The following is a 62,283-nucleotide window of genomic DNA, read 5'->3' on the forward strand; positions in this document are numbered from 1 at the left end:
GCTTTAGTTGCAACCATCACACCTCCCCCCCCCAAAAAAAAAGATGAAAAATGCCGTGAACTAAGGTTAAAAATTATGCGTTTTTTTTTTTTTTTTTTTTTTTTTTCCACAATGAATTTTATTCCCTTAAAAACATACAACACAGAAACATCAATTTTGTTACAGTTTTTAAGTTTATAGTTAGGAAGCACTTCTTAAAATAACATCACGAAAAATATCTACATACACAACACCATAATCTAATAAGATTACAGACATAATAGAACATAAAAAAATATACAAGTAAAGAAAAAGCAATATTATTCGACCTATAAAAAATGAGATGACGGTGGGAAATTCGAGGGTGAAAGAAACGTAGCACAAACAATTAGAATTTAATTTTTGCTTCAAATGTTGATAAACAATCTTAACAACTAGACTTTAATAAATACAGTATGTAATTTGCATAGTAAGCCACCATATTACATGGTACATGCACACGTTATTGAAAAATGGATTACTGCTACAAAAATACAGATAATAAATTACTGCAGCCATCATATAACATAGGAGATAATAGAATATACTGCAGAAATCATATAAACAAAGAAATTGCTTTTGTCTTAATCACTGAAGAGTTGAGGAAGATTAGTTTCAAGATTCCTTACAGTTCATAAGTTTAACACAGTAATAATAATAAAGCCACATAATACAATTGGCCATACCAAATGGGCTACATATAGACTACTGAAGGAAAGTGGAACTTACTCTGGAAGAAAGGCTACTACATTTATTATGCTAAAATTAATAAAATTAATAGAAATATGAATATTTCACATCATATAACATTTACTTTAAATATAATTAATAATATATAGAAACGTTATGACCTATGGTCAATGATTACAGCTGAAAAACTTTTAATATTTTTTGTGCTTAACATATAGAGTTCTACAGTACACACAAATCTTAATATGTTAAAAATACATTCATATGCAATTTTAATTTTGCATAGTAAAATGTTCACAAATCTATTTACTAAACCATCTAGATTTCACCGATGAGATAAAAGTAAAATCCTTGATGATGATGCTAAAATTCCTTGTTATAGGTACAGTAAAACAGAATTATACGTTACAGAAAATAAGGGTTTCTCACCATCAATAAGTAGTCTAAAACATTAATTATCTCAATTTTATACACATATATTAGTAGGAATTCTATTTCTAAGATGTAGAGAGAAAATTGCATAAAGTGAGTTGTATTATCACATAATATAGAACTTCATCACAATTTTTATATAACAAAGTTTGATTCTTACAGGTCAATGCATATTCTGAAATTAAGATCTTCATTAAGATAAATTAATAATTAAAGATGAAAAATATACTGAAAAACTATAAGATATTGCACGCAATCTTTATCATTTGAGCAATGAGTCAAATTTTATCACATCTGAAAATACCTTTTAAAACAGAAGGCTTTATTTTTTTTTTTTACCTAGTCTAACAAACTGCATTTCATCTTAATTTTCATTATGAATGATAACTAATTATAAATTATTCTACTACAGATTAATAGGCATTTATATTGTAAAATTTAAATTCCTTTACAAGAACTTTTAACAAATCATTTCAAGAAGAAAAAAAAAAAAAAGTAAATTAAATTTGACTGAAAGAAATCTTAGATTGGTGAAGATTTTGAAAATAATCTAAAAGGCAAAACTTTTTCTGCTGCTGAAAGATGAAGGCCTTGCCTTCAAAATTAATACAGTTTTATTCAAAATCTATGCAATCTATTTTGAATAAAACTCTGCTTATCTTCAAGGTAATCTGACACAAGTTTTTCTTTTTCAAGTGAAAAAAAATTTTTTTCCTGAAGAAAAATTTATGATCAGAGATTCGAAATCAACAGAGATCATTCAAAATCTTTGCCAATCTTCTTAGGTTGCCTATATATATATATATATATACATATATATATGTATATATATTGAGGGTCTAATTTTAATTTTTACATAGGCATATTTTTCTTCCAATCCTAAAATTATATAATAGCAGTAAAAAGACAGCATTTGAATGCACATAAAGAAAATTATTTTGGAGTATATTTCTTTAATTGAAACTAGATAACACACAAAAAAAATTTGAAATCTATATGTCTCAATAAATAAAGACTGACTCAAACTATTTATTCCAACCAGAAAAGTTCTGCAAAAACAATTAATTACAAATGGCTAAAAATAATTAACACATAGTGCAGATGTCAAAAATGCAATGCATTCACAAATATACCTTGCTGGTACTAAACAATTTACTAAAAAACATGTAAATTAAATATTTTAAATCAATACCAGTGATCAGTATTTTTGAGTAAATATTCCACAGACTTGGAATAAAAATTTTGGAATCACATTACACACTTTATAAATGCCATATTTCTCATGCAACAGTGATTTCTAATAATTTATAAATTGAAACTCATTTTGCAATAACAAAACTTTCAGCTTTAAGAAAATCTGAAATTATACTGTACAGCCTATATTCATAAACTTGTTTCAGAAACTATGAAAAACATATACACACATCTCAGATATGAAAAACAAATGAATCAAAACTTATGAAAATATTTACAAATTACATTTTCATGATTATCTGTTGAGCCAAATTGTCGACTTATATATTTTTATATAACACAGTTAGAATGGTAAAGCTGCCAAATGCTCGAAGTCTAATGAATTGATAATGCATCTTTGACTACAAATTATACAAACTATGATCATTTCAGCAGGGTGGGACATTTGAAACCTCAAATCTCATTCATGTAACTTAAGAATTATTCAAAAACTTGAATCTGCATTCTTTTTTCATTATTTAAAACCCTAAACTTAAAACCTGTTAACTTTTAACTCAGGAGGGATAAGGCTTTGGAAAGGTAAGTTTTAGACTTCCAACAGAAACTTTCATTTAAAAAAAAAAAAAAAAAAAAAAAAAAAAAAAAAACTGTGACTGCTGTAACTGCAGTTGACCTGAATTACCAATATCAAGTATCATGGCTGTTCTTATTGCCACACTAGTAATTTTCTGGACAGAACTTAAGTGTTTATCTCTGTTAAAAACTCTTGAAATAATTTCTCCCACTACTACCCTTTGATTTAAAAAGACTGTAATAAATTATAAAAAATATGAATTATCATTCAAATATATTTTATTATATTATAGAGGGAGAATGGATATTAAGATTCAAGAGCTTTAATTATTTCATTTTATATTAGATTTTATTTGTATTTCTTTAAAAAATATTATTTGAAATTTGAAAACTATTACTAAATTTGTTTTTCACTGAATACAGATTTCAAATTTTGTTTTAATTTAAAAAATTTTTTTTATAACTTTATATCTTTATATTAAGAATTTGAATAAGTTAGAACTTTTAGAATTCAAAATCAAGAGTTTAGGATTTGTTCGACTTCTATTTTTTACTGTATTTTATTAATAGCATTATTCATGTCAGAAACTTTTTAATCACATTTTGTACGCTACCTCTGTGATTAAAACTTGACTATACCTGTGATTAAAACTTGATAGCATTCTGCTTGTACTTGAAAGACTATGTTTGTGATTAAACTTGGTAGCATTCTGCTTTTATTTGAAAGACTATATCCTAAATCTTAAAGTACAGTAACAAAAGCCCGGTTTAAAATATTAGACCACTCTTTTAAAAATTATATATGCAAATATTGCAGGATTAAGATCTAAATTCAAACTGCTTGAATATTAAACACCAAAAAAAAATTATATCCTCTTTTCCAAGTACTGTCCTGAAAATAAGGAAAAAGCAATTAGAGTTTACCCCTCTTTTTTTACCCAGGTTAATTTATTGAAACAAAGCATGAGCGTTATCTGCTTTAGAAAAGGAATGTCTTTGTGGATAACTTTGTAAAGGAAACTGACTTACACATTACATATGGTGGAAAACTTCCATGCAACTAGCCCATTTGCCAGGATTTGAACTCTCTTCTGACCAAAAGTTAAAGATGAAAATATATACATAATCTTTGTCCAAGTGAAAATCCAATCTCAGAATCATCTATAATAAAAATCTTTAAATAATTCTGAAGTCCTTACGATGACTACCTTTTCAATTAAATAATACTAAATTACTATTGTCAATAAATCAATAATTAATTAATCGAGCATACAAAAATCACCAATTTCTCACTTTTTTGGATTTGGAAGAATGAAATCGCAGGCTGTACCCCATTTCCTAAGCTTTCCTCATGTGTAATGTAATACAGTAACAAATCTTCCATAAAGACAAGCCTATCAATGCAGACAACTCATATTCTATAGCATAACCAATTTCCTCCATTCAATTTGCACTCTATAGCATAAAAAGCAACACACCAGAAGGAGTTATCCGAATGAGATGAAATTGCATATGCCCATATTTTACGATAGAATATGCAAATGATTACATTTTGGCAGTTAAAAATTGACAGCTAAAGCTCCAGCGCATTACAATGGCACATCTGGATGGTGTATAAAACAGATGATAATCCAATTCTAAGAAGTAACTTCCATGTGAATGCAGTTTCATCAACCTAAATAGACTGTATTAATGCCTCGCAGATAGGTTTGGCGACATTACAAAGCTAATATCACCGTCTGAGAGGACATGTAACAGGACTAAAGGAGTAAGGGTGGTCTAATTGCAGGATCATTAGGCATTTGGACCAAAGCAATGTTACCATTTGACGATGTTGACAGGGATGGTTGAACCATGGCTGTATAAAGCATCAAGAAGGTAGCAGTTGACTGGAAGCGATGACAGACGGTGAGAACAGAGTGATAATCTGATCAGCCCTTGCAACCCCTGATGTGTCCTTATCAATGATCTGATGTGTTACTGAGACACCAGTGACTGCAATGATCATTGACACATGAATCAGTAAATGGAAGCTGAAATCAAAGAGGCCACTGAGTTGACTGCCCCTCGCAATTGCACACCACCTTGCAAGTTTGCAATGGTGCCAGGTGCATTCAATCTAATACCTCAGAACTGTTTCCAGAGACGAGTTCCATTTCAGAATGAGCCCTGGTGACCATCAAAGTTGTGTATGGAAACATCTAAGACAGCGATGGGATACTCATCTGACTGTCACCTGCCACAGAGCCCAAAAGCTACAAGTTATAGTATTAGGTGCCATTTCATTTAATAGCTGGACCTCTTTGGTTCTCATCAGTCACACCATAACAGCAGGGTCATCTGTGGAAGAGATGCTGTGCCCTGTAGTGTTGCCCTTCCTTTCACAAACCCTGGGCTTACCTTTCAAGAAGATAATGTTGAGTTGCACACAGCTCAATTTTCTACTGCTTGTCTTGCACTTCTCCACACTTTTGTATCTAGCATGATTGCCAGATCTCTCTCCAGCAGTGCACATTTGGGTTCTGATGAGCAGCTACCTTCGACCATTTTCTTGATTTTGCAGATCTAACTCACCAATCAGAACATGTATGGCAAGCAAACTTGCAGGAGGACATCTGCCAAATAACAATCTGAGAATGCACAGCCAAATAATAATCTGCATCAAGTTCAGAGGTGGACCAATGCATTACTGATTTTTTTTTGGGGGGGGCGGCTCTTGCAGCTACATTTCCTGAATAAAACATTCAATTCCTATTATCTTGTCAGCATTCTGTTTTCAATATATGTACATCAAATCTATTGATTTCCGTCCCATTCGCATAAATCCTTTTAGGTGTGTTGCATTTTATGTTCTAGGGCAGCATGGTCCAACCCGCTGCCCTCTTATTCATTTTGTTGGCACTTGCCCATCTTACTGGAAAAAAAATGTTAGTCAAACATTTAGAAAAACAAAAGACCCTTTTTACTGCTTTAAATAATAATAAACAGAACGAATTGTAAAGTAATTATAAAGTACAGATATAGTGACATCAGCCAACTCCTTATCTTAGCCAAAACAATAAATGAAGAATTTGAAATCCACGAAGAACTGTTGGAATTAAAATCATTAGAAACTAGTACCAAAGCATATATTCAATGCACTGGATAATGCAATTTCTATATATGGAGGTTTCAGGAAGTGATCTGGCATTGCAACAGATGAACTAAAGCAATGGTTGGTCATAGAACTGGTTTAGTAGGAATGTGTAAAGAAAAAGAAATAGATTGTTTGTTTTTCCACTGCATTATCCACCAGGAGGCTCTCTGTGGAAAAATTATAAGGCTCAGTGAGAAATGAAAACTGTTGTAAATATTGTAAATTTAATAAAGTGGAGGAAAAGCCCAGAGACAGAGCATTTATTGCATTTGTAGACAATTTGGATGCTGAGTATAGTGACAATTTCATTGTACTAAGTGCTGGAAATTGCCTTCAACAGGTTTTTGGGTTAAGGAATGGAATTCTTGCTTTCCTCAAAAAAGAAAACATTGGGCCCGAATATCAAGAAAAATTGGAAGAAATTCAGTTTTTAAATAATCTTGTTTTTCTGACAGATTTAACATCCTGTCTAAATGCTTTAAATTTGAAACTACAAGGCAAAAAACAAAATATATCCCAGCTTTAAGGACATATTGAAGACTTTTTCTGCAAAAAACATGATGTAATGCAAATTGCTCTGAAGGAAAAATAATACAGAAGACTTCCCATTTTGACAGCAGCTGAAAGAAAATGACACAAATTTTAGTATGATACATGAAATAATTACCGATATTAAGAAAGAGTTCCAGGATTTTGACTCCCTAAAAACAAAACTTTCATTGTTAAACAACCCCATGGACACTGAAGTGAGGGAGGTACCTTGCGACCTTCAAATGGAAATTTGTGATCTTCAGGCAGATCTATTTTACAAGACTAAAAACTGTGATGTTACTGAACATTTCTAGAAAGTGATTTCTAAAGAACGTTTTCCCAAACTGCATAAATTCTCTTTGCAAATGTTATCGCTGTTTGGCAGTACATATGCTTTTTCTGCTTTCAAACAAATTAAATCAAAAACAAGAAATCTCATTGAAAGTGCTTTACTGGAATCGACCTGAGATTTTGCCTTACTAAAATTACAGTGGACATTGATAAACATGTATCAAAAAAGTAGTGCCAAACATCACATTGATTTCTAGACTGTAAAATAAAGTGATATATTAAATTAGTGATTTATATGTAATTCATTTTTTTCTTTAATGTCTCTGGCCCTCACTCTCCTCTATGAACATTTGATTGGCCCTCAGGTAACTAAAGGTTGGACCACACTGTGATAGGGTATTTAATTACATTTAATAACATTTATATTACACAGAAAAATAGATAACTTACACAACTAGTCTCCCACAGATGCTTAATAATGACTCAAAAACTCCACATAATGTCCTTAAAAAGAATTACTGTCAAGATTTCCTTAGAGTACTTTGACAGTTTGGAAAATAATGTGCTTTAAATTCACCTAAGTATTGCACTGCATGCAGTTTCAAATTTTAAATTATAATCTTTCATTACTATGAAACAATCATGATTTTCTTGTTAATAAAAAAAATCAGCAATTCCAACCTAATAATGAGATTATAGTTTTTGCACCCTTAAGCATATGAAAGCAATACTTCTTTTTATTTGTATCTAATTTTATTAAAAATTATGTTAATCTAATTAATTTTACTCAATCCATTTAGTAATCAATAAACATAATTATGCATGAAAAATTGAATTCTTTGAAATTTATTTATTTAGTTTGAATTAGGATATTTCAGTGTTAGCCAAAAAGGGGTAAGGGAAACCTGATTTCAGTTAATACTGTTAAGGCCATAACAAGTTATGCATTAAATCACAAAAGGACATTTTAAACTCATCTGCATGCCATCTAATTGCATAACAAAGCTTCAGATGAAACTTAAAATATTTAAAAGACATTTGAATAATAATAAAAAAAAATAATCAGAATTCCAAATTTAATGCAACATTATTAAAAAAAAAGTAGCTTTACCTTATTTACACAGGTAACAAAAACTGATTATGAAAAAAGGAGTACACCACTTTGAAGCACTATACATCTTCTAATTTATAACCGGCTTCTGATATTTAAATAACTTTAAAATTAATGCAGGTCGTAAGAAATTAAAATGTAAAATACTACTAAAATTTTGACTAAATATCCACATAACACACACTGAATAAATTTTAATACACTGAAACTTGAAAATATTAAGCATAAAATCACAACAAAGCATCACAATCAATAAAGAAGCTCATTTTTTTTTATACTACTCACAATAGTATTTAAAATAATCAGAACCCTGATGAAACCATTTATCCACATTATCTTAAATCAAGAATGACATACTTGAAAAAAAAAAAAAAAAAAAAAAAGCTATAAGATTAAAATATTTCCATGATAATTTGCTTTCAATTTAGAGTGCAGCAAAATGTATTGAAATATACCGGAATTTTAATTTCCTGATTCTTCACCAGAAATGCATCAGCTGCAGGTATATAGTCTATAAATAAATATATAATAATTTCATCTTTTAGGAAAATTTAGTTAAACAAATGATGTATATGTAAGGAATTAAATAACAGTAACATAAAAAACTTTTTCTCATACAATCTTTTAAATAATACTAAAAGCAGTTACTTAATATTCATTAAATCTATACATTTCACCGAGACAAAGTAAAATCTTTCAAAACTCCAAATGTTACACACTTCTAACAAAAAGGGGGGGATAAAAATTTTAAATCAAACTATGGAAAAGAATGCATGATACACAAAGAAAAAATACAATTATGTTGATGAGAGGCAAAAAATAAAAAAATGTGGAGGGAAAATTCATCAATGGAACGCATATTTATCTTAGCAAGAAGGGGAAGGAAAAAATACTACTTTTTCAACTACAAAACATGGAATAAAATTAAAAAATAAAGTAGAAATAGTGAAATGGCAAAATAAAGTAGAAATAGTGAAATGGCAAAATAAAGACAATAAAACGTAAGGAACTAATAATGAAATCACATTAAATGGAAGCATTTGTACTTTCTGCAGAACCATTGGCACTCGCAATGACAGCACTGTGATCCATTTCATCTTTTAGATAACTCAGTTCTACATCAGTCAAATTCTGTCCATGAGCACTACCTGCATGAGCTAAGAACAGATCTTTCAAAAAACTGAGCTCTTTAGTTAAAATTTTTATTTTGGCTTCCAACATTTCATTTTCTTCTCGCAGTTGATTCACACGCTCTACAGTTTGTTGAGTTTTCAACTTTGTTTTGGAGCGAGATTTTTTTACAGCTAAATTGTTTCTTTCCCTGCGTTTTCTGTACTCTTCACTCTCTTTATCTAGTGATCCCATCCTTTTGGACTTGCTGCTTTTCCTAAAGGAATCAGATGAGCAGTCAGATGACAAATCATCTACCTCTCTTTTTATGGAGTTACGTGGAGCCATTCTTTATATAAACATCCAAATAAAATTCTAATTTCTTTCTGCAAAAAAAAAAAAAAAAAAAAAAAAAGTTAATTGTTCAATTGCATAACATGCTTTTAGAAGTTAACAGTTTTTCATATAAGTAAATTAATTCCATCATTTAAAATGTTACAACTAGGGACTAAACCAGTCAGACATCGAACTTTGTCTAACTTCCTTTAGGATCTTAAAATTATTACCATCAAATTCTATGCAAAACCATGTTGAAACTAATTAATAATACTTTTAAGCAAGATCGGATGCATTAGAAGTCACTAAATGTTAGTAAATAGCAGTAAATTGGTTACATGGTTGATCTTCCTGTCACAAAACCTCATAAGCAATAGAAATAAATAAAAAAGAAGAGCTGTTTCAAAGAAAAAAAAAGGGTAGAAAGAAAGGATTTAGACTAATAAATGAAGGATTTAGACTAATAAATGAAGGATTTAGACTAATAAATGAAGGATTTAGACTAATAAATGAAGGATTTAGACTAATAAATGAAGGATTTAGACTAATAAATGAAGGATTTAGACTAATAAATGAAGGATTTAGACTAATAAATGAAGGATTTAGACTAATAAATGAAGGATTTAGACTAATAAATGAAGGATTTAGACTAATAAATGAAGGATTTAGACTAATAAATGAAGGATTTAGACTAATAAATGAAGGATTTAGACTAATAAATGAAGGCAGAGGAGAAACACACTAAAGTAAACCATAAAATTAAGCAAAGCAACAACCTTGTTTTTGGTGTATATTTAGTCAAGACTGTATTGATTTCAAGGGCAGAAGGTTCAGGTCCCTCCTCATTAGGAGCAAAGAAATCTGCAACAAAGTGAAAACTTTGATTGTATTTATAACCAAAAGGGGGAGAAACGAACTAGAAGATTGCACCATTTGTTGGCAGAAATAGAAACAACAGCAGGTTAGCAAGTAATAGTAAAGTATGAATAGTTAAATCCTTTTTTCCCCTTCTCCAATTTTTGTTATTGTTCCTGCCTCTTGCTCGCTTTACTCCTTTTGGGTATAAATACAATTGAGGCTTTTACTTCTTTACAGATTTCTCTGCTCCTGATAAAGAGGGATCTCTATCTGTTTGACCTTGAAATCAATATAGTCTTGACTAAATATACACCAAAGATAAAGTGGTATCCTTCTGTTATAAGGGCTGGATTCAGAAGAGTATGTATATATGCACATGTGTTTATGAATGTATGTGTATATATATATATATATATATATGTTGCATGTACACATACAGATATGTATGTACATACACAAATATGTGCATACATGAACATATATACCCATATATACATGCAGATATAACATACATTTCTGGACCTGGTCCTGATAACAGAACAATACCCATTACATGGTTGCTTTGCTAATTTTATGTAATAATTATATATTGTGTGTCATGAAAAAAATTATTAATTTTAATCATACAATGGATTTTAACACAGTAAAACACATTTAAAGATTTTGAATTATTACAAATAATATGTATGAATAGTCTTCCTTTTTATTTAAAATTTTTATATTTTAATATTTTAGACACTAGACACTGTTTAAGTTGAAACTTATAGGTAATTCAGTTACAGCACGTTGAGTGTATAATCTGTATCTTTATGTGCTATTAATATAATGAAGTTCAAGATTTATAGAATTTCAGTAGCCATTAATTGAAAATTATTCTTGGACCTTTCAAAGAAATATCTCAAAAAATAAAAACATCAAAATCGGTATTTTCAAAAAGTCAGTAAACTGATAATAGCATGAAATTGAGCCTCAAAATCAATCACATTAGTAAAATATATGAAGCTAATTATTTGGTATAGGTATCGTAAAAGATATATTGAAAGGAAACAAACTATAAATACAAAATATAAAAGATATATTGAAGCATTTATCAGCAGCAACTATGGCAACCAAAAAATAAAGAGTATTTCTAGAACATCACCTTTAAAAAAAAAAAAAAAAAAAACTATATACAGAATACCTAAATTAGCTACCAGGGCACCCACTCACTTTAAAAAAACTTGCATAGCAACATAAATAAAGGCAGGAAAAACCTAGTTTTCATTATACACTATAGCAACACAAATAAGATAAAACTTAACATGCATAAATATCTTTCATTTAATTGTAACCAGAATTTCCACCCCAGTCCTCCCCACACATGTCATAATTTTGAAGCACAGTCGCAATGGCTAAGTTGTAGGGTGAGAGGGAGAAGTTGATATCAAATTAAGTCCAGCTAATTATCATCTTTATTTCCCAATTTCCAGGCACACTAGAATAATTCCTCATAAACAACACACTCTTTAATCATACAATTATGATAATTACTTATACACATTGGTTTTTTAGAAATTAAGATGCATGCATTCTAGAGAAGTGAAGTGGGAAGATATTAGCAAGGTAAGAAGCTAGCAGAATAGTGACGCAGAATTAAGATGTAGTTAGGTCACCAGAGGTATTTATAACAAAGTAGGTGCAATTCTACAAACAAGCTATATTTATTTAATATTAGTTTTAGTTGCCCTTTTCAAGCAGCATTAGGTAATGCAGGAAAATCTAGAATTTGAGAGAACAGATGAATTTAGGGGGAGATCACCAAATCTAGAATGTTAGTTTCGAGATCGCCAATTATTTTTTTATAGCAGCTAACATTTAGATTCATATAATTTTCGTAAAAATAAAGTGTGGAAAATAATGATAAACAGTCAACAGTATCTTCAGCCTTTTTATGTGAATAAATTTCGTAAAAGTAACATGCAAAAAGTACCATACCTTATTTCACCAAAATTATACATATATTTTTGGAAACGTGCTGCCTGGGATATATAGCATTGTCCTAATATAGGTATTTTGATACAAAAGTGGACTTTTTTTTAAATGACATGGCAATTTGTTTTCCATACTTTATTTCTACGACTCAAATTATGTCAAACTGCCAAATTTTGTAAAAACTGCACAAGTAGTTTTTAAAATATTAGGTCTCAAAATTTTGGCTCCTCAATGTTAATTGAATTTGCTATATATTTATTAATATATCCTTTTTTATTGAACTTACTTGATTCTTCCCTTCATATTTCGAAATTTAGGTTCATTCCAAATAAAATTCACCAATTTTTTACAATTTATTTTAAAAATTTGCATTTTCAAATAATTTTTATACATTTTTCAAACACAATTTTGAATTATAACCTAAATTAATATAATAAATTTTTGCCATCACCTTAAAGTGTATTTCTAAGCACACCTGTAAAAAATTTGAGTTTTTTTTAAATTCAAAATTTCCTAAGATATACATGAATTTAAATTTTGGTGTGTTTTGAAATTTGGCATATTTATTATAAGCGATAATAACGAAAATGTGGTGTATGCACTTTGTTAAAATTATTTGAAAATATTAATGATGAATATTTTTCCCGCTCGTGCACAAAGAAAAAAAGGTTGCTATAAATTAAGAAGTTCACCAAGTGAATTATTCTTGGCGATTAGTAAAAAAAATTCACCAAGATAAATGTTTAAATTTCTCCATAAATTTCTCACCAAAAATTACAAAATTTAATATCTAGGCATGATTTGAGTTGCGGAATCGAAATATGGAAAAAAAATGGGTATGTTATTTCAGAAAAAATCCAATTTTGTGTCAAAATACTTATGTTAGAACAATGCTGTATATAAATCTAATATATATCCTAAGTCACACTTTCGAGACATGAAAAATGCAATTTGAATTTCGTCAATTAGCCCAGTAGAATGGGAGATATAGAACAGTTCCCCCCTTTTTTGGTGCAGGATACATATTATCAAATAGAGATTTTAGAAAAATGTTTCTAGGGTTAATACTAATTGAAGAATATACATCATCACATTTGGAACAACACATAATAGCATTCACTTTAGCAAAATTAGGTGTACACATTAAACTTTGTAGAGGGCAAACAAATGACCAAGCAGCAAACCAGAAAACCAGGAGAATACGCATAAGTTATTCTTTAAATTTAATGGGTAGTTGTGGTGCAGAAAGTTGTAGTGCTGCCGCTTAATATTTTATGTTTGTGCAAAAGTTATTTTCTTTCTTTCTCTGCTTACTCTCATTGCTAACAAATTTGAGCAAAAAGCTGAAGAATTATGAAAATAATTTAATGGTAAAAAATTAGATGGTCAACAGAAGCAGATGTTGTACTAGCATAATTTTTTATGAATATAATGAAGGATCTAAATCACTTTCAATGGATGAAAATTATTTTAAATTACTTTAATATTATTTGCGAAAATATAATAGTAAAATTTGCTCACAGAATGAAGTACGGTACAAAGTCCAAAATCCGGACGTCCATTATCCGGTATGATCTAAAATGAGAGGTTAGCGTTAGCTGAAAAGGAAAATCTTTTGCGTGAAAAACAAGCAGCCGAAAAACGTTTGCATGAAGAAAAGCTGCTGAAGATCAACAAACTGAGAAGAAGCATCTGTTCGAGTTGGAAAAATTAAAACTTCAGCTAGAGTTGCAGAAAATTTCTCAACTGCTGACTGTTTCAGACAGGTTTTTTTTTTTTTTTTTTTTTTTTTTTGCAACATAATAAAAGCCCAGATACAACTTGGAGAAATTTCTACTTTGAAATAAGATCATACTTTGAAAGATGGATAACAGAACTTAACATTAATTATTTTGAACAGCTTAAAAAACTAATTATTAGCAATCAAATTAAGAATAAAACATCTTCCGATCTGAGAGATTCGTTAAGATCTAAGTAGGATTAAAGAAAGCTTCAGGCCATCTAACAAACCAAATTTTAGAAGTAGGTTCCAGACATCAGATAGAAAATCAAAGTCCACTGCGATAGCTAGAGAAGCTAGACACTAGGAAACAACAGGAAATATAGTTTCCAAGAACACGAACGCTTCACTAGAGAAAAATACTATCCGATGTTATGGGTGTGGAATTCCTGGATACATACAATCTAAATGTCCTACCTGCTCAAGACCTAAAAGAGAAGCAAAAGCGTCTTTAAATAGTGTCAATTTGTTTAAGTTTGAATCACCTACAGCTCCATCCAGTTTAGGCGGGGCCAAAATTTAGAACTTAGGAAGGCACTTTGTAGCAGAATTTAGAGACTCCACCAGGCGGTATCTAGTTTCGGCCCTAGATAAAGCCTTAAGTATATGTGGGAGTTTATTTATTCAGGACTCAGATTAGTTTTAAGCATGTGCAATAAATAAACGTAGGTATAGTAAATAACGAATACAATTCAGGTTTAATTCAGTACGCAATAAGAGCAAGACAAAATTTAGCAGAACAACTTGGCTTTCGGCGTCAATCTTGCGATACACAGACAATAATGTATAATGGACGCTATTAAGTTAGACTAAAATTATCTTAACTCATTCTAAGGCATTTCAGTTAAGTAGCAGACTGTGCTGCTCCTTAATCTTCTAATTGAATCCAGCTTATTATTTTTTGGAGATTGTTGTTATTACAGCAATTTTATAAAAATTAAGCTTGAACTTTGGATTGCATCAAAAAGAGTTTCCAGTTCTGCAGCTACCAAAGGATCTACAAAGCGAAATTATGTTTTGATGTCCCTTAAACAAAAAGTGGAATTGCTGCAAAAAATGGATAAAGGCATGTAAATCTGTCTCAAAATTATGCGAGGAGTATGGCATTGGAAAGTCAACTGAAAAAGGAACTTTTTGATTTTTTTATGGAAGCAACTTAAAGAACTTACATTGAAAGAAATGTTTAATAAAGCAAACAAATAAATATTAAGCTTTTTTTTTTTTTTTTTTTTTTTTTTTTTGAAAATTTTGATACCCTTTAGAATATAATTGTTCTTTATTTCATAAATTACAATTTCATATTTTTAATTGTATAATTTCTGTATGGCATCTTACCAGATTTAAATTGATGATCTATTATCCTGAAAAATCCCAAATCCGGTGTCGCTGAAGTTCCTATGAGTACGGATTTCGGACTTTGCACTGTATATAAATATAACATAGAAAATTTTAAAATATTCTTCAATTTAAATTTGTTGAATTCAGAGAAAAAATGTGCATAGAAAAGTTAAAATTAACTCAAGCTATAAAAATTTTATTCCTAAAAATCATATAGATATTTATACATTTTGATGATGTAATGGAATATTTGTTATTTAAAAAGAAAATTAAGACAAATTTATTTCTGTCGCACAAATTTAACATGCTACCAGAGAAATGTATCAACTCTTTTAAACGTAGAAATTATTTAGAATATTTTTTATTATTCCAGTTAACAGTGACTCTGTCTTAATAAGGGTAAAAAAGCGATTTAACAAATGTGATATCAGATGAAAGATTAAACTGTATGGTTCAGTTAAATATGGGTGCATTTATACTTCTGAACTAACTGACGAATTTGTTAGGAAAAAATTCAGATAAAAAATTATTAAACCTTCAATGGAATAATCTAGTTTAATAATCAACATGTAAGGTATTTTATGTTAAATAATTAGTTATAATTCTGCTCTTAACTATAATTTCTCCTTTCCATATTCTCTACAAGAATGCAAATTAGCTTTGAAGGTATTTAAGCTAAGGGTTTTGCATCTTCAAAGAGAGAGCTCCTGGTAATAGTATATCACTGTTAGTATATTTTCCCCAGCTCTGCTTAAAATTAATATTTAAGACTTTAGCATTCTTGCTAGTCAATGCTTTAAGCTGCATGCCAGTAAAATATTTTAAGACAGTTTATTCTACTGAATGAGTAATCTCAGACTACCTCATCAATCAACACTTGAATTTAATTGCCTGTTTTGCAGTTCTGTCTTATAGCACGAGTTATTCTGTCTTATAGCAATATTCTAAATTGAACCTTTATGTTCAATTTAGAATAAAAGGTTATTTTAAACCTTCTCCAGCATTTGGTGACTATAATTGTGAGTATAGGGTTCGTAATAGATTGAATGCACAAATCAAATAATAGGTTAATAAAATTTATTTTAATCAAAAAAAAAAAAAAAAAAACATCAGAACACTTGAATTTTCCTCAGAGTTCGTGTTCAAGTGTTCACAATATCATGCAGTATAATCAGTAATTATACTTCAAACTACTAAAAACATTAAAAATATAATATAATGCAATGCATATCTAAAGAGAAAGCTAATTCAGATATCTCACTTCATGCGGAATTAAGCAACTGCAACAACAATAAGGAACTGCCTAAAATACTCTCTCCCTGGCCTTTTATAGATTTCAATCGTCACGAAATATGTCTCGTACTTTCTGCTTCTGAAAATTACTGGCAAGTAATAAGAGGATGCAATTACGGTTACAGCTAGCATAGTAGACAATTACATTTATTCAATTTTAATATAATTCCTGATATAAATTACAGGGACAATCATCTAATCAAAGTTAAATGCATGTGCTCCTGTAATTTTACTTTTCTGGCATAGCTCTTAAAATTTGTCTCTTGCTCCATTGCATGGGGAAATACAACAATTTTAACTTTATTTCTGCTAAAAATATGTAACTAAATATGAAATTTGTAACGTTATTTAAGATGTAGCAATAACTTACTATGATATCTAGTAGGGTATGCAGGACTTGTATTTTAGTCTCAATACGAGGAAGCAATGATATAATAATATTAAGAAATAAAAATATTAAATCAAATTTTTACTAAAATATTAATAATATTAAGTAATTATGAGTCATTAGAATCATTTACTGCATTTCAGAACAAATTGTGTTTCAAGCATATAGTATGTATAATTTGACCACCTCATCCACAAACATCAGCGCAAACATACATGGGGTAAAATAGTTAGAATAGACCTAAAGTCAGATAAAATCTCAAATTATTAAAGGTGATCCCTCACATTACATAACAGACATCAAAACTCCAGTTTGGTTTTGTATAAATCAAACGATGTTCATTTATCATCTAGATCTAATTTATCTCCAGAAACATAGTGAAGAAAATATATTTCTAAATTCTAAACTGAGGATAGTGATTTGGCATGATCATGTACCACTAGTGGATCACAAACAGTCCCACTAGTAACAGTTTCTTCAATATTTAAAGGAAATCTCTTTTCAATCTGAATATTAAATTCAATAAGAAATTTTTAAAACAACTGTTTTAAATTTGCTTTCACTGTCACTATGAGGTGTTGAATTTACTAAGCCCATACAATGACCATATATCCCAAATACAGTCAAAAGTCTTTAATCCAGACTCGTCGGGACTTCGGCGGTTCCGGATTATCAGTTTTTCCGGATTATAGATCATCAGTTTAAATCTGGTAAGATGGCATGCAGAAATTATAAAATTAAAAGTATGAAACCGTAATTTATGAAATAAAGAGCAATTATGATCTAAAGGGTATCACAATTTATATATATATATATATATATATATATATATATAAAAGCTCAATATTTATTTGTTTACTTTATTAAACATTTCTTTCAATGTAAGTTGTTTAAGTTGTTTCATTTCATGTGCTAATACTTTCTCTTTAATTCTATAAACAGACATAATTTCTTGTTCAGTTACAAAGTTCCTCTGTTCAAGTCCTGCAATTGCTGTGCCGAGAAAACCGACTAACTTGTCAATCGAATTTTTTTCGTTTTCACTAACCTCTCTGTCACTTTCTTCATGCGTTTATCCATTTTTTGCAGCAATTCCAGTTTTTGTTTGATTGACATCGAAACATGCTTTCGCTTTGTAGATCCTTTGGCAGCTCCAGAATAGAAAATTTTATTTGACATAATTGAAAGTTCAAGCTTACTTTTATAAAATTGCTCTAACTGTCTGCAAAAAATAATAAGCCGGATCCAATTTGAAGATTAAGGAACAATGCAATCTGCAACATTAACTAAAATAGATAATTTTAGCTTAGCTTATACCGTCTGTTATACATTAAACGCGCATGCATAAACGTATTATGCGCAAGCGTAAAGATATGTGCATGCGTAAACACATTATTTGTTTACTCATGCACAGAAAGTTTGTAGCTTTGAGGTCTGGATTATGGACGTCCGGATTAAAGACTTTTGACTGTATAGTTTATTCAGATGTTTATGATTTATTGCATTGTTTGGATCAGTATGAATCAGCTAGTAATGACTTTACCTTTTAAGAAGAAACTTAAGACTATTTTATATTCATTTGAAACCACTGTACGAAATAAATGCAATTTGAAATCCTCAGATTGAAATTCAATATTCAGACAGCTTATTTTCTCCATTCCATATACTAAAAACAGCAAAATATGCTTAATTCATTGGGTGATCAGAGTATTGCAAATATTCCCTCCACCAAACATTCTGTCCATATTTGATCGACACTGAAAATAAAGAACTAATGCATAACACTGTTGAATAATAATTTTTGTTACCTTGTCATGGATGTCCACCAGCAACCAAGCAGTTAGGCCGTTGAACACTGGTAGTTCAACTTGGGTTCGATTCCAGGCATATGGATTGGGTTGCCTGCAAGGGCATTTTTGTGGTTTTTCCCATGTGCAAATGTAGATTTGAGCCAATTTCTCTTAAGAAGTCTTCCAAGAAGGCATCCCTCCCTTAGGCAGATAGACGTAGCATGCTTCGCCATAATCAAATAAACTATGCCAAGCCACGGACTAGCCAATGTGTTTGTGCTAATTTCTGGCTTCAATGTTAAGCAGTATCTATAACCCTTTGAACTTTTCCTAAGAGGAAAAATTAATGAGCAATCTTTTATAAATATTTATGATGACCGAATGACTAGTACAAGCAAAAGAAGATCAAATGCATCCCATGCTAGATGCTGATGGCACATCCTTTTTTCACAATGACTAGACTCGCTCTTAGTACATATCATAGTGGCTTGGTTATTATGGTTAATTTATGGCAAAACAGTCAAGGGCTATCTGCCTAAGTAAAGGGATGCCTTCATGGAGGAATTTCTACGTGAAACTGGCTCATGTACACATTACACATGGGTAAAACCACAAAGATGCCATACATCCAGCCCATTCACCAGGATCCAAACTACTGGTGTTCAGCGTCTTTACCACTTGGCCCTTGGTGGGCTCTACAGTGGCCCAATTATCACATTCAAAGTTAACGAGATTTCTTAATGCAATTTTTTTCCATGAAAAGATCTTCAACAGCTTGATAAAACCCTTCTGAAGAACCATTTTTTATGCAAACAGAGTCAAGTAACACATTCACAAGTTTTTGAATACCAAAATATCATTCTCATTGATATTCTTGGATACATAGCTTCAATTAGCTTCGTGAGCTTCCATACTGGATAACTAGGCACTTGAGCTTCTCTCTTTATTCTGTTTGAACTTAATTTCACTGTGGTCGCTTCCTATCGCAAAAGTATCAAAAATGTAAATGCTCTAGAAATAGGCATGATTAGAGTGCTAAATGATTGTGGTCACAAACGTCAATTGGAAATAAATAATTGGACAGTATAGATCTTATGATTTTATTGTGAAGTGATGGTGTGATGTGTTCACTAAAGTAAAATGAAAACAGCAAAAGTATTAGCAAAGAGACTCTATTTTTTTTATCTGGGACTGTGCCTTTCGCATCATTTTAAGATATATCACACTAACTCAGATCTCAACCCCCCCAAAAGTTTAAGTAAATGTAATAGTAATTGAAGTTAAACATAACTGTAAAGTAATTGTATTTTTTATATATACACAATCATAAATGTACACTTTCCTGTCAGGTGCAGATGCAGGAAGAAAGACAACTTATAGGGAAAATAATTTATTTGCTGCAAAAAAGCTATTCTAAATGCTTAAAAATATTACAAATTTTAATTTTAATACCATTTCTTACTAAAAAATGTAAAATGAACAAAGAAATGTTATAAAATACTATGTGACATTTTTTGGATCAAATTTGGGAAAAAATGGGACAGTTAAGTAGTGGTTACAAATAAAATACAGAATGATAGGAAACAAAATTAACTTTCATACTATATAAAATAATTAGTGTTTAAATACTAAATAAACCATACAGGTAATTGTTATGTATATAAGCAATTCTGTGGATAGGTAATTGTTGTGTATATGTATTAACTACCACTAATCATTATAATTGTAATCCATTTGAATAACTTTAGACCTGCATCCATCACAATGACCTAAAGTAATTGTAAAAAGAAATATGTAATAATGAATCATTAATTTTCTTTATTTTTTTCCTATCTAGCAAAATACTGCATTTAATTAGCTATTTTTCCTTTCATTCTAATTGCACACAAATGAATTTTAATCAGAACCATGTTCTCATCAAATATTCACCGGCATTTTTGTTTCTTAAATTTGCATACTGATTTAAAAAATTGAAACCATAAAAAATACAGTTCCAAAACAGCTCACAATTTTTACTTCAACATTAAATATTATCAAAACACTATAATTTCAATTCAAAATCATGAACCATAACCACAACAAAAGCATGCATACCTCATTAATACTTTTCTTTAGTAATAATTAGCATCTTGATAAAGTGGCATTCTGCTATCTTTCACGCTGCTTATTATTACACCTGACTCTTGCTACTTCTAACAGAGGGCCTACTTCCTGTAACTTAAATATTATATGTTCTTATTGTTTCTTAAAAAATTTATTTTGAAATGTAAAGGGATTTTATTTCTGAGTAAATACTGTATATTCAAGATGCTTCCACATTACTCCTTAGTTTACTTTTCATATATCTCAAATGTGAAAAAAATGCTGCTAACAAATATACATATTTTCAAAAAGAATCTTCATGGAGAAAGAGGGAACTAGATAATTTTATACTACGACAAAGCAAATTAGGATTATTGGCGTAAGAAAAACAATGCCTTTATAGCAGGTCTTAAAAAGGAAACTTGTTCATATTCACATTACACATAGGAGTAATCACGAAAACTATGCTCCCAGCCTGTTCATCGTTAATCAGGATTTGAACTCATGTTGAACTAGCCATGTTTGGCAGTCTTAAGAACTTAGCTAATGGTGAACTCGTGAACATGGAGATATAGAAGCATATAAACTGAAATGGAAGTTGGTGTTTTCCAAAACCTTGAAATCTACTAAAATATTTTTGAAAAAGTGACAATTAATGATAAACATTTGCCATCACTTATGACACAGTTCAAAAAGAATTCTAAAGTGAATTAAGCTGTCTTGTTTTACAGGAAACTGCTTAGATGAATGAAGAGAATATTCTATTTATCATACATGCAATTTATGAAAGCATATAAGTTGAACTGTTTAGTTTGATGATAAATTGCAGAAAGAATTTAAATAACCACGGTCATATGCTAAAGATGTTACTAGTAAAGAGAAATAAGAAAGCCATACAATTGCCAAGAAACAAATAGAAAGGTGATAAAAATTGTAATTTAAAAAAGCTGATTTTAAACTAAGTTGTTTTCCTTATCCTTTATTTAAATAAAAAAAAAAAAAAAGTAAAATGCTAAATACCTTTAATATGTGTCAAGATCTTAATTCATCTGAAATTATGAAGATTTTTTCCTGCCGCAACACAATCCTCCGCAAATCTGGAAACAAAAAACCTACATATTAAAATACTTCATAAATAGTAAGAGCAGAAACACACAGATTTATGCACAATTTTTTTAATCAAAATACATTTATTTTCTAATTAAATATTCATTCAGAAATCAGTTTGCTTTCATCTATTAATCCACAGACTAATCTAAAAGTTCTGGAAACTCGTACTTAATGAAATTGTTTATTTTAACCCTCTGAACATTATAAGTTTCGCTCTCAAATTTCAAAGCTTCTCAAAATATCATGAATAAATGATATTTCCTTTCTATAATTAAAAAAATGACTCTCATTTTGCACTTTAATTCCTTTTCTTCCAATATACATTCAAACCAAAATCGGATACATTAAAAGCTGGCAGAAATTTTCATGCGTAATAATGAAGCCAGCCTTCTAAATGGAATTTTCTGTACATAATGCTAAGAGGGTTAAAGGTACGTTGAAATATTAAATCTGTAAAAAATTTTGAATTCTTTATAAAAGCATCTCCCTATTGAAACAGGCCCATTGTTCAAATTTTGCTTACATATGTTATCCCAGAAGAAAAGAAATAAAATTCAAGATAAATTATGCTTAAAGTTTGATTTGAGCAATGCATTGCATAAAGACAACTATAAATACAATCAAAAGTCTTTAATCCCGACTCGTCGGTACTTCAGCAATTCCGGATTATAGATCATCAGTTTAAATCTGGTAAGATGGCATGCAGAAATTATAAAATTAAAAATATGAAACTGTAATTTATGAAATAAACAGCAATAATGATCTAAAAGGTATCAAATTTACAAAAAAAAAAAAAAAAAAACCCCTTAATATGTACTTATTTACTTTATTAAACATTTCTTTCAACACGCGCATGCGTAAAGCACACATTACGCATAGTTGAAATTAGAAAATTGCAACCAGAAAACTATTTGATGCGTATTCGTGATATTTATAATGATGAGGAATTTGATTTAAATCATATCAAAGACGGAGTACATCGAGAAGAAATACTACATTTAGTAAGGAATTATAAGGCAAATAAAATAAAAACATCTGCCCTGAAGATGAGGATAGTGCTGACAGATCAACTTCCAATTCATTGCGCGCCGTGACGGATTTAGACTCGCATTATTTTTGAGCCAAACTAGGGGATTATGATCAGTCATGATGAGAAATTTAGTATGGCCGTCTAAATAACATCGAAGTTTCTTTACAGCAAATATTATGGTGGCACATTCCTTTTCTGTGGTAGAGTACTTACTTTTTTTCAGTTTCTGTAAACTTCTTACTGAGGTATAATACTGGATGTTCATTGCCTCGTTCATCTTTTTGAGCTAAAATAATACCCATACCAGAGTTTGAAGCATCAGTTGGCAAAATAAACTCCTTATTTAAATCAGGTGCATGTAGTATAGGCCTTTGAGACAGTTTCTCCTTTAGTTCTTCAAATGCTTTTGTGCACTCTTCTGACCAATTTATTTTCCCTCTCTTTAAGTTTCTGTTAAAGGTGCTGCTACAGATGAGAACATGGGAATGTAATGATTATAATATCCCACTAATCCTAAAAATGCTCTGACTTGACTTTTTATGGATGGCACTGGAAAATCAAGAATAGCTTTTACTTTCACTTCACTCGGCATTCTTATACCACGACCTACAATATGTCCTAGATACTTTACTCTATTTTGAGCAAATTTACATTTTATTTGTTTAATAGTTAAACCAGCATCCTTTATTTTGGTCAAAACGGCTTTCAGGTGACTTAGATGTTCTTCCTAGGTGTTTGAAAAGATTGCCACGTCATCTAAATATGGAACAGCAAAGTTTTCACAACTGTTAAGGATTTCAGCCATCATTTTACTAAATGAAAATGGTGCATTTTTAAGTCCGAAAGGCATCCGTAGAGGTCTAAATGTGCCAAAACTTGTAACAAAAGTGGCTAATCTTTGAGCATTAGGTGTTAAAGGTATTTGCCAGTATCCCTTTGTTAAATCCAAAAGAGTTATATATTTTGTGCCTGCTACCGTTTCTATTCGTTGTTCGATGTTAGGCAAGGGAAAGAATTGTGTTTTTGTCAACTTATTCAATAGTCGATACAAGGTCTTGGATCCCTCCCTGCTACTTCCACTAAAATCATAGGAGAAGTGTAATCTGAATCTCCTATTTCAATTATTTTATGCTGAAGCGTTTTATAAATTTCTGTTTTTAATATATCCGTTTGTCTAGGAGACATTCTGTATGGTTTACAGTGGATTGGGAGGTTTTCTGTCAATTGAATATCATGCGTTATTAAATGAGTTTTTCCAGGCTTATTAGAAAAGATTTTTGAAAACATCAGCAGCATATCATGCAGTTCTTGAATCTGTTGTTCATTTATCTTATCACTTAAGGAACTGTTTTCTTTAATGTCCTCAAAATCAAAAAATGTTGGTTCAGAGTCAATTGTTGGGAAATTTTCCTCCATATCATCCATTTCAGGTTCATCTTCTGCAATCATAAGGTTAACCGATTCTGCTCGCCTATGATAAGGTTTTAGCATGTTAACATGGTAGACTTGATTACAGTCTTTTTTTTTCTTCGAAACTCACAACATAATTAGTTTCGGATAATTTCTTCTCAGCCTTCCCAGGACCTTTCCATTCAACTGCTAGTCTGTTTGGTTTATTCGTTGATACAACTAATACTAAATCTCCTTCAGAGAATTCTCTTTTAATAGCTTTACGATCGGACCACACTTTTTTCTTTTGGTTTGCATTTCCAGCATTTTATCTGTAGCCAGCTCTTTGCACCTTTTAAACTGATTTATCAATTGAAAAACGTATTCAACAACATTATTTCCTTCGTCTTCAGGATTCATCCATTGTTCATATAGTAATGTTACTGGTGTTCTGAGATTTCGGCTATATACTAATTCTGCAGGTGTAAATCCCATAGTCTCATGCGTTATTGTTCTTAAAGCAAATAGAGCTGCGGGAACTTGCTTCTCCCACACAGGGGCTGCTTCGATACATAAAACTTTTAAAATTCGTTTGATTGTTCGGTGAAATCTTTCAAGAGGGTTGCTCTGCGAATGGTGTACTGAGCTTCTAGTTACTTTTATTCCAAATTTTTCTTTAAATTCAATGGCTAGATTGCTCATAAAGGAAGTACCTTGATCAGTTTGTATTTCTTTCGGGAAACTCATTCTACTAAATATTTGTAACATGGCTTCAATTACTGACATTGTGCCAATAATAGGAACAGGTACAGCATCCGGATATTTTGAAGCTAAACAAACAGCTGTAATTAAATATCTATTGCCATTTGGTGTTATTGGTAAAGGGCCGCATGCATCAAAGTTAATTTTTGAAAATACTTCTGCAATAAATGGTACTAAAGTCAAAGGTGCTTTGGCTTTATCATTAGATTTTCCCACTCTTTGACATGGATCACAAGTTTTAACATACTCTTCTATTTCTTTACAGCAATTAGGCGAGTAAAAGTATCTTGTTAATCTATCTTTAGTTTTGACGATACCTAAATGTACAGATGTGCTATAATGACATAATGACTTTATTTAATTTCTATATTTTTCCAGAATAACAATTAATTCCCTTTCATTTCCATTTTTATCTATTTTCCTTTTCACCAACAATCCGTTTTCTTTTACTTTGGAATCATTTGTCTTGCTGGAATTTTCTTTTTAGCTTCGTTCAGCAATGACGCTAGATCTCTGCTTTGATGCGGAGATTCAATTAATTCCTTTGAATTAACATTAATCACTTTCTTAATTTCCTTGTCTTCCTCATAAGCTTGCGGTAAAATATCTTCGCCAGTCTCAATAAACGTCAGTTTTTCTAGTTTCTTCACTTCGGTTTCTCTACTTCGATCTTCTTCATGAGATCTTTTTACTTGAGACCATGTCAAAACCGCATTTATTTTTTCTAAATTTAAGAATGATTTATTTTTGAACAATTGGGCAGTTTTGTTACAACAGCTGCCTTTGTCTTTATAAGACCAAGTTCGCAATTTATTTCAACTTCCGCTAATGGTAGACACACTAAATGGTCATTTAAAAGATATTGTACCCAGACATGTTCCCCAGTCATTTTTGCGTTATCTATGTATTTCCGAGAAATAACATCAACAGTGGCTCCTGTGTCTCGAAGAATAGACATTTCATACCCATTAACTAAACCGTTAATTGTATATGTCTTTAAAAAAATCATCATTCGAAGATACACAATTTACCTTTTCATTTGGTTTTAAGCGAAGACACTGAGGCTTAAAATGTTCGTATGACCCACACTCGAAACAACGTGGTCAATATCTTTTGTCATATAAATTTTCTTGGTTCTTGCTTTGAAATTGATTTCTTTGTCGGTGATCTTTCTGGTATTTTGAATCATCCCATTTATCAGAATGTTTAAAATGAGGCAGATGCTCTATTTTTTTCATAAAATTATCATAACGCAGTTTAAATGATCCTTTGTTAATTTTCTCAGTCTGATTGGCAGAAATTTTTGGTTTTATTGTTTTTCTCACATCTTCAAAATCTTCAATTTTCTTAACCATTTCAGTAGGTGAAATGATGGTTGTCCATTGATCCATAAAATGTTCTTTGAAATCAGGATAAGTACGCTTTTTAATTTGATCAACCAGCATGAGATCTTTTAGCTGTTCAAAAGTTTTAATGTTTAATGTTCCGTTAAGCCATCCTTCTAAATAATTCTTTAATTCATAGTAGAAATCATACCAAGTACATTCAGTAGATTTTTGGTTAAACAGTTGTCAAAATTTTTCCGCACTCAATTTAAATCGTTGTAACAGTAAAGTTTTTACATATTCATACTTTTTCGTATCCTCTTCTGGTTCTCTACCAATAAGATGAACAATGTCAGGAGGCAGCAATGAAATAAGTTGAGTCACTTGATTTTCAGCAGGTATATTCATTATTTTAGCTTGATGCTCAAATAACACCAGAAATAAACTTATTTCATCTTCTTTAGGGTTGAAACGTGGCATGACATCGTGAATTCTGATTTTTAAAGGCTGCTCAGGTAACTGCGTAGTTTCTACCGGCTGTGCTGTTGCAGCCATTGCTTCCAAATGAAATTTCTGTAGCTCAAAGGATCTAATTCGCTCTTCTCTTTTATGCTCTTCTTTTCTTTCTTCTCTTCTTTATCTTTCGCGTTCCTTTTCTCTTTCTTCCCTTTCGCATTCCTTTTCTCTTTCTTCTCTTTCGCGTTCTTTTTCTCTTTCTTCCCTTTCGCGTTCTTCTCTTCTTTCTCTTTCTTCTCTCTCCCGTTCCTTTTCTCTATCTTCTCTTTTGCCTTTTTTTTTTCTTTCGCTGTTTTCTTTTCTTTCCCTTTCTTCTCTAATTGCAACCAGGAGTTCTCGAGTAAACTCCTCAACATAACCGGGACTTTCAGTAATCAGTTTATGCAAGTGAGCAATCTTAAATTCAGGTTTCACGGTTAAACCTAACTCTTCCGCTAGTACTTTTAAATCCTGTTTTTTACTCCTAGTTAAGAATGACATGTTGACACAAGTTACCTTTATTAGGCTTCCTTTTGAAATTGAATCTAAAAGATCGTACTTATATTAAAAATGCATAATTTCTGGCAAGGCTTAATTTCTCAAATACAAAATTCACACTAACCAATTGGAAAGAATTATTTAAACAACTTTGCCAGGTTGGTACAAAATAATATAATACTACGTCGGGTTGACGTTTTAACTCACTATTCACAAGCATCGTTAGCTATAACTATATAAACACCTTTGCCAGTTAGGCAATACAATGGAATTTTACCCACATCAGTTTGACGATTCATATGGTCCTTGTTTATTTGATATACTTGGCCAATTTTTTCACATATTTGTTCATTACACTTTTTAGATCACTAAAAAAACCTTCTTATTCAATAAACTGTGGATAGAGGCACCAAGGAGAACAAATGTTGCTAACTTGCATTCATCATAGTCCTATGGGGGGTCTACCACCTGGTGTTACAGGTATAGGTTGCTAGTAATTGTACATTCAAGACACTTCTAGTTCAAACAGAAAGTAAACAGGAGCCAGTAATAATGTAAACAGCTGCCATTACATTTCTGATGTTTAAAGACCATGTATGTGCCCGACCTCCATTATGCCATCTTTCAACAAGATAACATACCAGAGCATGCTGAATGTGTTGTCCTGACTTTCCTTGATACAGAGCATTTCCACTGTTGCCCTGGCTAGGATATTCTCCAAATCTCTAACCCATACACCTAAACAGGGTTCGCAAAAAGAGTGGCATGCCACGAGCCACTATGAAAGATGAATTCTAGCATAGAATTAAAGCTGTATGGAATGAAGTACGTGTCATCCAAGCTCAGCTGATTCAGTGTCCAACTAGATTTTGCAGCCTTTGTTGCTGCCAGAGATGAAAACTCTGTGTATTAAATTCTGCAGTCTGTGTACCTCAAACCACCTGCAAATTTAATCATACCTTTCTCTTGTTACACTGTACATGCATAAAAAAACAATATCCTATTATTTGCTTTTTTTCAAGTGTACCAATTTTAACATCCAGCAGTGTAAAATAACAAATACAGTCAAAAGTCTTTAATCCGGACTTGTCGGGACTTCGGCGATTCCGGATTATCGTTTTTTCCGGATTATAGATCATCAATTTAAATCTGGTAAGATGGCATTAGAAATTATAAAATTAAAAATATGAAACCATAATTTATGAAATAAAGAGCAATTATGATCTAAAGAGTATCAAAATTTACAAAAAAAAAAAAAAGCTTAATATTTATTTTGTTTACTTTATTAAACATTTCTTTCAGCGCGCGCATGCGTAAAGCATACATTACGCATAGTCGAAATTAGAAAATTGCAACCAGAAGACTATTTGATGTGTATTCATGATATTTATAATGATGAGGAATTTGATTTAAGACGATAGAAGATAATCAAAGACGGAGTACATCGAGATGAAATACTACATTTAGTAAGAAATTATAAACCGAATAAGATAAAAACATCTGCCCTGAAGATAAGGATAGCGCTGACAGATCAACTTCCAGTTCATTGCGCACCACGACGCAACAAATATGGAAACTCACAATGTGATAAAGTTACTGCCCTATGTATGACTAAAGACATTCTGTTAGCTAAAAAAATTAAGTTTTGCTTATCACGGCATTTTTCCAAAACTATGTAACTTAATTCTGTTAATATATTTAAGTCTACATATTACAGAAAAGTGATACATAGAAAAAAAAAGTCAGTGACTTTGAGAATCAAAAAATTATTTCTTCCATTTGGTATATATAATGACATCCTGTTACCATGATTTCCCAACCTATCTGATGATGTAAATTTATCACAGATCACTTAAATTTTTCTTTGACTTAGAAATCCAATATTAAGTTACGACTAAAAAATATTTCCTTTTTAGCAACTATACAATAAAATAAATAAATAAAAAAAGAGTTTCAAAATTTATCATAAATTATTTTAAAATACCCTTCATTTGACATATTATTTTTGGACACATTCAATGATGTATGTGACGTTTTATTTAACTATTAAACACGAAAGTGAAAAAAAGTCATCTAAAACACAATAAAATGAAGATTTAGGTAGTAAAAAATTACATTTAGGTCTTTTTTGATCTCCTAGTCCTTCAAGTTTATATTAAGTTCCATACAGAGTTTTTCTATAATTCATGGAGACTTTCCTTTAATGCGGATCGAGAAATCCTTTTTTTCAGAAAAAAATTTTGTATTTTCCTTTTCAACAAGTTATTTTCAAAGAGGTTCTAATACAGTGGAACAATGCACGGACCCTATGAGAAGACCTTGTAAATTTTCATTGTTAGTAAGTTTTTATTTCATTGTAATACTGTAAGTTAGCTCTGCTTCCAGAATTGTGAACTATTTGGCATTCTGTAAAATAATGCTTTATACATAATATTACAGAGAAATATATATATATATATACACAAAAATATATACATACAGAAAAAAGAAAATTTTGTCACACCCAAATGTCAAAGTTTTTGTAGTTTTCCAAAGATTTCAGCCCAAAAACTTAGTGTCCGCGAGTCCAAAAACAGATCAACCTCATTTCAGATGTCCTGTGCAGAATCGTGACAGGACTAGCAAGATATAGCTGCAGGTGTGAAAAAGGTAGCATTCCAAAGGAACGATGTTGGGGCTATATGGTGGGTGTGGCAAAAGTTCCCATTCGCATCCATACAGAGTCCAGCCAGTGAATACAGACACATGTGGTTTTGCTTTATCTGGATGGAACATTACCTTTTTGTGCCAGAACTCAGTTCAGTGTTTTTCCTTGATAAAAGCATCTACGTGGACTAGCATCTCACTGTACACCTTACTGTCAAGGTTTTTCCTTTTTCCAGATATTCTTTGTGGATAATACCATGGCAATCGCACCAGATACAAAGCATGATATTTTGTTAGTCAAATTGTACTTTGCAATGCTGTCAACGGGCTCACCGAGCACAGACCAACCCCCTTTTTGGCCTGTGCTGAGGTAAATCCACTTTTCATCGAAGTGACAATCTGGTCCAGAATTTTGTCCTTGCATTAACATATGAGCAGATAAGTGCAAGCCCGAACATGTCTATCCTTGTCTGCTTGAGTTAGCTCATGCGGCACACAGAACTTGTACGTCAAGTTTATGCGATGCTTAGTATGACTAATGAACATGGCACTAACATCTAACTCCTTAGCAAGCTTTCTAGTGGTTGCATACTGATCTTTTTCCATAAGTTCTCGTAGGCGGGCCTCATAAACATCGGTAGGCATGCCACAGCGCTCTGCTTCTTGAATATTATAGTCCTTTTTGAACTTTCAGTACCAAACCTTCACAGCATCATATGATACAACATTAGTACCATATGATTTGGTGACATTCTGTAGTTGACTTTTTGCAACAGAACCGGCAGTAAATGAAGGTTCTAATCTGGTAGCATGATAGTTCCATTTCAGACACCTTATGCTTAATGATAATGATATTTTTTTACAGATTTCACAACACAGTGTTATAAAGCAAGTCTCTTTCTTTCAAATGCCAAAAAAATCGCTTGACAAAATATGATTAAACATGCCAACATGATAGTATTTGTGGTGGCAAGAAACTTTCATTAAAACCCAATAAGTTAATTACTACCTCTTTTTTCTCATACATTTTAATAAGGGAAGAAAAGTTATTAAAATGTTGGAGTGACTTCGACTAAGGTGAAGTATTGGGTGCACAACAACAAATTTGACAATTCTGATGTTAGATAATGATTTTATTCTGGTAATTTTACTTTCATTGTTCATGATCAGGGATGTCATGTAATGTCAAGTTCATATAAATATATATTTTAAATGAAAGCAGCTCACTCTTTATTTGAATAACAGTCCCCCTAAAATGGCAGAAGGATTTCATGGAAATGGTAAATGTTTGTACAATTTTCTTTTTTTTTTAATGAAAATAAATCACAGTATCCACAAGAAAAAACAACAAAGTGGTTTTTTTTAATGTTTCACATAATCCTTATTTAATATTAAAAAAATATTTTGTTCTGATACTTGCTAATGTTAGCTGACTTACAATAAATATCAACAGTTTGGCTATCTTTCCAAAGAAATTGCTATTGTACCTAATAAGTACCTTTTACTGCTTGCTGCCTTTTACAAAGTAGTAAGCAGTGGAGTGTCTTCAAAATTATGAAGCTGGTTTAATTGACATGAATATTTAAAAAATTGAAAGATTCTGGTGTTCAGTGAAATGGCACAGCAGAAAACATTGCACAACCATGCAACAACATATATGTATTTTATGCTATATCAAATTTACAAAGAAAATAACAGTATTGCTGCTATTTCAAATGTTAAATAGAAATTTTTGTCACCAGAATAGCTGGTACAAGTTTTAAGGAATTTATTTGCCATATAATTTCAAAGCTTTAATTAATACTTAATTAAGTTGGTACTATTCGGTTTCGAGGGACGTAAAAAATCACCAAACTATTGTTGAAGCCAAAGCTGCCAAAAATAATTGCGGCAAGAAAAGAAGTACAGTCAAAAGTCATTAATCCGGACACGTCGAGACTTCGGCGATTCCGGATTATAGATCACCAGTTTAAATCTGGTAAGATGGCATGCAGAAATTATAAAATTAAAAATATGAAACCATAATTTATGAAATAAAGAACAATTATGATCTAAAGGGTATCAAAATTTACAAGAAAAAAGCCTAATATTTATTTGTTTACTTTATTAAACATTTCTTTCAATGTAAGTTGTTTAAGTTGCTTCATTTTTTATGTGATAATACATTCACTTTAATTCTATAAACAGACATAATTTCTTGTTCAGTTACAAAGTTCCGCTGTTCAAGTCCTATAATTGCTGTGTCGAGAATACCGACTAATTTGTCAATCGAAATTTTTTCGTTTTCAATAACCTCTGTCACGTTTTTCGCTATCGGAAGTGAATTATAATGATGAGGAATTTGATTTAAATCATATCAAAACGGGGTTGTCTTTACAATATGGTAACTGGTAGTTTGGCGACATTTTGGAGGCGATAAAGGTTACTACCTGGGGCTTTGGTAATAATGTGAGCAGTACTCAGTTCGGATTACGCATTATTTTGTGTGAGGGAAAGGAGAGATCATGGGATATGTCATGTGATATTAATGGACGAATTACGGTTCTTTAATCGGAAAAAGGGGGGAAATCTGGAAATTTTGTATTTGGCTTTATTCTTTGTTGTGTGAAACAGTGTTCGTGAATTTTTGGATCCCATGGCCGTAACTAAAGTGAATTCGAAATGGGTATTTAGTGGTATTGAAAAGGGTAGTAATAAATGTTTCTTTAAGGTTGTGCGAGATAGAAATAAAGATGTTTTATTAAGTTATTTATTTTACCTGGTACCTTGCTGTGAAATATAAGTATGATTTTAAAGATCCTGAAACAGAAAGAAGAAAAGTTTATCAGACACGTAATCAAGATTCTGAAGATTAGGTAAGTTAGTATTTTTAATTATTTGAGGATATTATTTTTATGCATTGTTCTAAATGTAAGGTGGAAGTAAAGGAATTTGGTATTATTGGGAAAATTGTTATTAGCAATGATTTAGTTTAAAGTAATAAGGATTGTAAGGTAATTTTTATTAATTTAATGTATGTGCTTTAATGTATGGAAGTAGTATTTTAAGTAGTGTTTTTGAATTTAATTATATTTTAATTAAATGATAGTTATTTTGTGAATTTTATGTTTGTAGGAATTTGGCATACGTTTTACTTGAAGTAAACGTGCATGGAAATAATTTAAATATCTGACACTAAGTATTTGTAATGGTTGCGGTATGAATTCGTTGGTGACGTTTATAATATAATAGATGATTTAGAGGTCAAAGTTTTTGGATATTTTATTTATTTTATATGTGGAAATGTTCATATTTGGAAAGGGTAAATACTTTTTCGCGATCAGGTAATTTCATATATGTTCTTTTTACCGGGTTTAAAGATTGAGAAAATTGTCATGTATTTTCGTGAAATTTTTCTAATTTATGAGAAAAAAGCAGTGTACATGGATATAGTGAAGAGTGTGCGCAATGCCATTTTTGTGCAATTCTGGGATTTTTTTTAAGTAAAAATAAGTCGGCGTGTACATGGTTTATGTGTATGTGTTATTTTGAAAAACGCGTAAGGAGTATGGTATTGTGCACTTTTTCCCAATTTTGCAGTGAATATTTGTCATGATTAAGCAGTTTTGTTAGATAAAATTTCTAGCATAAGTGTAATTCGGCTAGTAGATTGTTGGAAGAAGTGTTCAGTAGATAAAAAGAAAAGAAACATGTCTTTACTTCGTGAAGACAAAATGGCGGCGGGGAAAAAAAAATAGAGGGTTGCTGTAGGAGAGTTGGTCGCCAAAAAAACGCCAAGTTACCATAATGTAAAGATCAACCCAAAACGGAGTACATCGAGATGAAAGACTACATTTAGCAAGGAATTATAAGCCAAATAAAATAAAAACATCTGCCTTGAAGATAAGGATAATGCTGACAGATCAACTTCCAATTCATTGCGCGCGGTGTTAAAGATAAACAAAGTTTAGATAAACAAACGTTAAAGTTTAGATAAACAAAGGATATGCCTTTATCCATTTTTTGCAGCAATCCCACTTTTTGTTTAATGGACTTCGAAACATACTTTCGCTTTGTAGATCCTTTACATATTGGTAAATATATATCAGAAATTCGATTTGACATAATCGAAAGTTCAAGCTTACTTTTATAAAATTGCTCTAACAGTCTGCAAAAAATAATAAGCCGAATAAAATTCGAAGATTAAGGAACAACGCAATCTTCAACATTAACTGAATTAGATAATTTTAGCTTAGCTTATACCGTTCGTTATACATTAAACGCGCATTCGTAAACGTATTTTGCGCACACGCATATTCGCAGCCGTAAAGGTCTTACGCGCGTTCGTCAACGCGACGCATGCAAAGAAAGTTTGTAGCTTTGAGGTCCGGATTATGGGTGTCCGAATTAACGACTTTTGACTGTACTATAATAGTAAATAACTATCTAAGATTAATGTTTTAATTTAGATGAAAGGTTAATTTCATATAATACATTTTTATTATTATAATTTATATGAAAAAGGCTAAACATGACTCAATGGAAGCATAAGAGTAAATATCTATTTCAGATCATTATTATAATTTATATAAAAATTGCTCAACATAACTAAATGGATGCCTGCATCGCTATTTCGCTACTGACTTATCGCTAAAGCGTAATTTCATCTCGTTGGTCATTCAAACATAATTTTCTATAATGAATGATGCCTTTTCTTTCAAAATATTCTCGGTAAAGAGCAGAATCACTCACTTTTTTGTTTCCCGCTTTTTAGAAGGGTAAAAACAATTGAATTTTTGTCAATTTTCTGGTTGATCTTTACATTACGGTAACTTGGCGATTTTTTGGCGACCAACTCCCCTACAGCAACCCTCTATTTTTTTTTCCCCGCCGCCATTTTGTCTTCACGAAGTAAAGACATGTTTCTTTTCTTCTTATCTACTGAACACTTCTTCCAACAATCTACTAGCCGAATTACACTTATGCTAGAAATTTTATCAAACAAAACTGCTTAATCATGACAAATATTCACTGCAAAATTCGGAAAAAGTGCACAATACCATACACCTTACGCGTTTTTCAAAATAACACATACACATAAACCATGTACACGCCGACTTATTTTTACTTAAAAAAACATCCCAGAATTGCACAAAAATGGCATTGCGCACACTCTTCACTATATCCATGTACACTGCTTTTTTCTCATAAATTCGAAAAATTTCACGAAAATACATGACAATTTTCTCAATCTTTAAACCCGGTAAAAAGAACATATATGAAATTACCTGATCGCGAAAAAGTATTTACCCTTTACAAATATGAACATTTCCACATATAAAATAAATAAAATATCCAAAAACTTTTACCTCTAAATCATCTATTACATTATACACGTCACCAACGAATTCATACATGAAGCATTACAAATATTTAGTATCAAATATTTAAATTATTTCCATGCACGTTTATTTCAACTTAAACGTAAACCAAATTCCTACAAGCATAAAATTCACAAAATAACTATCATTTCATTAAAATATCACTGAACCATGTACACGTCGACTTATTTTTACTTAAAAAAACATCCCAGAATTGCACAAAAATGGCATTGCGCACACTCTTCACTATATCCATGTACACTGCTTTTATCTCATAAATTAAAAAAATTTCACGAAAATACATGACAATTTTCTCAATCTTTAAACCCGGTAAAAAGAACATATATGAAATTACATGATTGCGAAAAAGTATTTACCCTTTACAAATATGAACATTTCCACATATAAAATAAATAAAATATCCAAGAACTTTTACCTCTAAATCATCTATTACATTATACACGTCACCAACGAATTCATACATGAAGCATTACAAATATTTATTATTAAATATTTAAATTATTTCCATGCACATTTATTTCAACTTAAACATACACCAAATTCCTACAAGTATAAAATTCACAAAATAACTATCATTTCATTAAAATATAATTAAATTCAAAAACACCACTTAAAATATACATGAGCACATACATTCAATTAATAAAAATTACCTTACAATCCTAATTACTTTAAACTAAATCATTGCTAATAACAATTTTCCCAATAATACCAAATTCCTTTCCATCTTACATTTCCAACAATGCATAAAAATAATTAAAAATACTAACTTACCTAATCTCCTTCAGAATCTTCATTACGTGGCGGATACACTTTTCTTCATTCTCTTTCAGAATCTTTAAAATCATACTTATCTTTCAAAGCAAGATACCAGGTAAAATAAATAACATAATAAAACATGTTTATTTCTCTCTCACACAACCTTAAAAAACATTTCTTACTATCCTTTTCAATACCAATAAATACCCATTTCGAATTCACTTTACTTACGGCCATGGGATCCAAAAATTCACAAACACTATTTCACACAACACAGAATAAAGCCAAATACAAAATTTCCAGATTTTTTTCCAATTTCCCCCCTTTTCCGATTAAAGAACCGTAATTCGTCCATTAATATCACATGACATATCCCATGATCTCTCATTTCCCCCACACAAAATAATGCGTAATCGGAACTCAGTACTGCTCACATTATTACCAAAGTCCCAGGTAGTAACCTTTATCGCCTCCAAAATCTCGCCAAACTACCAGTTACCGTAATGTAAAGATCAACCAATTTTCTTTTACTTTTTAAGTGAAAATAGGTCAATGTGTACATAGATAAAGTCAAAGGTGTGCGCAGTGCCATTTTTGAGCAATTCTGAAATTTTTTTTTTAAATGAAAATAGGTCGATGTGCACATGGATACCGAGTATGTGCAATTCTTAAAAACGCGTCAAACAGTGGGTGATTCTGCACTTTACCTAAAATTCTATTGCCGACTTTTCGTCATGGGCAATTTCCAAATTCTTAAATCCATAGGATATCAAAAAAGGATTTAAAAATTAAACTAGTATTTTAATGGCGTCTTAAGAAATATAGAACTATATAAACTTACACAATCTGAAATCAGTGCGTACGCTAGATTTGGCACTTTTGCGCATACATTTTCACTGCACTTTTTTACGGTCCTCAAAACGGAATAGTACCATTAAGTTTTTATATGGTATATCCATAACTTGTATTTGTTGATTACCTAAATAAAGAGTGATCTGATTGTCTAAATAAAAAAAAAAAAAAAACTGTTTCTTCAAACTTTTGTCGGAATAGCCAGGGTAAGTTTGGCAAGATCTTCAGCAACAGGAAAATATGTGAAGTACATGTAGCTTTTATACTGTTCAATATAACATACTGTTTCAAAGGACAGTAGCAATATGAAACAGCTATTTTCTTAGCCCAAATACAGTAAATTGATAATTTCAAAGCTCTCGTAGTATCACTAAAGTTTTAAGTCCCTTATTGCAGATTATTGTCAACATTCTTGGTTACTTCTGCATTATTCTGTCAACTATGTAACTGTCACCAAGCAGTGTAATTTATCACCAGTTATGGATACGTATGACATAACAGAATACTTATAATAGCTGTGCTTTTATTTGTTGTAAACCCAGACTGATTCTCAATACTCCACCTTTCATTTTTATAAAACGAGGATATATATACATTATTTGTTACTGCCGTACCTTTTTCTTGGATTCTTTTTTGAAAAGCATCTGAATGATTTAATCGCACACTAATACACAGAGCAGTAGCATGTAGTTTGAAAATTATTGCATTATGGAATTTATTAAGCAGGAATGTATGCAATAGCATACAAAAATTTACAGAGAAAAGAATAAAAGAAAATTATCTCACTTTAGATATTCATGCTGAATGAATGATACACATGTGGAAAGTATATTATAACAGCTTGTTCATACACTTCCTGTGATCTAATACATTTTTAGAAAAAATTCTTGAAAATCAGAATATTCATCATTAATTAATATTATACAAAAAGCTAACATCCATTACATAAACTATATTAGAAAACATTCCTTTAGAAATATTAAAATAATACATAACTCAAACTTTTTTTTTTATTTACCTATCCGAACAAATAACAAGAAATTAATTCTATTATTTAATTAAAAATTGCTTAGTTCTAATATAACAAACATCTCAATGATATATCTAAATACATGTTTTTAATGTAATTAGGACTAAACATTAAAAGTGATTACAAATGCTTGCTATAAACGACTGCTTTGCTCAAGATCATTTATATCGACTTTAAATAGCCACATCTGCAAAACACAATGAAAGCGTCTCCTTTCGTGTTATATCAACATTACACTGCACAAAAAAGAAAATCAAGTTAATAACAAACTCTTCTTTTGCAGACAAATCTGAAGCTTACATAAAAAAATTCGGTTCTAGTTAAGCTTAACTGACAAGACGCTACAATTGCGTCACCATTCAGCATGTCAACAAAGAACTTAAATGCGATGAATAAAGAAAAAAAAAATAGCATGATTAAGCATGTAAAATGACATAAAATGGATTATGTACTTAGTCTGTAAGTCTCCGTTTCTTGATAAAGAAATAAAACACTAAAATACAGGTATTTAACGAAATGCGTCTATCTGCTTCACAAAGACAGACCCAATTGATTGCATCAACATAGCGGCAGGCAGCCAATCAGCGACAACTGAAAAAAAAGATGGGCTTGGAACACACGTGCCGTTAAAGTGAATGACCCGATAACACTTTTTTAGGTGAGGGGGTGGATATTTGCTCCAAACACGTTATTTGCGCCAATATGAAATTCAGTGTGAAATAAAAATTCTATATATACTGTGCCCTTAATTTTTAATTCATGCCACAAAAGAAGACTTTAAGCTGTTGCATCTTATCACTACTCAATTATTATTAGCAGAAAAAAAAAAAGTTAGATAAACTTTTAGAAAATTCCAAATAAAAATAGCAACATACTTCATAATAAAAAATTATACTTTTATGTTTTAATTAAAGAGTAATGTTTTCCCTACTATTTTCCCCTGCACTGAGAAGATGCTGCAATTTAACTATTCTCAGATGGCGCTTTAATAGTTTTTACTGGGGAGGGAATGATTTTCGACCACATTATTTCTATTGAAACGAAATAGCAATTCAAATTTAGTATTTAATTTAGAAAGCACTTTCCCAAGCATTTGTATTTTTTATTGAAAAGTACATTCAGCAACAAAATCTTTCGAATAATATTCAAGTACAACCTCATTGCGCATATATGTATGTCGATTGTGTTAATAATCCTATATTTTTCTTCTGTTCAAGTAGCTTTAATTAAAAAATATTATCTGTATTTAAAAAATTTCAAGTACGGAATGCTTCTATTTGCGTTCGCAAACTGTGGGTTAAATAAAATAATTGCTTAGAATTTCAATTTATTTAGTCTTCTAAATTAAAACTAGATGGCAGCACGAATGAATAAGCTAAAAACGCTCTTGCGGTATTTTATTTTGGTAAATTGTAGTTTCTCTGCAACTATTTGCAGGAAATTTAGACTCACAAAAACTTTATAGCGAATCAATATTCTATTTTGCCTAACTTGTATAATACTTTTCCGTAAAATTCCTTTTTCGCGGTATTATTTTCTAAGGTATTAACGTATATAGAGGGTATCGCTACTGAACTATACTGTATTTATTTTTTGAATTAGTTATGCAACAGAAAATCTGTACTAATGAATTCAAAATAATGAAACAAAGCTATAATTACATTTGTGGAGGTAACAGCTGAAAAAGATTTAAGAGATTTATTCTTTATTTTATTTTATTTGTTTATTTTCATGGAAATAAAAATTAACGCTATAATTAAACAAAGCAATTGTTTAATATTAAATTTATTTAAGCGGAGACTTTAATAAGCGTAGTTTCAGAATTGCGCGAAAACTATAAATTTTTTTATCATTTAAGCATTAGATGACTTCCCACATTTATCGATAAGGACTGAAGGAGAAAAAAACTGTATTTCCCTTACGGCTTACTAATAGAAAAACTACTTTCCTCTCTGCTTTAACTTCAGAGTTTACTTTCTGAAATTAGAAAAGCCTCAGCCCTTAAGGCGGCCGTGAAAAATAAATAAATGAAATAATTAATAATTAAAATTAAATAATATGTAAAGAGATAAATAACAGATTCATAAATAAAATAATTGCTGAAAAGTAACTCAGTAAGTAAAAATAGTCAGGCTTGTTTTATTTGTAACACCGGTCGGAATTATGGTTTATTTCTAAAAGACTGACTGCGGCTGAATTTAAGCCCTGATTATTTCTATTTTTAAATCAATAATTTATTACGTTGTTCATTTTACAGTACACTTAAATTATATTTGTCTGTTTTAATTTAGAAACACTAAGAGCATGAAAATTTCAGATGTTTGATTACATTTCCTGTTTATATTTCTTCTAGCTGTAATATAAGGATATATATATTTGGTATCTAATTGCAAAAAATTTCCCGAAACAGTTAACTACAATTTTATAACATATGCTAACCATTATTCACTTTAAAATTTCAGAATTTCAGTAGTGTCATTATCTCTGAGAAATTTAAATAAAAGTCTGTATGATTTTTTTAAGTTCTTCTTGTGCATTATACATAAAGTAATAATAATGGTAAAACAGTAGTACTGGTTGTAAATCTAATTAAATTATTATTTCACACTTTATATCAAAAACAAAACACACACAAAAAAAGGATAGTCTACTATGGAAATCAATTAAATAATTTTAATCAAGCAAACATTAAAGTATTATTTAATGTTTACTTACATCTCTTATTAGTAATTTTACATTTGTCGCCAGAAATTATAAAGAAAGTGAAAATGAGAGCTTCAGCATAGTTTATTAAGACATGGATTTAAAAAAAATTGGATCGTATTTCGATGAATGTTAGAAACAAATTTTACCTCAAATTTTTCCTAAATGCACCAATATAAAATTAATTTATACTAAACTGATAAACATTCCAATGAGTGTAAGTATTACTGTAAAGATATATTTCTTATGATAAACTATAAAACTGAGTTTAGCGATGATAAAACTAAATTAATTCTACGTTCATGGAGTGATTAAAAATATTTTTCGCTTTCTGTCAAACTAAATTATATTAGAATAAGTATTTTATAAACTACGCAACTAAGAGTTCCTTTGGCGTTTTGTTAAATTAACAGTTTAATCTTACACTGACAGTACTTTCCTCAAAAACTAGTGTTCTAAATAGTTCAAGATATTCTAAGAGATGGCGCCTCTAGCGTTTAAAGTTTTGGAGCCCTAATTTCTGAAGTCGCATCCCAAGAAGTTTTTTTTTTTTGTTTGTTTGTTTTCTTTTTGTTGTGCTACCATTTAAGCATTTAAACCAATGGTTCTTAGACCTTGGCAAAGAATTTGTTGCCTGGAGTGTGTAAACCCCTGGCCAGGGCTTAATTTCTAAGATTAGAAGTGTCGGAGCCCTATGGAAGAACGTCAGCAAAGAGCAATAAGAGTAAATAAATAAATAAAATGACCATTAAACTCATTAATAATTTTTAAATTAAATAGTTAATTATTACAAATTAATTAATGGCTATTTAATCAATATTTATAAATTGTTATTTAATCAATAATTATTAGATAATTAATTATCATTTATTGAAATAATTAAAGATTGAAGAAATTAAATAAAATGTAAAGAGATAAATTGAAATTTAATAAGCGATTTTTAATATAATTTTATTGTTTAAATAAAATTTTCGAAATAAAACTTTCTACTGAAATTGTTATTCAATTATATAAAAGAAGTGTTGAAGCCTTATTATTCAAGGCTCCGGCGCGTTCTGGCTAGAATTATGATTTATTAAAAAAACTAAGAAGCATCGGAGTTGAGATCCGGTGTGCTCCAGCCTAATTTAAGCTCTGATCGTAGGGGGGAGGAAAGTTCTTTTATCATCACAAAAATTAAATATACTTAAAGTATAGCTGATGAAAATTCCAGGGTGAAACGAATGAGGGTATGAGTGGGTGGAAACAAGAAATGAGGGGAATCTTGGTGAGACAGAAAGTTCTCTTTGACCACGGCTCTCTGCTGATATAATTATAGCCATCAAGCAAATGTGTGTCAGGGGTAAAGTGAGTTCTGAATCCGACTCCTAAGGATGAATGTAAAGTTGCTGGTTACGCTTCCCCCCATTAGTAGATACTGTGAGAAAACGATTTATAGGAAGTGCTTGAGCAGTTTATCTCAGTATTTCACTCTTATTGTACTCGCTGTCACTTAACTCACATTTAAGAACACAAATTTTCCTTCCTGCGAGGATAACTAACTAGAAACATCGATAATAATACACTAGATACGATGGCATGGCGAGAAATTTACGCGTTCCTAAAGGATTAAAAAAGTTCCTAAAGTCTCCCAAATTTATTGCCCTTTTTAAAGGGAAAGGTTTCCGCATGTGAGTGAGGGATTTTACTTAAACGTCTCATGTTCTCATGAGTTCGTATTTCTAGAGAAATAGAGTATCGCAAAGTCTGCTTTTTGTTAAACTAAAAAGTTAGGAATTCTAATTTTTTCCTTTTAAACTGTGGTTCAGTTTTATAAAACGAAGTACGGAGCTCATCTTATTCAGGGCCCCGGTACGCTACGGTTAGAATTGTAATTTATCTTTAAAATTGAGAAGAACCGGAGAATTGTAATTTATCTTAAAAATTGGAAACACTGGGCTCCGGCTCAATTTAAGCACTGCCCCTGGTAGTGGCTTTTTAACGAAGGTGACTAGGTATGAAGAAAAATTAGAAGCCTCTTTATGATTACTGGCCGGTGCACTGCGATGGTGGTCGTCATAGAGAAGCGAAATTTACTAATAGTGTTTAATTTCTCTTGCAGAGATACTGGCTGCTCTCAGAAGTGTCATCTTGAGATGATGATCGTATTTGGAACTTAAAGCCTAATGATATAAACTTGATGACTAATTAATACAATAATGGTTAAAACGCTCTGATGAATTGATGAAAATTAGATAAAGAAAAAGTCAAAATGATCTTAGGATAATAAATAAATATTTTTTTAATTTGATGGGTGTCATAAAAATAGAAAAAAAAATTCAACACAGAAAGTTAGTTAAAAACATTTAATCCCCAAAATAGCACAAAGCCAGAAAAACAAATTACTCCTTACTTTGCATATCTTTCATCGGTTTGAAATCATATACAGTCAAAAGTCGTTAATCCGGACTCGTCGGGACTTCGGCGATTCCGGATTATCGATTTTTCCGGATTATAGATCATCAGTTTAAATCTCGTAAGATGGCATGCAGAAATTCTAAAATTAAAAATATGAAACCGTAATTTATGAAATAAAGAACAATTATGATCTAAAGGGTATCAAAATTTACAAAAGAAAAAAAAAAGCTTAATATTTATTTGTTTACTTTATTAAACATTTCTCTCAATGTAAGTTGTTTAAGTTGCTTCATTTTAAGTGATAATACTTTCTCTTTAATTCTATAAAAAGACATAATTTCTTGTTCAGTTACAAAGTTCCGCTGTTCAAGTCCCGTTAATTGCTGTGCCGAGAATACCGACTAACTTGTCAATCGAAATTTTTTCGTTTTCACTAACCTCTCTGTCACATTCTTCATGTCTTTATCCATTTTTTGCAGCAATTCCACTTTTTGTTTGTTGGACATCGAAACATACTTTCGTTTTGTAGATCCTTTGGAAGTTCCAGCATCGGAAATTCTATTTGACATAATCGAAAGTTCAAGTTTACTTTTATAAAATTGCTCTTACAGTCTGCAAAAAATAATAAGCGGGATCCAATTCGAAGATTAAGGAACAACGCAATCATTAACATTAACTGAAATAGATGATTAGATAATTTTAGCTTACACCGTCCGTTATACATTAAACGCGCAGGCGAAAACGTAATCTGCACTTGCGCACACGCATATGCGCAGTAGTCAAGGTCTTACGCGCACGCGTAAAACGCCTGTGCGCATGTGCCAACGCGGCGCATGCGCAGAAAGTTTCTAGCTTTCAGGTCAGGATTATAGATCATTCCGGATTATGGGTGTCCGAATTAACGACTTTTGACTGTAATATTCCATTTTGGAATAAAGGATATGTTTCATGCTTGTACAAGTAAGACTATGGGGAGTAGATTTAAATTTTATCATTATTTTCCTGTCTTTTGAAAAAGACCCCCCAAAAAGAAGACCTATTTTGTCCCCCCCAAAAGCATGCAGGCAAGTGATCGAGACCATAAAGTTTTGGCATGGGCATCTTTTACTTCTGTTATTTATGTTATGTTTAGCAAGAATTTTATCTTACGGGGTAAAAGTTTACATTTGGGTGCCCCTTGTTTTTTTTGGGGGGTTTCTTTTTGACGCCAAGATCGGCGCCAGGAAGGCACATTTTCAAGATGGCCGCCACAAAAACCAAAATAAGAAGTCAAAGAATTGCACAAACTCAATTTCACAAACAAAAAAACTTTATGTACACATCAATCTATTTTCACATTAAAAAAAAATCAGAGAATTGCACAAACTAGGCATTGCGCGCTGCCTTTGTCCATGTACACATCGATCTGTTTTCCCTTTAAAAAATCAGGAAACTTAAACCAGGTTAAAACTGTCATGGTAACCAGAAACGGGGTTTCATCGCCAAAATTGAACACAATTTGTCGTCAATCGAAGGGGCACCCAGTTCTAGACTAGAGCCGAATACGGTATTATTTGAGATACCAAAGAAAGCAAAAAGAAAGAAAGAAATTTATCTTGCTTTCTCAAATAAGACCGTTTAGGGCAGTGTTTTCCAACGTGGGGCCCACGCCCCACAAGGGGCCAATGCGACTGTTAAGTGGGGCCATTCGAAAATGGACTCATGCTGAGTTTAAGGAGACAAAGGACTTTCTAAATATGTTTCATGAAGTCAAAATTTTTCGAAATTTCGTTTTTTTATTCCCCAAAATAAAGAAAAATGTAAGTATGATGTATACGTAAAAAAGTTTTTAATTTGCGGTGCATTTTAAATATTTTATAAAGAGTTCTCGTTGTAGACATGGACATTTAATTGCTTTTAAAGGCATTTAAATAACTGACACATTATGATTTCCAGACCTTTCTCGCACATTTCAGCCAACAAATTTACTTTACTTTTTACTGTAGGAATGGCAACCGGTATATTATTCTTTCCTTGAATGGCAACAGTAGCTGCTTTCAGCTTTGTTTATATTGATCTTATATTTATTTCTTTCAGCCCTTAGTGATATGAGGGATGCAAGCAAGAAAAAACGTTCGTCAGTATTCGGAGGCATATTTAAAATTTGGTTTCATACCCGGTTCATAAACGGTCAACTTTTGTCCTTTTATGCCAATAATGCTTGACCAACAAATCAATGAAACTAGATCGTCTCGAGGCACATTTGAAGGCGAAACATAATGCTGATATTAATTCAGATTTGAATTATTTTCACACTTTAAGGAAAATTTTGAAAAAAGAGTAATATTAAAGTGTCTATTTACTGCTCATAATGCAACTGTTAATCGTGCTCTTGATGCTATTTATCACATTTCATTACTCATCGCTTAATCTGGGAAAAGCCGTACTATAGGGGAGAATTTAATCAAGCCATCAATACCAGCATTTAAAACTGTTCTAGAAAAAAATGACAAAGACGTTAAAGCTATGCCACTAAATAACAATACTTTTTGCAGGAGAAAGATTAAATGAGTGAGGATATTGAAATACAACTTGTTGAAAAGCTGAAAACAAGAAAGGTTCCGGTGCAAATGGATAAACCAACTTTGAGAGACAGTGAGGCCGTACTTGTAACTTGTGTAAGATATATTCATAAAGGGGATTTTGCCGAAGAAATGTTCTGTAAATCATTAGAAAGCACCACTACCTCCAAAGATATTTATAGTAAGCTAAAAAATATAATACATCTTGTACTGCAGATGGTGCTCCTAATATAATAGTTGAAAAATAAAGTAAAGCACGAAATAAGGAAAAGGGTTGCTTAAAATTGATAAAAGATGAGAATCCAGAAAGGCTTCTTGTGCATTGTGTTATTCGTACAGAAAACCTGGTAGCTAAAAACAATTCGCCTGTTCTAAATGAAGTACTAAATTTAGTTATAAAGTGTATCAATGCTATTAAAGCTAGGGTCAAATGTGAATGTCTTTTCAAGTTATTTTATGAAGAACAAAATGAAGACTATATGAGACTTGTGCTTCACACTGAAGTAAAAAGGCTGTCAAAAAGGAACTGCTTGGAAAGATTTATGGAACTATTTGATACTCTTAGTTATTTTTTAAGCGACAAACCTGAAATGAAAAACCTGAAATGAAAAACCTGAAATGACAAACCTGAAATGAAAAATCCGTCAACGGATGATAACAAATAAATGTGACGCGACTACCGCTATACTTGTTATTGTAGATCATCTGAAAATTTTATCGGCCGATTTAAAAGATTTTATAACTTAAAACAAATTGATTTTCCAACTTGGATGATGCAGCTTATGCTAGTGGATTTGGCTGACATTTCAAATATGCAGTAAAAAGAAGAACTCGCAGAAATGCAAAATGATGAGTCAAAACTTTATTTAATATAAAAGGAGCGATGACATACGTAGCTTTGTGAGGAAACCAAAATCAGATATCCAAATGTAACAAAATTTACAAGAGAACTATTGTTACCGTTTCCATCTTCATATTTTACTGAATGCGGATTTAGTGCCATAAATGATTTGCTGCTAAAAAATTAAAAAAAAAAAAAAAAAAAAAAAAAAAAAAAAAAAAAAAAAAAAAAAAAAAGGAAAAGAAAAAAAGAAAAAGAAATCGGTCGGATATAATGAAACGGGGAGACTTGAGACTCAAGTTATCTAAATTGGAATCTGACATAAAATTTCTTTGCAGCAAGTATCAAGCGCAAGGAACTCGCTAAATTTAAATAATAAAAATTACTAATACTTAAAATAAAAAAACTTTCACTAAAATGAGTTTTTTCTTGAATTTCAGTTCTCCATGTTTTGAAAGTTCACTTACTGTGTTTGCTCATAAAATTTCGTAGTTATTTCTTCCTAAAAGCTATCATTCAAGTTTCTTTCGTGAAAATTTCGATTTTTAAATATTAAAAATTATGTATATGCTAGGGGGAGCTTAAAATTTTTAGAGAGGATTAGGTGGGGCATAGCCAAAAAAGGTTGGGAAATACTGGTTTAGGGGCTACCACGAATGCATTTCTTCGTGGATGATACCAATAAATGGGCAGTTAATGAGCGCGTTGTCATAAAACGGAATCAGAATTTGTTTGCGTATGCTTCGTAATGATTTCCTGTTTGAGAACTAGTTTTTATTACATCTTCCCAACTTGCAATTAATGCAGCAACATACTACTTTACTTCGCAATATTTCAAGTACTACAAGAACGCTTTCATGAAGATGAACTATATTACATTCGAACATTAAAAGTTAAATTAATTTCGCTTATAAAATCTAGAGAAACTTAAAATTTCTTACGACCTACCACTAGTAGCAAACAGCATGTCGAAGTCAAAATGAAAGTATTAAAATATAAAAATCTCAAGGAAGTAGCCTAGTTCCTCTAGTTTAGTACAGTTTCTTTCCCACAATGTTTTTAACGTGGCAAAATATCTAAGCCGAGTTTCGTTGCTAAGCAGCCAAACCTTACTACTTCTCAAAAACGAGTTAAAGGATTTTGCCTAAAGGTTCCAACTTTTCAGGTGTATGCCAAGTTCGTATAAGATCCACGAATCACAGAGAAGCAAACATTAGTCGACGGTTTCGCTAAGATAGCTACATATTTATGCACTAGCAGCTTTCCCTTCCTTGACTGGCTACAGCTTAAACCCTGTTAAACAGGTGTGTTAAGTTTAGGATTGTGTATCCATAGATCGCCAATAGATGGCGGTAGTGTTTGTTTGTAAAAAGAAACTGTGATGTCAATTATGTTTACGTATCAGTTCGTCTTTGGTGTTCCTGAATAAATGTTGTGTGGAAGAACGCTCCTCTGTTTATTACTTTAACTGCGATCCAGTCTGATTTATTAGAGATTTACACATATTTTGTTTATGGTGCCTGCAAACCGGGATTATTACGAACCAGAAAATCGACAGACTGAATATTTCGAAAATGGAGGGCGTTCTTGAACATATGAAAAAGAAACGATCGATTGTTAGACAATTAACTACGAAACTGATAACCAAAGTCGAATCGAATTTAGCAAATAATATTCCGCTAAATGAGAAAATTGAGATAATCGAGGATTTATATGAACAGTTAATTGAGAAAATCAATGAACTGAAAAGTTTACATTCAGAAATAGAAACGAAAGTAACTTCGGAGGAGATTGAAAATGAAGTTACCTTAAGTCAAGAATACCAGGATAAAACTGTTATATGGAGAGGAAGAATGCAACGATTTTTGAAGAAGAATTCGGAATCTTCTAGAACAGTTCATCAGAACGAAACGGCTAATGTTGCACTTCCAGTTGAAACGAAAACAGTGAAGTTGCCACGTCTGCAAATCGGAACTTATTACGGAGATTCGTGTAAATGGTTAGACATTTGGAACTAATTCGGAAATACAATTCATAATCATAGTGGATTGAGAAAAACTGAAAAATTTGCGTACCTAAAATTCTTACTTGGAGGTAATGCTTTAGCTGCCATTTCCGGTTTCGCTTTAAGTGACCAGAATTATGATTCCGCAGTAGAAATATTAAAAGAACGTTTTGGAAGACAAGATGTTGTTATCACTTCGCATATGAATAAATTATTATCCCTTGAACCAGTGGGAAACATTTCAAATGTTAAAGCACTGCGTAAGCTGTACGATGAATGCGAAGTCAACATTCGAAGTTTAGAATCGTTAAACGTTACTTCTGGAAGTTATGGAAATATTCTCTGTCCTATCATTTTGCAGAAATTTCCAGAGGAATTAAATTTGGAATTTAATCGAAGTCGAAATATGGAAGCAGGATTTGATATAAAGGAACTTATAGAATTCTTAAAAAAAGGAAGTTAACTGTCGAGAAGCTGCAAGTTTAATGAACTCTGCGAAAACGAATCAGAAACCATACTTTCGTCAAAATGAACAACGCACGAAAGTTTATCCTAATTATAAACCGAAAGTTCCGACTGCTTCAGCTTTATCAAGAATTGGATACAAATGTATATTTTGTGACAAAGAAGATCATACGAAATATAAATGTACTGAGGTGAACTCTGAAGAGAAACGCAACATTTTGAAACGTACAGGAAAATGTTTTCTGTGTTTTGGATGTAAACATTTAGCTATCAACTGTAAGAACAAACAGTTTTCCTGCAAAAAGTGCCGCGGTAAACATCATGAAAGTGGGTGTGTAAATCCCACATCAGCTGTCTCCAGTGTAAAAAATAAGGAAACCGAAACATCGGCGGAAATTGTTCAAAATTCTTCTGCCAAAACTGGATCTAATATTATGCTTCAAACGGTGTATACTGTGGCTGAGGGCAGAAATAAGAACTGTATTGTGAGATGTCTTCCGCTCCGAAATATTAATGACCCTGAAAAATACATAAATCTCGAAGTCATCGAAGTACCAGTCATAACAAATGCCGGTATACGGATACCAGATGTAGAAATGAAATCCAAACTCCAAGCATTCGGCGTCACTTTGACAGACTGCGGCAGCGCCGATGGAATGAATCATATTTCCGTTTTAATCGGCGCGGACATTATGTGGAAAATAGCAAGCGAAGAAATAAAAAGGATAAACAGAAATGCCGTAGCGATGAAAACCTTGTTTGGGTGGTGTATACAAGGCAGATTTTCTTCATCAGACTTTGAAATCCATGATGCGTGTTTAAACGTAAGTGTAGAAGAGAAACTTCTGAAAAGCGTCGAATCGTTTTGGGATATTGAATCTATAGGAATTAAAAATATTTCTGACGAAGAACAAAATGAAACGGCGTTGCAAATATTTAACAACTCGATTTCACAAAAGGGTGATAGATACGAAGTTAGACTTCCATAGAAAGATCAGAATGTGACTTTAAGAGACAATTTTAAGAATGCTGAAAGACGATTTTTAAAGCTGATCGAACAATTTAAATCAAACTTGAACTTTTATGCGCAATATAAAGAAGTGATTGACTATCAGCTTAAGGAAGAAATCATAGAAAAGGTCGATCTTGGTACTCCATCTGGGAGACGAACTTACTACATACCTCACCGTGCTGTCATCCGTGAAAATCATAATTCTACGAAACTTCGCATTGTTTATGATGCTTCTTCAAAGGAAAAAAATCATGAATCACTAAATGATAATTTACTATAAGGACCAAATCTTCTTCCTGAACTTTTGAAAGTTTTAATAAATTTTCGACTTCATCGAATTGCATTTACGTCAGATATTGAGAAAGCGTTTTTGCAAATTTCTGTTGCACCTGAAGATCGGGATTCAATGCGATTTTTGTGGATTGATGAGAATTCAAGTTTGAGCAATCCGAGAATTCAAGTTTATCGGATGTGTCGTGTAATTTTTGGAGCAAAATCAAGTCCATTTTTGCTGAGCGCTTGCATTAAGCATCATATAAAGAAATTTGAAGACATCCATCCCAGAACTGTAGAAATGTTAGAAAACTTCATGTATGTCGACGATTTTATTTGTGGATCAGATACGGAGGAGGAAGCTATACAGATATATCATAAAGCCAATGATATAATGAAAAAGGCATCAATGACTTTGACCAAATGGAATTCTAATTCGGATACTGTAAAAAACCAGTATAAATCAAGTGACAACTTCGTTAGCTTTAAATTGCCTGACTGTGATTCCCCCTCAAAGATTCTTGGACTTCAATGGGATACAATTAAGGATATCTTCTGTTTTAATGCACAAGACGTTATTGATTTCATCCAGTCAAATGACCAAACAAAACGTTGTGTTTTAAAAGCTGCTTCAAAAATCTTCGATCCTATTGGGTTTCTTGCTCCATATGTTATTCAAGCAAAAGTTCTGTTTCAGGATTTATGGCTGAAAGGTGTTGATTGGGATGAAATTATCCCACCAGAATTGCAAGACAATTGGAACAAATGGTATAGGCAACTATGTGATCTACCTAATATCCAGATACCTCGGTGGTATTTTCGTGATGTTGATGAAACACTAGAACTACATTGTTTTTGTGATTCATCTCAAAGTGCTTACGGAGCAGCAGTGTACGTGAAATTCCGTAGCTTAAAATATTGTGGAACAAGTTTAGTGATAGCCAAGAGCAGAGTGGCTCCCCTGAAAAAATTATCTTTACCAAGACTCGAGCTTATGGCAGCAGTGTTAGGTGCAAGACTTGTAACTACAGTCCGTGTGCATTTTCCTTAAGCTAAGATTCATTTATGGACAGATTCTCATATTGTGCTTCATTGGATAAAAAACTCACCACGGCGATGGAAAACATTCGTACAAAATCGAGTGTCCGAAATTCAAGACAAAACCTCTCCGAGTATGTGGCATCATTTTCCTGGCTCAGATAATCCAGCCGATAAAATTACACGCGGTGTTAAAGTGAGTGATCTTGTAGTAGATCAAGTGTGGTGGCATGGACCTCCATGGCTTCATCAAGATGAAATAAATTGGCCTAAAGTGAACGAGCATTGTAACATAGTAGGTAGTGTTGAAGAAAGAGTTGTGACTCAAGTTACTAGCAGTGTTCAACCTTTACAACCTGTGTTAAAAATAGAAAACTTTAGTGACTTAGGTAAACTTTTAAGAGTCACGTCATATCTATTTAGATTCATTAATAATTTAAAGTCACAGAACAGAGTGATTGGTCCTGTGATCAAAAATGAAATATGTAATGCTATGTGTTATTGGATTATCTTATCACAAGGTGAGTATTTTTTTGAAGAGTTGAATGATGTTAAATGTAAAAAACCATTGTCTCATAATTCCAAATTGTTTGAGTTAAATCCAGTAATGGATGAAAAGGGTTGTTTAAGAGTTGGAAGTAGATTAGTGAAATCATCATTAGATGTCGATGAAATTCAGCCTATAATATTACCAAATAATTATTTTTCTCGTTTAATTATTTTGAATTGTCATGAAAAGGTACTTCATAGTGGTGTAAATGAAACTTTAGTGCAAGTAAGAGGGAAATTTTGGATTTTAAAAGCTAGACGTTTTGTAAAATCTGTGTTACATGATTGTAGATTTTGTAAAAAAATATAATGCTAAAGCTGGACACGAGATATCGGCTCCTCTTCCAGCTGACCGAGTGGAGAAAGCTCAACCATTTGAGGTAAGTGGCATAGATTTCGCTGGCCCTTTGTATTTAAAGGATGGTACAAAAGTGTATATTTCATTGTTTACCTGTGCAGTGACTCGAGGAGTCCATTTAGAATTGTTATCAAATTTAAGTGCAGAGTGTTTCATTCAAGCCTTACGTAGATTTTTTGCACGTAGGGGTATTTGTAGAGTTATATATTCTGATAATGCTAAAACCTTTAGACTGCTGATCGTGAATTAAAATATTTGTATAAATTATATAAAGATGAAAAGGTTCTAAATTTCCTTGGTAAAAATGGGTTTGAATGGAAATTTATTGTAGAAGGTACTCCTTGGTGGGGCGGATTCTGGGAACGTTTGGTAAGATCTGTAAAAGCTTGTTTAAAACATATCTTAGGTAAAGCTTCTTTATATTATGAAGAACTGTATACTGTTTTAGTTGAAGTTGAAGCTGTTATTAATTCTAGACCTATAACGTATGTATACAATGAACCAAATGAACCTGATCCTCTTTCACCATCTCATTTTATAACTGGATCTAGATTGACTGTTGTTTTACCTTCACCTGAATCTAAACTAGAATCTACAAGATCTCAGTTGATTAAAAGATGGAAGCATAGGCAATTAATATTAGAGCATTTTTGGAAAAGTTTTTATAAAGAATATTTGTTAGAATTAAGATAGTCATGTTTTCAAAAACTCCAAAGAATTCTCCCGTGTTTAAAATTAATGATGTTGTACTTGTACGAGAAGATAATGTGAAACGCTGTAACTGGAAGATAGGTAGGATTAAGGAATTATTTCATGGAAGAGATGATAGAATTAGATCTTGTGAGATTCAGTTGGATAAGGGTGTTGTTAGAAGACCAATTGAAAGACTTTATAATCTTGAAGTTCGATAAAATTGATGCATCTGTTACGGATGCATGGGGGGGGGGAGTGTTAAGTTTAGGATTGTGTATCCATAGATCGCCAATAGATGGCGGTAGTGCTTGTTTATAAAAAGAAACTGTGATGTCAATTATGTATATGTATCAGTTCGTCTTTGGTGTTCCTGAATAAATGTTGTGTGGAAGAACGCTCCTCTGTTTATTACTTTAACTGCGATCCAGTCTGATTTATTAGAGATTTACACATATTTTGTTTAAGGTGTAAATGGATTTAATGACTTTTATATCTCAAAGCACATAACTTTATGATTACAAAATACCCACCTGAACAAATCCTAATGGCAGGCCTCTGCCCGTGGGAGTGAGAAAGTATTTTCTGGAGTACGAGAGGAGTTTCTAAATTTTCAATGGAAACTACCGCCAGTTAGAAACTAGCTATCAATAGATCAACATTTGCCCAATGTTTATTAAAGTTAGGACACAGGAAGAGTTTTTACCAGTGTTCTTCAATTGCTACTCTAAAGTAAAAGTAGGAAGAAATATATAAATACCAAAATAAAATTTAAAAGAAACAAAGGAAAAAAATGAATGAAAAAAGAAAAGAAAGAAAAAATTAAATTGTTCACAATAAGTGAGACACAAATCTAAATTGTGTGAAACCGACTGAAATAGCAAATCACATTCTTTTTCGGTCTTTATTAGGGTGGAGCATATGCCTACTAAACTTTTTTCTTACCACTTTTAATGATGAAAACCGATGAGGCGAGTTTTCCCCCCTAAATGCCATATCGCGTATTCAAAACATTTCGAAAGAATAAATATTTCGTGCATTTTTTGGCCTTGTCACATGATATAAAACAATCATTCACCACGGACTATTTTTGGGCTACCATTTAAAGGCGAAACAAGTTATCCACTACAACACAGAATCTACAAACAACTCCGATTCAAAACTCTTTAATTCAGCGCTGATTGGACGAAAATATACAATCTACGACTTTTTTCTGAAAGAAAGAAAAATCTTTCTGAAAAATCTGAGTCTTTCAATGATAAAGACCTAGAAAAATGGTTTGAAACTCGCACGTCCGAAACCAGACCGGTATATGATAGTGCCCTTAGAAATGTTTTTGGTGTTTATTTAATCATATGCTAGTTGAACATCATATGATATGAATTCTAGATAGCCACTTGTATTTTGTGGTTTGCGATAGCGTTTCTCATTTGTTCCAAGAAATTTAAATATTTCTTTTTTTTAATGCTTTATATCCTATTCTAGCTGCTCTAGTCAAGCAAAATTTATCTTTATTCCTTGCTGATGCATTCTCACTTAGAACTGAAATCATATTTGAATTTTGTTTCATGAGTTCAGAAAGGGAAGATTTATAACCTATTCCTAAAAATGGTTACTCTTACTCTCCGTGTGCTCCATTTAGTAACTATTCTTTTTTTCACAAAAAATAATACCGTATTTTGTTCTTCTTCTATGTCTTAATGTTTATAGCCTTTTGTTTAGCTCACTCATAGTGTTTGTCGCTGTAGTAAAAAATTTACCATCAATTTTTAACCTTCTTCCTGATAAGTTATCGATTTAAAATTTTGTACACACATTATTTTGTGGATGACGATCTGATGTGATGAAGCGATCTTTTGAAAATCTAACACAGATATTTTAAAATTTAATGTTAAAACGAATTTTCTCGCGTACCTTCATTTAACGAATAAATTAAACATCTGAGGAATTTATTGTTTGCATCACAGGATACAGTGGAAAAAGAACTTTTGAGTAAAATTTGTATCAAAATTTTAACATAAGTTCGATTTTCGTTAAATTTTCAAAAATCGCTCGATTTTTTTGACTATTTGATGTTCATGATTTTAAAATTAAAAAAAGTATCAGTTAGTTAACAACAAATATAAAAGTAAAAATTACCCTTCTTTCCATCTTGTGCTCATAAATCATAATGCGAATATCCATTTTTAATTATTAAAGCCTTAAAAACGCAAGTCTGCGATGTTATCGTCATGAAATGATTTGTAGGTACTTTATTTTTTACCACGATATTTTCGAGGACGGTGTTTTCAACTTATGAAGTTTTTGAACCGCTTTATTTTCGACGACGATATTTTGTACCAGGATGTTTGAGAACCGCGATGTTTTCTCTTTGCTTTATTTTCTCTCGCGATGCTTTGTATTACGACGTTTTCGCCTTGCGTTGTTTTCTCCGCGACGTTTTCGTCCGCGATCTTTTTGCGCTATAACCCTTCCGCGGGTATTGTTGGGACAAATTACCGGATGAAAGCTCACTAGATATAAAAACGCACACATTACTTGTAGAATTATACAGTTTATGACGTACTTACGTTGCACGTTCTTTTTTGAAGGAAATCTATTGCTTCATCTTTAATTTTTTCAACTTTTTAGTTTATGTATATTTTTCTGAGCATTTCCTTTTAAAAGTTTATTTTCTTAATTTTATTATGGCACATCATATGATATTCTTTTATGAAACTAAAATTCTTACATAGAAAATCTGATGCGGACACCACATGACTTCCTTGCATGGCTTATTAAATTATACGTATTTTTTCTCGCATTTCACTTAAACTTATTTCCACGAACTACTTAATTAACCGATCTTTCAAAGCAAGTGGAAAATGCCACCAAAAATTGCAAATTTTGAAATTAAATATTGAGGTCAAATTTTGGTGTAAAGGAGCCAAATTTCTTATACAATTTTATTTCTTCATAGCGAGTATAAAACGTTCCCAAATAAGTATAGGAAACGGGAGACAAAATTAAAAATTATATTTTTATCACTTGTTGAAAAAAATTTTTGTTTAATTTGACATTGCTAAAGCATAAATATTTTCTTCATTTAAAACACTTCTGCTATTAGTATAAGTTCAGGACTATAGTATATTATTGTAACTATAGTATAAGTTCAGGAAATATATTGGAAGCAAATTTGTTTGGTAATGGGGATTTCACTAATATTTGAAATCTTTTACAGCATGGAAAATGGTCAAATTTGTTTAATGTTATTTTCTTTTCAAAAAATGCAATATTCAGCGGTATGTCTTTACAATAAAATACATTCAGATATGAATACTCATTTTCCTCTGTAATTTTAAATGGAATTCGTTGAGATATCCGACAACGTCTTTGGCAAATGCTAATTTCCATAGTTCTCCGGTGTTCGATAACAAAGCTGTGGGCAATTTTTCTCATTAAAGAAAATATCTATGATTTCTCGAAGTTCGGAGAATCTCAACAAAACTTTCCCATTGCTGAGCGATTGTACAGTTGTATGATAATGAAAATTAGGCTTTTCAGCTTCGATCTTTAATAAAACTCTACGAAATTAGTGATGGTTAAGTCCACAACAGGCGAATGAAGTTTACTTGTTGATACAACTGTTTCAACAACACATGGCAAATTGAGGTATTTTCAACAAAGAGCTTGCTGATGAATACTACAGTGAATTGCCAGAGGTTTTAAACATTTAGTACCTTCACAAACCTCAAAATTTGGCCAGTTTAATTCTTTTCTCTTCCATGCATATTTTTTCCACCATCAGTCGTGGCACATTTTAACAGATTTCATTGCAAATTGTATTGTGTAAGCGTTTTCTCGACTTTTTGGAAGACAGCTGTTGACGCCTGATCGTCCTGCTATACGGAAACTTTCTCCTCTACCGTAGTTGCCTAGCAACGAATCTTGTAACGCACATGTGTCAATATCGTTTATTTTTTGTAATTCTTTTTTATTAGCTTGTTCGATGAAAATTTTGTTGCTTGGATTTTTTAATGGCGGCTAATTGAGCGGTTAATCTTCGAATAAAATAAAAGATGGATTTAAAAGAAAATTAGTTTCGTTATTTCGTAGCTACAGTCCATAACAGTGGTCCGTCGAGCAGGAGTGGAATTGGCTAAATAAATTGTTGTTTCGAACGTTAAAAGCAATAAAAACTTGAGTTTGATCGTGTATTGAAAAAGAAAATGGCTAACACAGATGATGAACTGAACAGTAGAGATAATTCTACAACAGCTTCACCTGTATTTGTTCTATGCACACTATTCATAACGCTAGTTCTTCAATTACCTCAAATTCAGCATTGACCTCTCGAATTTGGGCAGCATCAGTTATATTTGTAAAATGATCAAGAGCCAACAAAAACCATATGAATTGTTTTTTGCCTCGTCTTTTACTTGACTATTGATGTGGCTCACGATGTCCTCAAGACTTCTAATAGTTCTTCTCACCAAAAGACTGAGAGAAACATAGCTATCTTTTCTGGGCACATATCTTCGGCTGCCACAAGCTAACATGATTTAATTACTAATTCAGAAGTCAAACAACAAAAATCAGCGTTATACCTACAAAATTTTTTTGTTGTTTGACTTCTGAATTAGTATTTATTCGGCGTGTTATTGTGTCTTAATTATGATTTAATTAGTTCACTCTCAGTAAACTGCTTTCATTTCGTGAGAAATATATGAGTTTCGTAAGCTTACTTTAGTTACTGTTTCATTCTCGTTTTTCATTTTTACGAAGAAACTGCGTTGTGATAACGCATTCTGTTTTAAATTTTCCAATTTTAATCATTTTCTATGACATGTGAATACCGTGTCGCGTGCTTAGTTTGGTTATAACGAGTATATTGCACTCTTCCCACAATTATTACGCCATTGCCTATTAAAATTAAAACTGTCATTGAGTTCTATGATAAAATAATCGGCACTCTTCTCTGCTCTAAAAGCACGACATTCGAGGTTTACTTTTCTCTTCTTATTTGATTTTGAGAGTAACATGTTAAAGGTAGGTAATGAATAAAATAAAATAAAAAGAACAAAATATCGCAGATTACCTTAACAGCCGATATCACTCGCACCGCTATAGCCAAACTGTCGGCACGCTCTCGCGCACAGCACAAACATTCGCCTGTTGGGAATGCTTTTAAAAATGGAGACAAACGAGAGAATACGACAGTAGCGCTACTCGTGGTCATTATTCATAACTTTTCAACTCAACTATCGGCCGCTGCGTGATAACGCGTAACGAGATTTATTTTTTTATATGTAAATAACAATGCCATTCTGCATGCCGGATTAAAAACAAGCGGCGGACCGGATTTGGCCCGCAGACTATACTTTGCCGACCTCTACTCTACCCTAACATGCGTACCTCCAAGCCCAAATTTTGAATTTCGAATTTGTTTTTAATTTATTTCCTATTTTCACGAATTTAATAAATTTTAGATTTATTAACAAATTCAGCAATTTTAAAGTGAGCAGTGGTAACCTATTCATAACAAAACATTTCTATCTCAAGAAGCCAGGCTGTTCAGATTTGGCAAAAGGATATTTACCTTTTAGTTTTAATCTGCCAGCTCAGCTATTTAAAACAAGGAGGTTAGAATAAATGGAGTAAGCCTCCCTTTTTTGTTCCGTGCAATGAAAATTAAGCCATGAAACGTCACGTTATGATATCGCGACTCATCATGGCGTCTGTCATAAGCAGATTTCTGGCTGGTTTTGTCGACATTCTCATCGGTGTTGTTTGCATGTTAGCTGTTTATCGCTGAACGTTTATGTTTCCCATTCTATTTTTAATATTTTCTACTTAGTGTATAGAAAAATCACAAGAATTTCGAATTTAATAAAACCTAAATACTTGAAAATGAGTAAATGGTAACTAATACAAAAACATGGTAAAACCTAGTAGATCAGTTATAATGGTATTTAATGTAAATTGTACCTAAAGACACTTTTCTGAGTCAGCGGACGTTGATATTTGCTCTCAGTGTAATTTTATTTAACAATATGTTTCTTAGTCTTATCTGTACGCTGTATGGGGACCATCATAAGTTGTGAAGTCACGTTGTTGACGTTTCCTTCGCTTCATTTTTGTGACGTCAGGCTTACTCCTCCATTCCAACCTTCTCGATTTAAAAAGGAATATGTTATCACAGTCATAAGCTCATGACTTCTCAAATATAGAACTTCACAATAATGCTTTGCTGGCCTGCTATGCGGTCGACACTGCTTTGGCAGTGAAGTCTGCAAACGCTAACCATGCAATCAAACAACTACAGAAAATCGTCCCTCTTCTAGAGATCTGGTGCATGAAATGAAAGGTCTGTATTAACGTTCAAACATTGCAGCTGCTTCTCATCCGTCGCAGGAAAAAGAATGTTCCAATTCGGAGGCATCGAACTCTGTTTAAAGCAGTCCCAATGGTATGAGAAGCTAAATATCTAGGTGTTATCCTGAATCACAAGTGCACGTGTACTTCACATATTAGTCATATCTGCATCAAAGCCTTCAAAATCATGAAGTGCTTATACCCCATGATTGGATGATTCTCCAAACTCGACCTAGCAAAAGCGAAGCTTGTTTATACTTCCATCCTACGCTCGATAATGACCCCCACCTGGGCTTCTGCAACTGACAGTGACATCCAAAGGCTTCAAATTGTACAAAATAAATATTTGCGGTTAATTACAAATGCACATTATTACACCTCCTTCATAGGGATCTAAAACTGGATACGATTAAGAATGCAAAATTATTTGATGGTGCAAGAGACCGTGCTTACTTACAGCACTTCAGACATTTTCATTACGATATCTTCAATCAGGATAAACATCTTCGACCTTTCGCTGCTCTGATGAAACAAGAGCATGAGAATTTAAATTTTCCATTCAACTTAGTAGAACTGCTGATATGATTAAACAACTGCAAACGTTAGTGCTTAATCTGATAGGAGGCTCAACTCAAGTGACCGTGATTTCTACTAGTGCCTATTATGAACTCATAGTAGCTTATCTTAGCTATTACATCAGCACAAACTTTTAATGCTGCCTATGCAAATATGTATATACTTCTGCAAGTTTTTTATATTTGCTTTTTACCTATTGAAAAATATGATACGTATGTCTAAATAAATTTGAAATCGCCACTTCTGTGGGAAAGACAATCATATGACATCCACCTCATCATTTATGAACTATGTTTTAACTTTGTATACTTTACGGCGTTGAGACCAAGATTGACTCATCGATGAATTCATTCTTCTGCACCTTTAAAACACGTTATCGTTTAACTATTTTTTTATATTTGCCATGAAATAACTTTATTTTCAGAAACATCTCTCTGGAGTCTCCAGCTTATCTGTTGTCTGCTCTTGTCACACGTGACTATTGGTCACGCCCTTTCACCAACTAACCTGTCTTCTGGACCCACACTTTAGCATTCGCTTACGGTTTTTTTGCTCCAACAGGATTGAGTGATTGGATTTGTTTGTTCAAAACTTATTTAGTGTAGTTTAACGAGCGTACGCTACCAACACATCCGCAGATTCTTTCTGCGTTCATGCGTGCTTTTGCACGTCTCAGGAATTGTCTCTCGGATTCTGATCGAACTGAACTTTGGCTTTTTTGAAGCAGAATGTTGCTGATTATTAGGAACTCAAGACACGTGCGGTCAACAATGCACTGGATGAAGCGGATAGTCGGATTTATCGTCTCGTTAAAAAATTTTTGCTCCAGATAGCTGATGAGATACCGGCTTAAAGGAAACAATTCGCTAAGCTGTTTTCTCCGGTTTCGGCCACCGCTGTTATTCCAGTCCATCAAGCTGATGAGGGTTCTGTTGTCACGGATATGAACTCGGACACCATCACTGAGGATCTGGACGTTGAACTAAATAAAACTAGACCGCGGTAAACGCAGATGGGCCCCAAATTCCCCGACATCACCCAAGAGTAACAGATTCGCTGTTCTTCAAGACGAAAGCGACAGAATCAATATTGAGAAGGAAGACGCTGGCTCACTTAGTCAAAACCTAGCTAAGAAGAAGAATATGAAGAGCGGGAACAAAGCCACCAAACTGCATAAATAATATGCAGTTTCCAAGGGCTTGTATTCTGTAAAATAAATTCATAATTTGACCGCTTCACCGGCCTCAGAAGCCGTCTCTACTCGGGCCATGTTCTCTAAAAATCTTTCGATGAATAGGGTTGATCAAGAAGAATCACGTGACAGTGATTTTGGTTATCGAAGCAAAAGTGCAAAACTGCAGCCCCGTGGTTATCAAAGATTCAGACTATTTATGGAAAAACCTCTGTGAACTATTAAAGAAGTCCGGGATTAAAGATTTCAAGGCCCAAATGAAAATCTTCAACAAAGATGCTTGCTGAAAAGTTACAGCCTTGCTGGAGAGCAAGACTATTAAATTTCACGCATAAGAGGCAAGCTGGTATGTTTGACTGCTGATATTAAGGCCACACATACCAGCTTCTGATATTAAGACTGTCATCAGAGGTCTCCCTGTGGATAGTGCAGTGCAGACTTTTTTATGCTTTGAAGTTTTCGTCAGAACATCAGTATTTGAAGATATCTGAACTCGTTCCTGGTAACAGAACAGTACAGATATTTCTGATGCCAAATGTCACATACTTCATTATAAAAAAAAAATCTCCCTAACAAGATGCTTATGTACTATATAATTTCACTTACTTTCCTAAACGATGTGTTTACAAAACCACCATAATGAATTAATTTTTTCATACGTATATAATGCTCATTTTGCGGGTTTATTTATAAACTCTAATAAAACGTTTAATAAACGTTTATTTTCGTTACTGCACACATTCCAACTTACTGCAACTTAGAAATGAGGTTTTGAAGTACGGCATTTGTGGATGCACAATAATTTCCTGTAATCATTCCTATTTTTTCGATAACTGCAGGCACTTCCGTTCTTCTGTTCAAATCATGTAGACTTCCCGGTTACGTAAAATGTCGGAGTATCAGTCGTTACACGAGGTGGAGAAGCTAACGAAGCCAATTAACGATGTTAGAGGAGGCGATGCAGTAACCCGCGAAACATAATCGCAAGAAAAAGGAACACAAAAAGAAAAATGTACAAAATGTCGGATTATTTCTACACGTGATTACAACTCCACGTGAGATAAGAAGGT

At 32.0% G+C, this 62,283-nt stretch overlaps 1 protein-coding gene across 4 annotated transcripts; it reads right to left on the minus strand.

The window, feature by feature from the left end:
* Window positions 1-355: 355 nt before the first annotated feature.
* LOC118205625 (CCAAT/enhancer-binding protein gamma-like) lies at window positions 356-38,786 on the minus strand. 4 transcript variants are annotated; one of them, XM_085811981.1, is made up of 4 exons: window positions 38,652-38,786; window positions 21,943-22,019; window positions 15,367-15,453; window positions 356-9,472 (listed from the first exon to the last, which is right to left on the minus strand). In XM_085811981.1, the coding sequence occupies exon 4, from the start codon at window positions 9,432-9,434 to the stop codon at window positions 9,003-9,005; it is 432 nt and encodes a 143-aa protein (XP_085668107.1). In that variant the 5' UTR covers window positions 9,435-9,472; window positions 15,367-15,453; window positions 21,943-22,019; window positions 38,652-38,786; the 3' UTR covers window positions 356-9,002. The 4 variants fall into 4 exon arrangements, with proteins under 4 accessions (XP_085668107.1, XP_085668109.1, XP_085668106.1 ...); XM_085811983.1 differs by lacking the exon at window positions 38,652-38,786 and adding an exon at window positions 38,324-38,526; XM_085811980.1 differs by lacking the exon at window positions 15,367-15,453.
* Between the last annotated feature and the right edge of the window lie 23,497 nt (window positions 38,787-62,283).

Source organism: Stegodyphus dumicola, chromosome 2 (assembly GCF_044657685.1).
Source record: "Stegodyphus dumicola isolate Sdum_Otavi_A_Nest chromosome 2, ASM4465768v1".
In the NCBI taxonomy this organism is placed as follows: Eukaryota; Metazoa; Arthropoda; class Arachnida; order Araneae; family Eresidae; genus Stegodyphus; species Stegodyphus dumicola.

What these genes read in the sequence shown, in the direction of transcription:
- LOC118205625 (XM_085811980.1), bottom strand. Translation starts at nt 9,434, where the DNA reads ATGGCTCCACGTAACTCCATAAAAAGAGAGGTAGATGATTTGTCATCT.